We start from the raw sequence: 72,089 nt of genomic DNA, 5'->3' as shown, positions 1-72,089 counted from the left end.
CAAGGTTGTTTGAAAGAAGTTTTCAAAGGAGTACCTGGATTACGCTACTTGAACGTTGAGCATCAAAGATCTATGGAGATAGATCAAAAGCGCTTAATAGAAGTTTCAACAAGATGCATGCCTTGACAAGTTTTTGAAAGAGTTCAAAATAGATCAGCAAAGAAGGAGTTCTTGATTGCGTTGTGAGGTGTGAATTTGAGTAAGACTCAAAACCCGACCACGGCAGAATAAAGAGAATAGACGAAGGTCGTCTTCAATGCCTTAGCCGTAGAATCTAAAGTATGCCATGCTGTGTACCGCACCTATGTGTGCCTTGACTCAAAATCTGTTGAGAGGTACAGAGAGTGATCCATGATTGAATCACTAGCAGCGGTCAAAATTTATCCTTAGTAAACTAATGGACTAAGGAATCTTTCTCGATTATGGAGGTGGTTAAAGAGTTCGTCGTAAAGGGTTACGTCGATGCAAGCTTTGACACTAATCCGAATAACTATGAGTAGTGAAACGGATTCATATAGTAGAGTAGATATTTGGAGCATTTCTGAATAGCACGTAGTAGCAGCATCTATAAGATGACATAAAGATTTGTAAAGAACGCACGGATCTGAAAGTTTCAGAACCGTTGACTAAAACCTCTCTCACGAGCAAGACGTGATCAGACCCCATAACTATATGGGTGTTGGATTCGTTGGAATCACATGGTGATGTGAACTAGATTATTGACTCTAGTGCAAGTGGGAGACTGTTGGAAATATGCCCTAGAGGCAATAATAAATTAGTTATTATTGTATTTCTTAGTTCATGATAATCGTTTATTATCCATGCTATAATTGTATTGATTGGAAACACAATACTTGTGTGGATACATAGACAAAACACTGTCCCTAGTAAGCCTCTAGTTGACTGGCTCGTTGATCAAAGATGGTCAAGGTTTCCTGGCCATAGGAAAGTGTTGTCACTTGATAATGGGATCACATCATTAGGAGAATCATGTGATGGACTAGACCCAAACTAATAGACGTAGCATGTTGATCGTGTCATTTTGTTGCTACTGTTTTCTGCGTGTCAAGTATTTGTTCCTATGACCATGAGATCATATAACTCACGGACACCGGAGGAATGCTTTGTGTATATCAAATGTCGCAACGTAACTGGGTGACTATAAAGATGCTCTACAGGTATCTCCGAAGGTGTTCGTTGAGTTAGTATGGATCGAGACTGGGTTTGTCACTCCGTGTGACGGAGAGGTATCTCGGGGCCCACTCGGTAATACAACATCACACACAAGCCTTGCAAGCAATGTGACTTAGTGTAAGTTACGGGATCTTGTATTACGGAACGAGTAAAGAGACTTGCCGATAAACGAGATTGAAATAGGTATGCGGATACTGACGATCGAATCTCGGGCAAGTAACATACCGAAGGACAAAGGGAATGACATACGGGATTATACGAATCCTTGGCACTGAGGTTCAGACGATAAGATCTTCGTAGAATATGTAGGATCCAATATGGGCATCCAGGTCCCGCTATTGGATATTGACCGAGGAGTCTCTCGGGTCATGTCTACATAGTTCTCGAACCCGCAGGGTCTGCAAACTTAAGGTTCGACGTTGTTTTATGCGTATTTGAGTTATATGGTTGGTTACCGAATGTTGTTCGGAGTCCCGGATGAGATCACGGACATCACGAGGGTTTCCGGAATGGTCCGGAAACGAAGATTGATATATAGGATGACCTCATTTGATTACCGGAAGGTTTTCGGAGTTACCGGGAATGTACCGGGAATGACGAATGGGTTCCGGGAGTTCACCGGGGGGGGGGGGCAACCCACCCCGGGGAAGCCCATAGGCCATAAGGGTGGCGCACCAGCCCTTAGTGGGCTGGTGGGACAGCCCAAAAGGGCCCTATGCGCCAAGGATAAGAAATCAAAGGAAAAAGGAAAAAAAAGGAGGAGGTGGGAAGGGAGGGGGACTCCCTCCCACCAAACCTAGTCCAACTCGGTTTGGGGGGGGGGAGAGTCCTCCCCCTTGGCTCGGCCGACCCCTTGAGGGTCCTTGGACCCCAAGGCAAGGCCCCCTCCCTCCCACCTATATATACGGAGGTTTTAGGGCTGATTTGAGACGGCTTTTCCACGGCAGCCCGACCACATACCTCCACGGTTTTTCCTCTAGATCGCGTTTCTGCGGAGCTCGGGCGGAGCCCTGCTGAGACAAGGTCATCACCAACCTCCGGAGCGCCGTCACGCTGCCGGAGAACTCTTCTACCTCTCCGTCTCTCTTGCTGGATCAAGAAGGCCGAGATCATCGTCGAGCTGTACGTGTGCTGAACGCGGAGGTGCCGTCCGTTCGGTACTAGATCGTGGGACTGATCGCGGGATTGTTCGCGGGGCGGATCGAGGGACGTGAGGACGTTCCACTACATCAACCGCGTTCTCTAACGCGTCTGCTGTACGATCTACAAGGGTACGTAGATCACTCATCCCCTCTCGTAGATGGACATCACCATGATAGGTCTTCGTGCGCGTAGGAAATTTTTTGTTTCCCATGCGACGTTCCCCAACACTTTTCACATCCATTTGTTGTAATTTGAAGTTATGATGAGAAGCAAATGCAAGCAACATGCCAATAGATTCTAGACGAGCAACAGGGGCAAAGGTTTCACCGTAGTCGATACCCTCGACTTGGGAGTAGCCTTGAGCCACCAATCTTGCCTTGTTTCGAATCACAATCCCATTGGCATCTTGCTTGTTCTTGAATATCCATTTGGTCCCGATGACATTATGTTCCTCCATTGGCCTAGGCACTAAATCCCAGACTTGGTTGCGCTCGAAGTTGTTAAGTTCTTCGTGCATGGCCATAAGCCAATCCTCATCATCGAGCGCTTCCTGTACCTGTTGAGGTTCACAATACGAAACAAACGCGTGATGCTCACAATAATTCCAATCTGTTGACGGGTGGATACTCCCCTTTTTAAACTGCCAAGTACATTCTTCGTAAGATGTGACTTGACTCTCAGCTTGTTCGCAATCTTGGCTGCTCGACGCTCCAAGAGTTCTTCATTAGATAACGGGGGAGCATCGACTTGTTTCCTTTGCTTGCCCTTGCGTCTTGAGCCGGTTGTCGGTGCTCCAGAAGGGAATTGTGAGACAGTCTCCTGATCATCTTGTCCTTCGACTTGAGCAGGTTCACTAGTTCGTTCTTGTATTTGTGGTTGCTCTTGCTCTTGATCTTGTGCTTCTACTTGGTCTGGATCTCGGGGTTGCACTTGATCTTGATCATGAGCCGGTTCGGAGTCTTGGGGTAGTGCTTGAATATCCTGAGACACATCATCATTGTTGGGCAATTTATCTTGACCTTGAGCTTGTTTATTTTGTTGAGAGTCTTCTCTTTGTTCATCGGAAGCGTGTGGGGCTTGTGGAGGTGATGGCTCCACTTGAGTAGAGCATTGTCCTTCTCCTTCGGCCACAAGGGGTTCCTCAATGGGGAGTATTTGACCAATCCCCATTCTTCTTATGGCTTGGGGAGGAATTTCATCACCTACATCACAAAGACCACTTTGCTCCACTTGGGAGCCATTATTTTCATCAAACTCTACGTTACACGTCTCCTCAGTTAGTCCGGTGGACTTGTTGAGGACACGGTAAGCATGAGAGTTTGTAGCATAACCAACAAAGATACCCTCATGTGCTCTAGAATCAAATTTAGCTAACCGCGCACCTTTCTTGAGAATGAAACACTTACAACCGAATACCCGGAAGTACTTGAGATTGGGTTTGTTTCCAGTTAGAATCTCATACGGAGTCTTGTTCAAGCCTTTGCGGATGTAGAGCCGATTGGATGCATGACATGCTGTGTTGATGGCCTCTGCCCAGAAGTTATATGGAGATTTGAATTCTGCCATCATTGTCCTTGCAGCGTCTATCAAGGTCCGGTTCTTCCTTTCTACCACGCCGTTTTGTTGAGGGGTATATGGTGCAGAATATTGGTGTTTTATTCCCTCATCACCTAGAAACTCATCTAAGGTGTAGTTCTTGAACTCGGTGCCGTTGTAACTTCTAATCATCAAGATCTTTGCTTCATGTTGACGTTGCGCTTCATTAGCAAAGTTGATGACCGTTTGTTGAGTTTCACTCTTCTTTTTAAAGAAATATACCCAGGTATATCTTGAGTAGTCGTCAACAATCACTAAGCAATACTTTCTGCCTCCAAGACTATCAAATGATGGAGGACCAAACAGATCCATATGGAGAAGTTCCAATGGCCTCTTAGTGTAGATAAGAGTCGTTGGACGATGAGCAGTTTCATGAATCTTTCCTTCAATGCAGGCACTGCAAACACGATCTTTAGAAAAACTCACATTTGTTAGTCCACGAATATGGTCCCCTGTCAGAAGACTTTGCAAAGATCTCATATTGACATGAGCTAAACGGCGATGCCAAAGCCAGCCCACGTCAACTTTAGCCATTAAACATGTCGCAGTCTTAGTGGGTCGCTTTGAGAAGTTCACCACATAAAGACCATTTTCAACATATCCAACATAGGCTACTTTAAGAGTCTTTCTCCTTAGGAGGACCACAGTATCATGATTAAAGAATGTCGAAAAACCCATAATTGCGAGTTGACGAACCGAAAGTAAATTGTAGGCAAGTGACTCAACAAGCATGACCTTCTCAATAGATAAATCTTGAGAGACGACCACCTTACCAAATCCCAATACCTTTGAAGAGGATGCATCGGCGAATTGGACATGGGTGGGCATAGATGGAGAAGGATGCACATCCACCACTAAGTCCTTGCTTCCGGTCATATGATTTGTTGCTCCACTATCGAGCAACCATGACACCCCACCAGAAGCAAACTCCTGCAGTAGATCAAGGCTTGGTTTTAGGTACCCATTTTTTAATGGGTCATTTCATGTTAGAGACAAGGGTCTTAGGAACCCAGATAGCCCATTCAATATCCTCATCGTAGGAACCAACAAATCTGGCATAAACATGCCCATCACTAGCACAACATAAGACATAAGAGGAATTGAATTTGCCGGCTGTGTTAGTAGGGATGGTTTTGCCCTTCTTGAGGTTTCCATAGCCCACCTTGTGCCTGTTCACCTTCTGAGTCCCCTCACCCTCTTTGACAAAGATGTCCATGAGGGTGGGAGATCGTTTGTTCCTGTTCCTCCTTTTACCTTTTGACTTGGAGGTAAGTCCAAGTCCCTCCTTTCCTACAACACCCTTTTGAGTGCTCAAGAGGTCGTTCAGACTCTTCTCACCTTGTATGCATGCCATAAGGCCCTTCTCAAGTTTCTCCTTTAACTTGGCATTTTCCTCCAATGTACATGCTCACAATAGGGGTTAGTTGCACAAGCATTATCAATTAACACAAAGGGAGGGCAAGTAGAGATCTCCTTGGTAAGATTTGCTTGGAGTTGATCATGAGACTCTTTTAGAGAGAAATAAACACCTTTCAAGACCTTGTGAGCCTTGTCAAGTGTGTCAAACTCCTCTTTGAGTCTGTCATGGCCAACCTCAAGAGCATACTTTTCAGACTTAAGCATACGAGTAAGAACAACATCATGATCTAGTTTCTTTTGCATTTTAGCGCAGTCATCGTTATATGACTCCTCAAGAGCCAAACGAAGAGTGCGCTCGTTTTCTAGAGCATTAGATAATTCGGCAATTTCATCGGCATAGTCACGACTGTGTCCCTGAAGCTCGGAGATGGTCTCCTCATGAGACTCAATGAGGTCAGTGGCCTCACCCAGTTGTTCCAAGAGAGCAACAAAGTGCTTCTTGGGTTCTCCCTTAATAGTGCACAGAAACTTGTCAAGATCATGCTCATTAAGTTCCCCAACATCACTATCTTCAACACAATTTAACAATGAAGGGGCGGAAGTATTGTTGGTCTTAATGATGGGAGTTACCTGATTGATACCTTTTGCCATGAGGCACTTGGTGATGTGCTTCTCGTTGGGGGCGTTGAAGAGAGACACCTTCTGGGGAGGTGTAGTGGCAATAGCAACAGTTGCCGTTGCCACTGTATCATCATCATCATCATCATCGGAAGGGTACTCTTCAAGGGCCACCATCCATTTTGGGTGAGGTTTCTTCACAAAGTTGTTCTTGATTGGAAATGATTTGGTTTTGTCTTTGCGAATGAGCTTGCCTCCGTTGTCTTCCCTTTTCTCATAGGGACATTCGGCCACGAAGTGACTCACGTTACCACAGTTATAACATGTCCTTACTCGTTGCTTGGGTTTGAATCCACTCGAGTTGTTCTTGGTGAAGGAGGGTCTTGAGTTCCTCTTGTTGCCCCAAAATTGCCTTGATGCAAGAGCCATGTGCTCATGATAGGCATACTTTGTTTCTTCAGGGCAGCCCTCCTCTTCCTCATCTTCTTCTTCTTCTTCTTCAAGCATTGCTTTTGCTTTCAACGCAAGGTTGGGTGAAGTTGTCTTTGATCGAACACGAGCAAGTGCATTGTCGGTTGTTTCGTTCATGATTGACATTGCAATGAATTCATCCAACACCTCACTGGAAGACAAGGAGTGGAAGTCTGGCCGCTGACGAATGACAGATGACATGGCTTTGTTGAAAGGCATGATGGCTTTAAGGAACTTGCGCTTGACCCATGTATCATCCACATCCTTGCTCCCATGATCCTTGAGTGCCACAGCAATAGAAGTCACCCTCTGATAGAGATCACGAGGGTTCTCGTCTTCCTTCATCACAAACTCATCGGCCTTATCAAGTATCACTTCATAGTTGGATCGTTGAATGCTTGAGCTTCCCTTGTACAACACCATAATATGCTCCCAACAATCCTTGGCCAAAGTGAAGGGACGCAAGTGAGGAAGCTCTTCAGGTGACACTGCAGACTGGAGGATAAACAAAGCGGAGTGATTGTATTGATTGTCTGCATCTTCTCTTGGAGTGAGGTTGCTTGGATCATGGGGATAATATCCTTGCTCGATGATTCTCCACAAGTTTGTTGAGCTGTGATTCAAATGAGACTTAATAGAAAATACCCAGTTAGCAAAGTCACCTTTCACAAGCTTAGGAGGAGGACCAACATGATTAAGGCGTGGTGCGGGAACGGATCCTCCATAGACCATGGGGGGGGGGTGGAACTGAGGAATATGTTCCAGTCCCATCCTTTTCGTGAGATGAGGGAGGTTGCATACCTTTAGCCGCTTCCTTAGAGGAGTTGGCCTCCGAATCGGAAACGGTGGGTTTAACCACTATAGCCGGTTCGGGTGAACTTTGAAATCCCTCAAGTAACTCTTTAAGCATGGTCTTGACCTCGTTCGTCAAGGACGTCTTGAGAGTGGCCATAGCCGTATTCAAGTCGTCCCTTGCGACCGAAGTCAAGTCCATGGCCTCGGGTTGCCCATGGTTAATTCCCTCTTCGCCTTCCATACTATTCGGGTGGTTAAACCCTTAATAAAGAGACGTGGCTCTAATACCAATTGAAAGGATCGATATGGTTGACTAGAGGGGGGGGGTGAATAGACAACGACCACTTTTTAATTAATCTTAGCAAGTTAAGGTAAACAACATATAGGTTCACAAATATTACGACAATGAGGTGAACCCTAATGGAGCTAACAACGAGAGCTATTAAGACAAGTAAGATATAGTCAACAATATAAGCATACACAAGGTAAAGGTTAGAGATAACCACAAGTGGAACCGATGGAGACGAGGATGTGTTACCGAAGTTCCTTCCCTTTGACAGGAAGTACATCTCCGTTGGAGCGGTGTGGAGGCACAATGCTCCCCAATAAGCCACTAAGGCCACCGTATTCTCCTCACACCCTCGCACGATGCAAGGTACCGTGATTCCACTATAGGTGCCCTTGAAGACGGCGACCGAACCTTTACAAACAAGGTTGGGGCAAACTCCACACAAAACTTGGAGGCAACCAACTAGACCACGAAGCTTCACCACAATGGAATATGGCTTCGAGGTGACCTCAACCGTCTAGGATGCTCAAACACCCAAGAGTAACAAGATCCGCAAGGGATTGGTGGGGGATTCAACTTTTCTCTTGGTGGAAGTGTGGATCTAGGCCTTCTCAACCAATCCCTAAAGAATCAACAAGTTTGATTGGCTAGGGAGAGAGATCGGGCACTTTTGAGCTTAGGGAGCAACAATGGAGCTTGAGAGGGTGAGAGATGAGGTTCCACAGCTAGAAGAACCCTTTATATAGTGGGGGAAAAATCCAACCGTTTTCCCACTCTCTGCCCGAGCTCCAGCGGTACTACTGCTGGCTGCTGCGGTACTACCGCTGGCACTCCAACGGTACTACCGCTCACCAGGGGCGGTACTACCGCGGACTAGCGGTACTACTGCTGGTTGCAGCGGTACTACCGCTGGCATTCCAGCGGTACTACCGCTGGGCTCCTGGTAGTGCAAAAGCACTACCACCGCCAAGAAAGTCTTCGCAAAAAGGTCCGTCCACGAACAACCGCTAGGCAGGCGGTACTAAGCTCCTGGAGCGGTACTACCGCTGACCAGGGGCGGTACTACCGCCAGCCAGCGGTACTACCGCTAGCTGCAGCGGTACTACCGCTAGCATTGCAGCGGTACTACCGCTGGGGACCATTTTGCAAGGAGGAAAGAAACACAGTGGCGGGGGCCGCTCCAAAGATGAAGGTAAGGGAAAATATGTGAAGTGTGCGCGTGCAAAGATAGATTCCACCCAAACCTTTCCACTACGGTTCCCCTCTTAATAGTACGACTTTCCTATGACTCAAATAAAGAGAATCGTAGAGAGCGCCGTGCTTGCATTCCATGAATGACGAGGTGAGTCGTCTTGTGCCGTTGACGTGTGTTATCTGAAACCTTAACACACACGGTTAGTCCTTTACGGTACTGTCATCAATCACCAAAATTACTTAGGCATAAACTATGCCCCAACAACGATGTAGTGGAACAACTTGCGTGATTCAAATCCGTAGTCGTACACTCCATCCCATGATCTCATCACGATCTGTCCCGTGAATTTCATCACGATCCGTCCCGCGATCTCATCATGATCCTTCCCGATCTAGTGCCGAACGGACGGCACCTCCGCGTTCAGCACACGTACAGCTCGATGACGATCTCCGCCTTCTTGATCCAGCAAGAGGGGCGGAGAGGTAGAAGAGTTCTCCGGCAGCGTGACGGCGCGCCGGTGGTGGTAACGATCTACTCTGGCAGGGCTTCGCCTAAGCTCCACAGAAATACGATCTAGAGGAAAAACTGCGTGGTATAGGGTCGAGCAGCACGTGGCAAAGTTGTGTCTCAAAAACCCCAATACCTCTAGTATATATAGGAGGTAGGGAGGGGGGGAGGCAGCCTCAAATCCTCAAGGTTTGGCCGAAATTGAAGGCGGAGGAGTCCTACTCCAATCCTACTTGGAGTAGGATTCCACCTTCCCACTTGGAAACTCTTTCCACCTTGTGTTTTTTCCTTCTCAAACCTTATGGGCCTTAGTGGGAACTTATTACAGCCCACTAGGGGTTGGTTTATCTCTTCCCATAGCCCATGAGACCCCTTGGGGCGTGACACCCCTCCCGATGGTCCCCGGCACCCCTCCTGGTACTCCCGGTACATTACCGATAAGCCCGAAACTTTTCCGGTGACCAAATCAGGACTTCCTATATATCAATCTTTACCTCTGGACCATTACGGAGCTCCTCGTGACGTCCTGGATCTCACCTGGGACTCCGAACAACATTTGGTAACCAACCATATAACTCAAATAGAAATAAAACATCGTCGAACCTTCAGTGTGTAGACCGTGCGGGTTCGAGAACTATGTAGACATGACCCGAGAGACTCCTCGGTCAATATCCAATAGCGGAACCTGGATGCCCATATTGGATCCTACATATTCTCCGAAGATCTTATCGGTTGAACCTCAGTGTCAAGGATTCATATAATCCCGTATGTCATTCCCTTTGTCCTTTGGTATGTTACTTGCCCGAGATTCGACCGTTGGTATCCGCATACCTATTTCAATCTCGTTTACCGGCAAGTCTCTTTACTCGTTCCGTAATACAAGATCCCGTGACTTACACTAAGTCACATTGCTTGCAAGGCTTGTGTGATGTTGTATTACCGAGTGGTCCCCGAGATACCTCTCCGTCACACGGAGTGACAAATCCCAGTCTTGATCCATACTAACTCAACGGACACCTTCGGAGACACCTGTAGAGCATCTTTATAGTCACCCAGTTACGTTGTGACGTTTGATACACACAAGGCATTCCTCCGGTGCCAGTGAGTTATATGATCTCATGGTCATAGGAATAAATACTTGACACGCAGAAAACAACAGCAATAAAATGACACGATCAACATGCTACATTCATTAATTTGGGTCTAGTCCATCACATGATTCTCCTAATGATGTGATCCCATTATCAAGTAACAACACTTGCCTATGGTCAGGAAACCCTGACCATCTTTGATCAACGAGCTAGTCAACTAGAGGCTTACTGGGGACAGTGTTTTGTCTATGCTTCCACACAAGTATTGTGTTTCCAATCAATACAATTATAGCATGGATAATAAATGATTATCATGAACAAAGGAATATAATAATAACTAATTTATTATTTCCTCTAGGGCATATTTCCAACAGTCTCCCACTTGCACTAGAGTAAATAATCTAGTCCACATCACTATGTGATTCTAACGAATCCAACACCCTTACAGTTCTGGGGTTTGATCACGTCTTTCTTGTGAGAGAGGTTTTAGTCGACGGTTCTGAACCCTTTCAGATTCGAGTGAGCTTTACAAATCTTTATGTCATCTTATAGATGTTGCTACTATGTGCTATTCGGAAATATTCCAAATATCTACTCTACCATACAAATCCATTTTACTACTCATAGTTACTCGGATTAGTGCCAAAGTTTGCATCGACGTAACCCTTTACGACGAACTCTTTAACCACCTCCATAATCGAGAAAAATTCCTTAGTCCATTAGTTACTAAGGATAATTTTGACCGCTGCTCAGTGATTCAATCACTCTCTGTACCTCTTAACAGACTTGTGGTAAGGCACACATCAGGTGCGGTACTTAGCTTGGCATACTTTAGAGTCTATGGCTAAGGCATAGAAGACGACCCTCGCCTATTCTCTTTATTCTGCCATGGTCGGGTTTTGAGTCTTACTCAAATTCACACCTTACAACACAACCAAGAACTCCGTCTTTGCTGATCTATTTTGAACTCCTTCAAAAACATGTCAAGGCATGCATCTTGTTGAAACTTCTATTTAAGCTTTTCGATCTATCTCCATAGATCTTGATGCTCAACGTTCAAGTAGCGCAATCTAAGTATTCCTTTGAAAAACTCCTTTCAAACAACCTTTTATGCTTTACAGAAATTCTACATTACTTTTGATCCACAATATGTCAACCACATATACTTATCAGAAATTCTATAGTGCTCCCACTCACTTCTTTGGAAATACAAGTTTCTCACAAACCTTGTATAAACCCAAAAGCTTCGATCAACTCATCAAAGCATATATTCCAACACCGAGATGCTTGCACCAGTCCATAGAAGGATCGCTGGAGCTTGCATACTTGTTAGCATCCTTAGGATCGACAAAACTTTCCGCTTGTATCACATACAACCTTTCCGTCGAGGAAAACAATGTTTTGACATCCTATGTGCAATATTTCATAAATAATGCAGCAACTGCTAACATAATTCCAACAGACTTTTAGCATCGCTATAAGTGAGAAAGTCTCATCATACTCAAATCTTTGAACTTGTCGGAAAACATCCTTGCGACAAGTCGAGCTTTTATTAATGGTGACATTTCACCATCATCGTCTGTCTTCCTTATAAAGATCCATCTTTACTTAATAGTCCTACGACCATCAAGTAGTTCTTCCAAAGTCTACACTTCGTTCTCACACATGGATTCTCTCTCAGATTTCATGGCCTCCAGCCATTTGTCGGAATCCGGGCCCACCATTCCTTCTCCATAACTCGTAGGTTCATTGTTGTTCAACAACATGACCTCCAAGACAGGGTTACCGTACCACTCTGTAGTAGTACGTGACCTTTGTAGACCTACGAGGTTTGTAGTAACTTGATACGAAGCTCTAATGATCACCATCATTGGCTTCTACTTCAATTGGTGTAGGCGCCAGAGGAACATCTTCCTGCGCCCTGCTACACACTGGTTGAAGTGTCGGTTCACTAACCACATCAAGTTCCACCACCCTCCCACTAAATTCTTTCGAGAGAAACCTTTCCTCGAGAAAGGACCTGTTTCTAGAAACAAACACTTTGCTTCCGGATCTGAGATAGGAGATGTATCCAATTGTTTTGGATATCCTATGAAGATGCATTTATCCGCTTTGGGTTCGAGCTTATCAGACTGAAACTTTTTCACATAAGTGTCGCAGCCCCAAACTTTAAAGAAATGACAGCTTAGGTTTCTCCAAACCATAGTCTATACTGTGTCATCTCAACGAAAATACGCGGTGCCCTATTTAAAGTGAATGTGGTTGTCTCTAATGCATAACCCATAAACGATAGTGGTAATTCAATAAGAGACATCATAGTATGTACCATATCAAATAGGGCATGGCTATGACGTTCAGACACATCATCACACTATGGTGTTCCAGGTGGCATGAACTGCGAAACAATTTTTACTTTGTCCTAACTGCGTACTAAAAACTCGTAACTCAGATATTCATCTCTATGATCATATCGTAGACACTTTATCCTCTTGTCACGACGATCTTCACTATGGAATTGCTTTGAACTTTTCAATATTTCAGACTTGTGATTCATCAAGTAAATACTCCTGTATCTACTCAAATCGTCAGTGAAGTAAGAACATAACGATATCCACTGTGTGCCTTAGCACTCATTGGACTGCACACATCAAAAATGCATTACTCCCAACAAGTTACTCTCTTGTTTCATGTGGCATGTTTTGTATGTCTCAAGTGATTCAAAATCAAGTGAGTCCAAACGATCCATCTCTATGGATCTTCTTCATGCATTTTATACCAACATGACTCAAGTGGCAGTGCCACAACTAAGTGGTACTAGCATTATCACTTTGTATATTTTGGCACCAATATTATGAACATGTGTAACACTACGATCGAGATTCAATAAACCATTGAGGGTAATTATTCAAGCAAATAGAATAACTATTATTCTCTTTAAATGAATAATCGTATTGCAATAAACATGATCCAATTATGTTCATGCTCAATGCAAACACCAAATAACAATTATTTAGGTTTTACCACCAATCCCGATGATAGAGCGAGCGTGCGATGTTTGATCACATCAACCTTGGAAACACTTCCAACATGTATCGTAACCTCGCCTTTAGCTAGTCTCCGTTTATATCGTAGCTTTCATTTCGAGTTACTAATTACTTAGCAACCGAACCGGTATCCAATACCCTCGTGCTACTAGGAGTACTAGTAAAGTACACATCAATATCATGTATATCAAATATACTTCTGTCGACTTTGCCAGCCTTCTTATCTACCAAGTATCTAGGGTAGCTCTGCCTCAGTGACCGTTCCCCTCATAACAGAAGCACTTAGTCTCGGGTTTGGGTTCAATTTTGGGTTTCTTCATTAGAGCAGCAACTGGTTTGCCGTTTCATGAAGTATCCCTTCCAGCCCTTGCCCTTCTCGAAACTAGTGGTTTTACTAACCATCAACAATTGACGCTCCTTCTTGATTTCTACTTTCGCAGTGTCAAACATTGCGAATAACTCAAGGATCACATATCTATCCTTGATTTGTTTATAGTTCATCACTAAGCTCTAGCAGCTTAGTGGCAGTGACTTTGGAGAGCCATCGCTATCTCATCTGGAAGATTAACTCCCACTTGATTCAAGTGATTGTTGTACTCAGACAATCTCAGAACATGCTCAACGATTTGAGATTTTCTCCTTTACTTTGTAGGCAAAGAATCTTGTCGGAGGTCTTATACCTCTCAACAAGGGCACGAGCATGAAACCTCAATTTCATCTCTTAGAACATCTCTTATGTTCCGCGATGTTTCAAAACGTCTTTGGCGCCTTGCTTCTAAGCTTTTAAGTATTGCGTACTGAACTATCACGTAGTCATCAAAAACATGTATGTTAGATGTTCGCAACATCCACACACGACGCTCGAGGTGCAGCACACTGAGTGGTGCATTAAGGACATAAGCCTTCTGCGCAGCAATGAGGACAATCCTCAGTTTTACGGACTCGGTCCGCAAAGTTGCTACTATCAACTTTCAACTAAATTTTCTCTAGGAACATATAAAAACATTTGAGCTATAGCGTAAGCTACATCGTAATTCGCAAAGACCATTAGACTATGTTCATGATAATTAGTTCAATTAATCATATTACTTAAGAACTCCCACTCAAAAAGTACATCTCTCTAGTCATTTGAGTGGTACATGATCCAAATCCACTATCTCAAGTCCGATCATCACGTGAGTCGAGAATAGTTTCAGTGGTAAGCATCTCTATGCTAATCATATCAACTATACGATTCATGCTCGACCTTTCGGTCTCTTGTGTTCCGAGGCCATGTCTGCACATGCTAGGCTCGTCAAGTTTAACCCGATTGTTCCGCGTGTGCAACTGTTTTGCACCCGTTGTATGTGAACGTTGAGTCTATCACACCCGATCATCACGTGGTGTCTCGAAACGACGAACTGTCACAACGGCGCACAATCGGGGAGAACACAATTTCGTCTTGAAATTTTAGTGAGAGATCACCTCATAATGCTACCGTCGTTCTAAGCAAAATAAGGTGCATAAAAGGATTAGCATCACATGCAATTCATAAGTGACATGATATGGCCATCATCATGTGCTTCTTGATCTCCATCACCAAGGCACCGACACGATCTTCTTGTCACCGGCGCCACACCATGATCCCCATCATGATGATCTCCATCAACGTGTCGCCATCGGGGTTGTCGTGCTACTCATGCTATTACTACTAAAGCTACGTCCTAGCAATATAGTAAACGCCTCTGCAAGCACAAACGTTAGTTTAAAGACAACCCTATGGCTCTTGTCGGTTCCCGTACCATCGACGTGCAAGTCGATATTAACTATTACAACATGATCATCTCATACATCCAATATATCACGTCACGTTATTGTCCATATCATATCACAAGCATACCCTGCAAAATCAAGTTAGACGTCCTCTAATTGTTGTTGCATGTTTTACGTGGTTGTAGTGGGTATCTAGTAGATCGCATCTTACTTACGTAAAAACCACAACGAAGATGTGCAAATTTCTATTTAACCTCTCCAAGAACCGCCTCGGTCAAAACCAATTCAACTAAAGTTGAAGAAACCGACACCCGCCAGTCATCTTTATGCAACGAGGTTGCATGTCAAGCGATGAAACCAGTCAAGCTTCAATACAACAATACCACCGAATTGAGAAAAGACTAAGGAGAGCAGCAAATCGAACATCACCGTCCACAAAACCCTTTGTGTTCTACTCGAGGTTACATCTACGCATGAACCTAGCTCATGATGCCACTGTTGGGGAACGTTGCATGGGAAACAAAAATTTTCCTACGCACACGCAATACCTATCATGGTGATGTTCATCTACGAGAGGAGATTTTCGATCTACGTACCCTTGTAGATCGCACAGCGGTAAGCGTTAAGAAACGCGAACGATGTAGTGGAACAGCTTGCGTGATTCAATCACCGTAGTCGTACACTCCATCCCATGATCTCATCACTATCCGTCCCGCGAACTTCATCACGATCCGTCCCGCGATCTCATCATGATCCTTCCCGATCTAGTGCCGAACGGACGGCACCTCCGCATTCAGCACATGTACAGCTCGATGACGATTTCCGCCTTCTTGATCCAGCAAGAGGGGACGAAGAGGTAGAGAAGTCCTCCGGCAGCGTGACGGTGCGCCGGTGGTGGTGACGATCTACTCCCGCAGGGCTTCGCCTAAGCTCCACAGAAATACGATCTAGAGGAAAAACTGCGTGGTATAGGGTCGAGCAGCACGTGGCAAAGTTGTGTCTCAAAAACCCCCCAACACCTCTAGTATATATAGGAGGGAGGGAGGGGAGGAGGCAGCCTCAAACCCTCAAGGTTTGGCCGAAACTGGAGGTGGAGGAGTCCTACTCCAATCCTACTTGGAGTAGGATTCCACCTTCCCACTTGGAAACTCTTTCCACCTTGTGTTTTTTTCCTTCTCAAACCTTATGGGCCTTAGTGGGAACTTATTACAGCCCACTAGGGGCTGGTTTATCTCTTCCCATAGCCTATGAGAGCCTTGGGCGTGACACCCCTCCCGATGGTCCCCGGCACCCCTCCCGGCACTCCCGGTACATTACCGATAAGCCCGAAACTTTTCCGGGACCAAAACAGGACTTCCTATATATCAATCTTTACCTCCGGACCATTCCGGAGCTCCTCGTGATGTCCTGGATCTCATCCGGGACTCCGAACAACATTTGGTAACCAACCATATAACTCAAATACGCATAAAACATCGTCGAACCTTAAGTGTGCAGACCCTGCGGGTTCGAGAACTTTGTAGACATGACCCGAGAGACTCCTCGGTCAATATCCAATAGCGGGACCTGGATGCCCATATTGGATCCTACATAATCTTCGAAGATCTTATCGGTTGAACCTTGGTGTCAAGGATTCATATGATCCCGTATGTCATTCCCTTTGTCCTTCGCTATGTTACTTGCCAGAGATTCGATCGTTGGTATCCGCATACCTATTTCAATCTCGTTTACCGGCAAGTCTCTTTACTCATTCCGTAATACAAGATCCTGTGACTTACACTAAGTCACATTGCTTGCAAGGCTTGTGTGTGATGTTGTATTACCGAGTGGGCCCCGAGATACCTCTCCGTCACACGGAGTGACAAATCCCAGTCTTGATCCATACTAACTCAATGGACACCTTCGGAGACACCTGTAGAGCATCTTTATAGTCACCCAATTACGTTGTGACGTTTGATACACACAAGGCATTTCTCCGGTGCCAGTGAGTTATATGATCTCATGGTCATAGGAATAAATACTTGACACGCAGAAAACAACAGCAATAAAATGACACGATCAACATGCTACGTTCATTAGTTTGGGTCTAGTCCATCACATGATTCTCCTAATGATGTGATCCCGTTATCAAGTAACAACACTTGCCTATGGTCAGGAAACATTGACCATATTTGATCAACGAGCTAGTCAACTAGAGGCTTACTAGGGACAGTGTTTTGTCTATGTATCCACACAAGTATTGTGTTTCCAATCAATACAATTATAGCATGGATAATAAACGATTATCATGAACAAAGAAATATAATAATAACTAATTTATTATTTCCTCTAGGGCATATTTCCAACAATTTTCTCATATCCTTGAAAATGATCAGAGATCTTTGTTCATAGATAAACAACTCATACAATTTGAACATAGGAAATCACAACACAATAAATTCCATTGATTCATGAAGTTATTACAATCTCTGAGTCTTACATTACAAAATTCAACTCCATAATCTCGTGAAAACAAGAGTGCTTCATGTTACACTTATTGCCATTGTCAAAACTTAACTACTCCATTCTAGCTTTTTTTCCTTGTGGACATTTAGTAGCATAATGTCATGCTTCCTTGTAACGAAAACAACTGAGTTCCGACAAGTCTCGGGGCTTCTTGGTGTTTGCTGTTGCTCCTTGAGTTTCCTGTTTCCTTCTTCAGAACATATTGTTCTAGTGACCCAATTCCTTACACTTGAAACATCTGATATGACTCAGGTCTTTATGTGTAGGGATTTGACTCTAGCTCATGTGGGTTTTCTTCTTTCCGGACTCCTTCATTCTGACCAGTTCTTCTATTTCAAGTGAATCAAACTCTACTTTTTCTGTCGGGAAGTTTCCCAGACACTATTGGCTTTCCTTCATGCACTCCTGTGAAAAATTTCCTTCCTCTCCACATGAGTAACAGGCATTCGAGAAAAATCTGGTTAGGCTCTGTCCATGAGGGTCCTCTATATTTTCCTTCATCACAGGTTCTTCTAGAATCTTCTTCTTGAGGGTTTACTTCATTACTTCCTTCTGCTTCTTGACAACTTGTTGCACCTTGGGGTAAATGTGACACTGAGTTGGGTAGTGGGTGGTTCCTTCACACAAGAAGCAAGTCACTTAACTAGTTGGGCATTCCTCCGCTGGGTGATTTTCTTCACAATGAGGGCATCCATCCTCATGTTCTTCCTGGGTGTGCCCTATTTCTCCATAGATCTTGCATGCACAAGGCTTCTTCATTGGGTTATCATAACCCTTTTGAATCAGACGGGATCTCAACAGAGTCTTCTTGAATTCGTCCCAAGTTTCTGCTCCGCTAAATCCTTGTATGGCATGATGCATTTTCCACCAGATAGCAGCACTTTGGGTAAAGTACTGAAGAGCGTGTGCCACTTCATATTTCCTTGAAATCCAATTGCTCCCGAAGTGGTTCTCCATGTTCTGAATCCATATTTCAGCCTCCAGCTGAGTCATTGGTCCAGAGATTACAAGTACAGCTTCATACGCCATCTATTGGGTCCAAGGTTTTGGGGATGAGATGGGTAAGAGGGAGAGGAAAATAGGGAGATACACACAATACAAACAATATTTTTGAGAATATATTTTATTTGTGGCTGTCGGAAAACACACACAAATGACGGCTCACAAATCATCGTATCTAACATGGGTATATAACAGGGGTTTGGAATTCTAATGGCCATATAAATATTGGAAACGCTTCAGGGTGTTTGAATTTCTTCGAGTCTTCAGAGTGTTCAATTGGTGCAGCTTCAATTCTTCAAATGCATGGTGAAATCCTCTTTACTTTGAAGTGGAACTGAGTTGATCCTTCATGTGGTCAAAGGGGAAAGGGTATTGTCTAACTATTTGAGGTGAGAGAGAACATTTGATGAAATCCGAAGAGATGAGAAGTAAAGAATGTTCTTGGAAATAAAATTTTAGAGAGATCCTTTCCTAAGGGATTTCCAGTTTCTAGGATCATGTCCTACAGTCAACATGTGCTCTGATACCATATATGTAGCGACCCGACTCAAAATGAGTCAAGCCTCTGTGTATCTGCGCCATCCCTGGATCAGTATGCTCGCACACACAGTACATCAATGTATATATCAAAGTGCAATCACATGTAAATAACGTAAAATGGATATATACCTCAAAATCTCAGCGGAAACAGTCAAGGGAGTGGAGTCCCAATAAACACCAACGACAAGTTGAGTGCAGATCGTAACCCTGAATCGTACTCTTACTCATCGAAGAAAGTATCTGCAACATAAGACATTGCAGCCGTGTAGGTCAGCATATTGAATATGCCGACAAGTCACAAAAGAGAGGGGTGAAAATATAATCTATACTATATGCATATATGGCAGGTGGGGCTGTAGTTTAAGTTTTGCGTAAAGCAAATTTTCCTACAACAAGAGAGAGGGTAAAAGCAAAATTTATTACATTGTTGGTTGTTAATGAGAAAGGTTCCACCAACCATTTCTCATACCCAAGTTATAAATATTACCCACATCAATAATAAATGGTGTTGGGAATTCATGATAACTTTAGTTCCTTCGGCTCAAGTTGTCCATGACAGTGGACACGGCTAATCGATTAGGTTTGATTACTCTGCAGAGCTTTGCACACGTTCCCCACAAGATTTGATCGCCTCCGTTGAAGTCCTCGCACTCCAGGGTGTTTGAGAACCGGATGATCAAAACATGGTCTTTCAACGGGTTCCTCTGAACCTCTGTCGGTGCCCATCCAATCCTACCGTTCTTCTACATCTCGTAGCACCACCTGTCCAGAGTCACCACGTTGTACAACCAAGCCAGAGCCCATAATGGCTTGTGGCTGTGCAGGTAAGCCTTGGGTCTTGAAGCATCCATCCATCTCTTCGTGCGTGGGTGAAGCTTTCCACAAGATGTCATGGCGCTTCTCCATGCATCCCGGGTCCTCCGCTGGCTTATCCTAGGGAGCCCATCTGAACCGTCCTTCACCCAGAGGTATGTTGCATCACGAGGTCTCGAAAGTCTTGGAATATCCGGCCTTGATTATTATATTCTGACAACACTCATGAATAACACTCAACCATAACCCCGTCTACTAAAAGCATAGCAAAATAAAATTCATCATCCCGGGCCAAGTAAAAAGGGTGATGGGTGCCTACCACATGATACTACATCAAGATCCAAAATTTCCAAGTACCTACTTTGCTTGCAATTGAGTGAAGAAGGTAGAGCTACAATGCATATAAAACATAGGTAAAAAAACATGATCAACGTGACTTGCCTGGTAAGGTTGATGGAGATAGATATCGCTCTCAAGAAATAATTTGATAGAACTATTTGTCACTCTCCGATGAAATGTATATAATCAAACATAGTATTCATATAAGCAATCATACTAGCAATCATCCTAGCAATCAATACAACAATAAAATTTATGCAATAAAATCAATAAGAAAGATAAATAGAAATCCAAAGGAAACTTCAAAGAAAAACTATGGAGCCTCTTCATGCAATTTGTACTAACATGACTCAAGCGGCAGTGCCACAAGTAAGTGGTACTATCATCATTAACTCGTATCTTTTGGCACCAATATCATGAACATGTGTAACACTACGATCGAGATTCAATAAACCATTGAAGGTGATTATTCAAGTAAATAGAGTAACCATTATTCTTTTTAAATGAATAATCGTATTGCAATAAACACGATCCAATCATGTTCATGCTTAACGCAAGCACCAAATAACGATTATTTAGGTTTAACACCAATCCCGATGGTAGAGGGAGCGTGCGACGTTTGATCATATCAACCTTGGAAACACTTCCAACACGTATCGTCACCTCGCCTTTAGCTAGTCTCCGTTTATGCCGTAGCTTTCATTTCGTGTTACTAATCACTTTAGCAACCGAACCGGTATCCAATACCCTCATGCTACTAGGAGTACTAGTAAAGTACACATCAACATCATGTATATAAAATATACTTCTTTCGACTTTTGCCATCCCACTTATCTACCAAGTATCTAGAGTTGCTCCGCCTTAGTGACTGTTCCCCTTATTACAGAAGCACTTAGTCTCGGGTTTGGGTTTAATCTTGGGTCTCTTCATTAGCGCAGCAACTGTTTTGTCGTTTCACGAAGTATCCCTTCTAGCCCTCGCCTTTCTTGAAACTTAGTGGTTTTACAAACCATCAACTATTGATGCTCCTTCTTGATTTCTACTTTCGCAGTGTCAAACATCGCGAATCGCTCAAGGATCATTGTATCTATCCTTGATATGTTATAGTTCATCACGAAGCTCTCACAGCTTGGTGGCAGTGACTTTGGAGAACCATCACTATCTCATCTGGAAGATTAACTCCCACTTGATTCAAGTGATTGTCGTACTCATACAATCTGAGCACACGCTCAACGATTGAGCTTTTCTCCTTTACTTTGTGGACAAAGAATCTTGTCGGAGGTCTCATACCTCTTAACAAGGGCACAAGCATGAAATCACAATTTCATCTCTTTAGAACATCACTTATGTTCCGCGACGTTTCAAAACGTTTTCGGTGCCTTGCTTCTAAGCCATTAAGTATTTTGCACTGAACTATCATGTAGTCATCAAAAACATATATGTCGGATGTTCACATCATCCACAGATGACGCTCGAGGTGCAGCACACCGAGTGGTGCATTAAGGACATAAGCCTTCTGCGCAGCAACGAGGACAATCCTTGGTTTTACAGACTTAGTCTGCAAAGTTTGCTACTATCAATTTTCAACTAAATTTTCTCTAGGAACATATAAAAACAGTAGAGCTATAGCGCAAGCTACATCGTAATTCGCAAAGACCATTAGACTATGTTCATGATAATTAGTTCAATTAATCATATTAGTTAAGAACTCCCACTCAAAAAGTACATCTCTCTAGTCATTTGAGTGGTACATGATCCAAATCCACTATCTCAAGTCCGATCATCACGTGAGTCGAGAATAGTTTCAGTGGTAAGCATCTCTATGCTAATCATATCAACTATATGATTCATGCTCGACCTTTCGGTCTCATGTGTTCCGAGGCCATGTCTGCACATGCTAGGCTCGTCAAGCTTAACCCGAGTGTTCTGCGTGTGCAACTGTTTTGCACCCGTTGTATGTGAACGTTGAGTCTATCACACCCGATCATCATGTGGTGTCTCGAAACGACAAACTGTCGCAACGGTGCACAGTCGGGGAGAACACAATTTCGTCTTGAAATTTTAGTGAGAGATCACCTCATAATGCTACCGTCGTTCTAAGCAAAATAAGGTGCATAAAAGGATTAACATCACATGCAATTCATAAGTGACATGATATGGCCATCATCACGTGCTTCTTGATCTCCATCACCAAAGCACCGGCACGATCTTCTTGTCACCGGCGCCACACCATGATCATCCATCAACGTGTTGCCATCGGGGTTGTCGTGCTACTCATGCTATTACTACTAAAGCTACGTCCTAGCAAAATAGTAAACGCATCTGCAAGCACAAACGTTAGTTATAAAGACAACCCTATGGCTCCTGCCGGTTGTCGTACCATCGACGTGCAAGTCGATATTTCTATTACAACATGATCATCTCATACATCCAATATATCACATCACATCGTTGGCCATATCACATCACAATCATACCCTGCAAAAACAAGTTAGACGTCCTCTAATTTTGTTGTTGCATGTTTTACGTGGTGACCAAGGGTATCTAGTAGGATCGCATCTTACTTACGCAAACACCACAACGGAGATATATGAGTTGCTATTTAACCTCATCCAAGGACCTCCTCGGTCAAATCCGATTCAACTAAAGTTGGAGAAACCGACACTTGCCAGTCATCTTTGAGCAAAGGGGGTTACTCATAACGATGAAACCAGTCTCTCGTAAGCGTACGAGTAATGTCGGTCCAAGCCGCTTCAATCCAACAATACCGCGGAATCAAGAAAAGACTAAGGAGGGCAGCAAAACGCACATCACCGCCCACAAAAACTTTTGTGTTCTACTCGAGAAGACATCTACGCATGAACCTAGCTCATGATGCCACTGTTGGGGAACGTCGCATGGGAAACAAAAATTTTCCTACGCGCACGAAGACCTATCATGGTGATGTCCATCTACGAGAGGGGATGAGTGATCTATGTACCCTTGTAGATCGTACAGCAGAAGCGTTAGAGAACGCGGTTGATGTAGTGGAACGTCCTCACGTCCCTCGATTCGCCCCGCAAACAATCCCGCGATCAGTCCCACGATCTAGTACCGAACGGACGGCACCTCCGCGTTCAGCACACGTACAGCTCGACGATGATCTCGGCCTTCTTGATCCAGCAAGAGAGACGGAGAGGTAGAAGAGTTCTCCGGCAGCGTGACGGCGCTCCGGAGGTTGGTGATGACCTTGTCTCAGCAGGGCTCCACCCGAGCTCCGCAGAAACGCGATCTAGAGGAAAAACCGTGGAGGTATGTGGTCGGGCTGCCGTGGATAAGCCGTCTCAAATCAGCCCTAAAACCTCCGTATATATAGGTGGGAGGGAGGGGGGCCTTGCCTTGGGGTCCAAGGACCCTCAAGGGGTCGGTCGAGCCAAGGGGGAGGACTCTCCCCCCCCCCCCCCAAACCGAGTTGGACTAGGTTTGGTGGGAGGGAGTCCCCCTCCTTCCCACCTCCTCCTTTTTTTTCCTTTTTCCTTCGATTTCTTATCCTTGGCGCATAGGGCCCTTTTGGGCTGTCCCACCAGCCCACTAAGGGCAGGTGCGCCACCCTTATGGCCTATGGGCTTCCCCGGGGTGGGTTGCCCCCCCCCCCCCCGGTGAACTCCCGGAACCCATTCGTCATTCCCGGTACATTCCCGGTAACTCCGAAAACCTTACGGTAATCAAATGAGGTCATCCTATATATCAATCTTCGTTTCCGGACCATTCCGGAAACCCTCGTGACGTCCGTGATCTCATCCGGGACTCCGAACAACATTCGGTAACCAACCATATAACTCAAATACGCATAAAACAACGTCGAACCTTAAGTGTGCAGACCCTGCGGGTTCGAGAACTATGTAGACATGACCTGAGAGACTCCTCGGTCAATATCCAATAGAGGGACCTGGATGCCCATATTGGATCCTACATATTCTACGAAGATCTTATCGTTTGAACCTCAGTGCCAAGGATTCGTATAATCCCGTATGTCATTCCCTTTGTCCTTCGGTATGTTACTTGCCCGAGATTCGATCGTCAGTATCCGCATACCTATTTCAATCTCGTTTATCGGCAAGTCTCTTTACTCGTTCCGTAATACAAGATCCATAACTTACACTAAGTCACATTGCTTGCAAGGCTTGTGTGTGATGTTGTATTACCGAGTGGGCCCCGAGATATCTCTCCGTCACACGGAGTGACAAATCCCAGTCTCGATCCATACTAACTCAACGAACACCTTCGGAGATACCTGTAGAGCATCTTTATAGTCACCCAGTTACGTTGCGACGTTTGATACACACAAAGCATTCCTCCGGTGTCCGTGAGTTATATGATCTCATGGTCATAGGAACAAATACTTGACACGCAGAAAACAGTAGCAACAAAATGACACGATCAACATGCTACGTCTATTAGTTTGGGTCTTGTCCATCACATGATTCTCCTAATGATGTGATCCCATTATCAAGTGACAACACTTGCCTATGGCCAGGAAACCTTGACCATCTTTGATCAACGAGCCAGTCAACTAGAGGCTTACTAGGGACAGTGTTTTGTCTATGTATCCACACAAGTATTGTGTTTCCAATCAATACAATTATAGCATGGATAATAAACGATTATCATGAACTAAGAAATATAATAATAACTAATTTATTATTGCCTCTAGGGCATATTTCCAACAAAAAGTGCCTTTCTTAATGGTCCTTTAAATGAGTTGGTCTATGTCAAACAACCCCCGGGATTCGAACATCCCAAGCTCCCCAATCATGTGTACAAACTTAATAAGGCACTCTATGGCCTTAAACAAGCCCCACGCGCGTGGTATGAGTATCTTACTGAGTTGTTACAAGATCGTGGGTTTGAAATTGGGAAGATAGATCCCACTCTTTTTACTAAGAGGGTTAAAGGGGATTTGTTCATATGCCAACTATATGTTGATGATATTATCTTTGGCTCTCCTAACATTTCCTTCAATGAAGAATTTGCTGCACTAATGACTGAGAAGTTTGAGATGTCCATGATGGGAGAGTTGAAGTTCTTCCTCGGGTTCGAGATTAAACAAGGTCTAGAAGGGACATTCATCAAACAAGCCAAGTACACTCAATACATGCTCAAACGGTTCGAGCTCGAAGATGTCAAACCGGTCAAGTTCCCCATGCCAACAAGATGCAAGCTTGACAGTGATCCCAATGGTAAAGCAGTGGATCAAAAGGTATATCGCTCCATGATTGGATCCCTCCTTTACCTTTGTGCATCCAGACCGGATATTATGTTGAGTGTAGGGATATGTGCACGGTTTCAATCCGCACCAAAAGAAGGTCATTACATGGATGTTAAGCGAATCTTTCGATATTTGACTCATACCCCAAACTTTGGCCTTTGGTATCCCAAAGGAGCAAACTTCAATCTAGTTGGCTATTCTGACTCAGATTGGGCAGGAGATTGTGTGGAGAGGAAGTCAACGTCTGGAGGATGCCAATTCCTTGGTCGCTCATTGGTAAGTTGGTCGTCAAAGAAGCAGAATTGCGTCTCCTTATCATCCACCGAAGCTGAGTATGTGGCAGCTGCAAGTTGTTGTGCACAATTGCTATGGATGAGGCAAACTTTAAAGGATTATGGTGTCACTTGTGACAAAGTGCCTCTTCTATGTGACAATCAAAGTGCTATCAAGATTTCCCTCAACCCAGTGCAACATAGCAAAACCAAACATATTGATATTCGCCATCATTTCATTCGTGAACATATCAAGCTAGGTGATATTGAGGTTCACTTCATCCACACTGAAGAGCAACTTGCAGATATTTTCACTAAGCCTCTAGATGAAGCAAGGTTCCGGGAGTTAAGGCATGAGCTAAATATCATTGATTCAAGTAATGTGGATTGAAACTAGGCATGTTGCACCTCACTTTGCATTCCATCTTGGTCTAGATGTAGGCATGGACATAGGGGGAGTGTTGTTCTCTCAATGAACTTTCCCTCCCCCCATTATGCATAAATCAATCTAGTCTTTCACTTTAGCCATTGTCAAATGACACTTGTGCTTCAAAGACGAGCATTGGTCATGAACCCAAGGATAATTCTTCGCGGTGTCATACCATTGTCTCAAACATAGGTGGCCTCAGCCACCGCCCCTCCCCACCTTTCCTTCGTATAGAAGAAAAGGATATACAATGACAAGTCAGTACATATTTTTTGGTGCTATTTATTTTACTTACTTGTCATTTGCCCAAGTTCTTCTCTTATCCTAGGACGCGTTGTGTCATTTGCAGCGGTACTACCGCCAGGGGTAGCGGTACTACCGCCAGGACCCCAGCGGTACTATCGCTAGGACTCCAGCGGTACTACCGCTAGGGATAGCGGTACTACCGCCAGGATGCCCATCTAACACGACCTGCTAGGAAATTTTTAGGGCTGTCTCAAGGGGGAGCGGTACTACCGCCAGGGGGAGCGGTACTACCGCCAGGACCCCAGCGGTACTACCGCTGCATCCAGCGGTACTACCGCCAGGTAGCGGTACTACCGCCAGGTCCATAGCGGTACTACCGCTGGCCCGTACCCCTTGGGCTATATAAAGGAGGGGGAGCCGTTTTTCTCAGGCTCTTTCTTCTTCCTCGCGGCTCCTCCCTCCCCTAGCCCGAAATCCCCCTGTTTCGATCTCTATTTGTGGAGCTCCTTCTCTCTGTTGGATTGGAAGGGTTGCTCCACGTATCCTTCCTCCTCCAAGGGCCATGAATCCCGGTAACGCTCCTCCCCTTCTTCTATTGGTTGATGTTCTTGTTCTAGGGTTAGGAGCATTGGTGGTTTGGATTCATGTCTTTGATCTTGTGTCCTGTTCTTGGATGGCATGAAGGAGATATTTGAGGGGAGTATAGGTCCTATGAATCTTTGCGGTTTATTTTTGCCATGCCCTAGGATTTACATGTTTTAGATCAAGTACTTGAACTATTTGGATTAGATCTAAAACTTGCTCTCACTTGCCTAGGCATGCACTTATTTCGGTGGTACTTGTGAGTCTCATGTGTGTAGGGCTGTGGTGGAATTCTTAGTGTTCATATACAGCCCATGCCCCTCGTCAAAATCGTGTAGCCCTATCCATGATGTCTATTTTATCTGTCAGATCTGAAAGTCAAACCCCAGCGGTACTACCGCCAGGGGTAGCGGTACTACCGCTAGGACCCCAGCGGTACTACCGCCAGGGGTAGCGGTACTACCGCCAGGAGGATTCACTGTGCATTCGTTTCATGTGCATGGCAATGAATGTTTATTTTTCTGCCTTTTCTAGTTCATTGCCTTGACTCTTTTTGTCGCTTCTTTTTGTTGTGTGTTTTGTGTCACAGGTAGTTCTCGCCGTTCGAACCCCCCACGGGACACGCAGTCAAAGCAGTATCGCAACCCAGAGGCTCCAGAGGGTTCTGCCACTTCAGGTCTGCAACCCAAAAAGCAGTCCTTCAAGAAGACCGCTAACAAGGACAAGGGGATCAATGTCCGCACAATGCCCTCCAAGGACTTTCTGCGGTTCCGCACTCAGAACCATTATCTCAAAGAGAGGGTTGTGATCAAGAATGTTGACCATGTTTGGGCAAAGGATCACTGCAGGATCTACCATGATATTGTCATGCATTTCAAGAAGAACTATGTCCCCGTTCAGTGGATTGACCTTGCTCATCTTCAGCGGAACCTGGACTATTTTGGTGATGCCCTCTCTCTGATTGACAAACTGGGCATCAAGGACATCATCACTTTCAAGACAGATTTTGACCCCACTGTTGTTGCCCAGTTCTATGTCACGGTCCACTTCTCTCCTGATGAAGAGCGCTCTATGGTATGGATGACTGGGACTCAGAAGATGAGAGGTACCTGGCGTGAATTCATGGCATTCCTCAAGGTTGAGTGCCAGGGAGCTGACACTCCACTTGGGTCGCGTCCTCATGCTGCAGCCCCCACTGATAGGCCCCCAGCCAAGGACAGACTGCAGCAACTCTATGTGAGGAAGGGTGTGCTTCCCAAGCATTTGGACATCATGCATCGGATCTTCCGCAACACCCTCTTCCCTCGCATTGGTAACTTCAACGAGGTTCATGGCTCTTTGGCTGAGATGTTGCTGCTCTGTGAGGAGGCTATGACTAAGGAGTCTACCCCTCTTGATATTTCTGATGTGATGTTCACGGAGCTCTGGAACTGCATCATAATGCGTAAGGTTCCCATCTACGGGCCCTATCTGTTCGCTTATATTCGTCAGAAGTGGCAAGATACTTATCCGCAGGAGGAGCTCTACATTCAGTCTGACTACATTGTGCACGACCCTGTCAAGCTTCGCGTCAAGGATAAATGGGCCAACCCATCAACTTCCTCTCAGCACATGGATACTGACACAGAGACTGCTGCTGACAGAGGAACCGCCTCTCAGTCCCGCTCTTCTGCCATGCCATCTTGGGCCATCAAACTGCAGGATAAGATGAAGACCCTATTCTGTATGCAGGCCAAGGGCCAGTACCAGGAGCACGTGGCTCAGAAGGAGAACCGCCAGAGGCACAAGCGTGTCCTAAGGACTCTTGATGTTGACATCTCCAGCGGATCAGAGGACGACATCACTCCAGAGGCTACTTGGATGCAGGCTCAAGGTTACCAGTGGTCTGGCGCTGAGGAGGAGCAGGACGATCAGGAGGGTACCAACGAGTCTGGCGATGCTGAGGATGAGGAGTAACTACCTGTGGCGTTAGGTGTGCCCCTTTTTGGTGTCTTGTGCCAAAGGGGGAGAGAGTCTAGGAGCTGGATTTACTTGTTTTCAGAGTTGAACTTTGCTTTGCTTTGCTTTCTTTCGTGGTTTGCTTCGAACTTGGTTTGCTTCTAGTTTGCTATCGTTGGTGAGACATGAACTTATGTGAGATTTATTTCCATCATATGCTGTGAGTCATATGCCCCGTATTGTCATATATCTCTATCTTTTTGTTCTCATATTATTCTCTGTGCAAATCCAGTATTGTCATCAATCCACCAAAAAGGGGGAGATTGTTGGGGCATAGTTTATGCCTAAGTAATTTTGGTGATTGATGACAGTACCGTAAAGGACTAACCGTGTGTGTTAAGGTTTCAGATAACACACGTCAACGGCACAAGACGACTCGCCTCCTCATTCATGGAACGGAAGCACGACGCTCTCTACGATTCTCTTTATTTGAGTCATAGGAAAGTCGTACTATTAAGAGGGGAACCGTAGTGGAAAGGTTTGGGTGGAATCTATCTTTGCACGCGCACACTTCACATATTTTACCTTACCTTCATCTTTGGAGCGGCCCCCGCCACTGTGTTTCTTTCCTCCTTGCAAAATGGTCCCCAGCGGTAGTACCGCTGGAATGCTAGCGGTAGTACCGCTCCAGGAGCTTAGTACCGCCTGCCTAGCGGTTGTTCGTGGACGAACCATTTTGCGAAGACTTTCTTGGCGGTGGTAGTGCTTTTGCACTACCACGGGCCCAGCGGTAGTACCGCTGGGACCAGCGGTAGTACTGGTGGAATGCAAGTGGTAGTATCGCTGCAACTAGCGGTAGTACCGCTATTCAGCGGTAGTACCGCCCCTGGTCAGCGGTAGTACCGCTGCAGCCAGCGGTAGTACCGCTGGAGCTCGGGCAGAGAGTGGGAAAACGGTTGGATTTCCCCCCCCCCCCACTATATAAAGGGTTCTTCTAGCTGTCGAACCTCATCTCTCACCCTCTCAAGCTCCATTGTTGCTCCCTAAGCTCAAAAGTGCCCGATCTCTCTCCCTAGCCAATCAAACTTGTTGATTCTTTAGGGATTGGTTGAGAAGGCCTAGATCCACACTTCCACCAAGAGAAAAGTTGATTCCCCCACCAATCCCTTGCGGATCTTGTTACTCTTGGGTGTTTGAGCATCCTAGACGGTTGAGGTCACCTCGAAGCCATATTCCATTGTGGTGAAGCTTCGTGGTCTAGTTAGGAGCCTCCAAGTTTTGTGTGGAGTTTGCCCCAACCTTGTTTGTAAAGGTTCGGTCGCCGCCTTCAAGGGCACCTATAGTGGAATCACGTTACCTTGCATCGTGCAAGGGCGTGAGGAGAATACGGTGGCCTTAGTGGCTTATTGGGGAGCATTGTGCCTCCACACCGCTCCAACGGAGACGTACTTCCTGTCAAAGGGAAGGAACTTCGGTAACACATCCTCGTCTCCATCGGTTCCAATTGTGGTTATCTCTAACCTTTACCTTGTGTATGCTTATATTGTTGACTATATCTTACTTGTCTTAATAGCTCTCGTTGTTAGCTCCATTAGGGTTCACCTCATTGTCATAATATTTGTGAACCTATATGTTGTTTACCTTAACTCGCTAAGATTAATTAAAAAGTGGTCGTTGTCTATTCACCCCCCCCCCTCTAGTCAACCATATCGAACCTTTCAATCGTCCGCGTTTCTTAACGCTTACCGCTGTGCGATCTACAATGGTACGTAGATCGAAAATCTCCTCTCGTAGATGAACATCACCATGATAGGTATTGCGTGTGCGTAGGAAAATTTTTGTTTCCCATGCAACGTTCCCCAACAAAAATATGGTCTATGCAGGCGTGAGTATATTTCATTTTAAATGAGGTAGTAATCGGTAAACCCAGAGGATCCAATGAGTAAGAATGTACCATGCATACCAAGGAGTCAAATACACTGAATACCATCGAAGGCAATGCTGGATCATATCAAACTATGGGGGTGACAACAGATGAATAATGTACCATGGAATTTGGAATTTTGAGGAGAGAATTTAATATGAGGAATATAACACTTTTATTGGTACACAGACCAATGGAAAGGAAAAGTGAGTTCAAGGAATACAACCTGTACCAAGGATGCATCCCAAGATTTCATAAAGGTTGCCTCAAGAGCATGAAGACATAAGCTATGATGGATTAGCACACGTTTTCTTAGGAGCATGCGTAAACCCGAGAGCTGTGAAGAAACGATAGATGTTGGTTCAGCTTGCAGAAATCAATGGATTATCCGAACTTCGTTCGTGGACAAGAGAAATTATATAATGCTTGTGAGGATGCCCAAGTGTTAGAATGTGAGATTAGCTAAACCTTATACAGAGCAATGATTTGGGTGCGGAATGGATTGATCACCATGACGACTTACTCTTATCATTCTCTTGCTATTGGGAATGGAAAACCTGAGAGACTTACCCATAGCGAGAGACGACGCTCGTTGAAGCTTTTGTTTAAGCCTTAGAATGGTATGATGAAAGCCCATGTACATGGAAAAAAATTTCACGCATAGGATTTTTTATGGTGAGGATGAAGCCAAGACCCTTTTCACTGCACGATAACCACAAATGGTAGACCACCATGAGAATCATCGATAGGTTATTTAGAATGGTCATGAGATTGTCAGACAAGAAGAACGAGTGACGAAAGAAGCTTAAATCCACGAAAGACATCGGATTTTGAGGGGAACATTATGAGTATAATGGAAGATCATCACCAAAGGAGTTACGATGAAGAATGTGACGAGCCAAATGCCAAGACCCCAGAGGATTGTTAAAAATTTGAGGGACCGGTAACTCTCATTTTAAGTGTGGTAGCACACCACCTTGTAGGAGATTGGATTTGTTAGAAGACCCCCAAACCCTAACCTTTCTTTCTAGACTCTTCTAATCTCAAGGACGAGATTCATTTTAAGTGTGGTAGGTTTGTAACATCCCAAATTTTGGAATGTTGATATAATTATTAGATTGATTGTTTGTTTGTTTGAGTGATTGAAACTTGAGTGAAATTTGAAACTTATTAAAACTTTTGAATGAGAGGGAATAAAATGACTTTCCCTTTTTTATGTGAATTCAAATTTATCCATTTAAAATCAGTGAGAGAAGATAACATGACTTCTTCAACTATAAAGAATTTGAATCAAGGTGGCATTTGAATTTTTTTCGGTATTTGATTCGAATTTATTTTTGGCACAAGATTTCAACCATACAATTTTCCAGACAATATACTTGCCAAGCAAGAAAGAGAGGAGGTAACATGACACCCCCCAAAAAAGAGTGCCAAAAATTTTAAAGGCAAAAGTTGGATTTTATTGGATTTAAAAAAACATTTTTATAAAGTTTTTATTTTGTAAAAAATAAAATGTCCACGTGGTGGTAAATATTTTTCTGATAATTTTGATATATAATACTTCTATATTTGGGATAATATTTATTTTCTTTTGTGCGTTTTACTTTTCTGTTTTTATAAAAAGGAAAAAAATCGTTTTATTAGGAAAGCTATCGTGGGCCACTGGAATATCCGAATCTGGCCCATTATTTCCTTCTTCTTCGTCCCAGCCCACGTTAGCTTTGAGGAAACCTCCACCATGGCCCGAGGAACCTTTCTCTCCGGGATTCGCGAGATCCCTTGCCTCCCGGCGCCTCCCATCGCCCCTATAAGAACCCCCACGCCCTCCTCGTTCCATTCCCCTAGAGAACGCCTCCTCCCCTCTCCTGACGCCACCACGCCCCACTCGCCGGAGCACCTGCATCAGGCCGAGCTCCCAGTAGGCTGCCGAGCTCCTGCTCCTCGCCCAGGAGTACCCCGTCGCCCCTGGAACCCCCCGTCGAGACTCCCTCCGCCGGACCCTCATCCCCCGCCGTCGTTTCCTCGCAGGTGCGCCCTCCCCTCGCCGCCCCCACCACGGCCGACCATCGCTGGAACTTCTCTGTCAGCGGTAAGCTCCTCTCTCTTCTCTTTTATATCATCCCCACCTTTAGATCTCTAATAGATGGTTGAGATTTGATCTACTTACCTCTTCGGTTAATTAGATTAAACCAACCAGTTCTGTTAGTTAGATTATAAAACCGAAAGGTTTTTCTTATATTGCGGTCGTCCTCTAGATAGCCTAAAACGTGCACACCCTACAACCAATCAGGATCTGCCACGTCACTTTTTATTTTTAATCTTTTTTGTTTTTAATTTCTGAAACAGATTTGAACCTGTTTTTAGATTGCTTATAACTTTTAATCTATAGCTCCAATTGAGGTGATTCGTTTTGCATTTGATCACAAATTTTATGTAGTTTCTGTAGATATAAAATGTGTCCTTGTTTGAAATTTAAATTTTGAATTTAAACAGATTTGATTTAAATCTTGTTTTGTTAATATCTAGAGTTTAAAACAGATTTTTAATTGATTATTTCTGCTACTAATAACTAGTGATCTTATTTATCGGTAGGTAAAATTTCAGAATTTTTGGAATATTTTAACTTGTTATTTTATGTAAAACAGATTCTGTTTTAGTTCTTTCTATGATTATTACTATTTCTTTTGCTATAATTGTTTTTAATTTGTTTTCTTTTATACTTGTAAATAGTTATATTTTGTTTTTCTGTTAGTTAACAGTAGGTTTTCAACAACAACAAAATTTTATTTTATTTGATAACATGAAATCAATTCTAGTTCGGTAATAACTTGCAAATTGATTTCGTTGCTAGATTGATGTCCTATTTGAAAATACTTTCAAAATAATATAGTTTTATGAAAAATACTTTCTGTTATCTTAGTTAATTTTATATTTTATTTGCTGTCATTTTACTATTTTAGTGTTTTAGTGGCTGTTAAGATTAATTAGAATAAAAACTATTTAGTGATTGTTGTAGTAGAAGACTCCACAGTTTTTCTTTGAAGTTTCCTTTGGATTTATATTTGATCTTTCTTATTGATTTTATTGCATCAATTTTATTGTTGTATTGATTGCTAGTATGATTGCTTATATGAATACTATGTTTGATTATATACATTTCATCGGAGAGTGACAAATAGTTCTATCAAATTATTTCTTGAGAGCGATATCTATCTCCATCAACCTTACCAGGCAAGTCACGTTGATCATGTTTTTTTACCTATGTTTTATATGCATTGTAGCTCTACCTTCTTCACTCAATTGCAAGCAAAGTAGGTACTTGGAAATTTTGGATCTTGATGTAGTATCATGTGGTAGGCACCCATCACCCTTTTTACTTGGCCCGAGATGATGAATTTTATTTTGCTATGCTTTTAGTAGACGGGGTTATGGTTGAGTGTTATTCATGAGTGTTGTCAGAATATAATAATCAAGGCCGGATATTCCAAGACTTTCGAGACCTCGTGATGCAACATACCTCTGGGTGAAGGACGGTTCAGATGGGCTCCCTAGGATAAGCCAGCGGAGGACCCGGGATGCATGGAGAAGCGCCATGACATCTTGTGGAAAGCTTCACCCACGCACGAAGAGATGGATGGATGCTTCAAGACCCAAGGCTTACCTGCACAGCCACAAGCCATTATGGGCTCTGGCTTGGTTGTACAACGTGGTGACTCTGGACAGGTGGTGCTACGAGATGTAGAAGAACGGTAGGATTGGATGGGCACCGACAGAGGTTCAGAGGAACCCGTTGAAAGACCATGTTTTGATCATCCGGTTCTCAAACACCCTGGAGTGCGAGGACTTCAACGGAGGCGATCAAATCTTGTGGGGAACATGTGCAAAACTCTGCAGAGTAATCAAACCTAATCGATTAGCCGTGTCCACGGTCATGGACAACTTGAGCCGAAGAAACTGAAGTTATCAGGAATTCCCAACACCGTTTATTATTGATGTGGGTAATATTTATAACTTGGGTATGAGAAATGTTTGGTGGAACCTTTCTCATTAACAACCAACAATGTAGTAAATTTTTCTTTTACCCTCTCTCTTGTTGTAGGAAAATTTGCTTTACCCAAAACTTAAACTACAGCCCCACCTGCCATTTATGCATATAGTATAGATGATATTTTCACCCCTCTCTTTTGTGACCTGCCGGCATATTCAATATGCTAACCTACATAGCTGCAACGTCTTATGGTGATGTGAACTAGATTATTGAATCTAGTGCAAGTGGGAGACTGTTGGAAATATGACATAGATACAATAATAAATTATTTATTATCATATTTCCTTATTCATGGTAATCGTTTATTATCCATGCTATAATTGTACTGATTGGAAACTCAAATGATGTGTGGATACATAGACAACACTGTGTCCCTAGTGAGCCTCTACTAGACTAGCTCGTTGATAAAAGATGGTTAAGGTTTCCTAACCATAGACATGAGTTGCCATTTGATAACGGGGTCTCATCATTAGGAGAATGATGTGATGGACAAGACCCAACCGTAAGCGTAGCATCTAATTGTATTAGTTTATTGCTGCTGCTTTATCCATGTGAACGTATTTGTTCCTATAACCATGAGATCATGCAACTCCCCGACACTGGAGGAATGACTTGTGTGTATCAAACGTCACAACGTAACTGGGTAACTATAAATATGCTCTATTGGTATCTCCGAGGATGTGTGTGGAGTTGGCATGGATCAAGACTGGGATTTGTCACTCCGTATGATGGAGAGGTATCTCGGGCCCCACTCGGTAATGCAACATCACAATAAGATTGCAAGCAATGTGGAAAAGGAGTTAGTCACGAGATCTTGTATTACGGAACGAGTAAAGAGACTTTCCGGTAACGATATTGAACTAGGTATGGAAATACCGAGGATCGAATCTCGGGCAAGTAACATACCACTGAACAAAGGGAACTTCATATGGGATTTATTGAATCCTTGGCATCGTGGTTCGACCAATGAAGATCTTTGTGGAATATGTAGGAACCAATATGGGCATTCAAGTCCCGCTATTGGTTATTTAACGGAGAGGTGTCTCGGCCATGTCTACTCTCAAACCTGTAGGGTCCGCACGCTTAATGTTCGGTGACACTAGAGTAGTATTGGGATATGTACATTGGTGACCTAATGTTGTTCGGAGCCCCTGATGAGATCCCAGACGTCATGAGGAGCTCCAAAAAGGTCCTAAGGTAAATATTTATATATGGGAAGTCATATTTTGGCTACCTGAAAAGTTTTGAGTTTTATCGGTATTGTATCGGGAAGTTTATGGAAGGTTACGGAAGGTTCCAGAGTGTTTCATAGGAGTCCGGAAGGGTCCCTCCAGCCCCTAGGATGTGCATGGGTTGTAAGGGGTGTCCAAGCCTTGTTGGGACAGCCCCAAGGGCCCATGCGGCTAGGGGGTAGGAAACCCTAAAGGGGAAGGCACCTAGGAGGTGCCTTGGGGAGGGAGGACTCCTCCCTCTTGGTTGCCCCCCTCCCTTGGAGGAGGGGTTAGGGTTGTGCCTCCCTACTGCCCCTTTCCTCCTATAAATAGTGGAGGGGAGGGGAGGGCTGAACACAACAAATCCTCAGCCCTCTCCCTCCTGTTTCTGTCGTTCTTCCTCGTTCGCAGTTCTGCAGGCACTTGGCGAAGCCCTCCTGTCACTGCTCCACCACTATCTCCATCATGCCATCGTGATGGTCGAGATCCCATCTACTTCTCCGTCCTCGCTTGCTGGATCAAGGAAGCGGAGACGTCATCGAGTCGCACGTGTGCGAAACGTGAAGGTGTCGTCAGTTCGGTGATATATCGGGATGGTTCATGATTGTATCATGAAGACGTACGATTACATCAACCACATTATATACGCTTCCGCTTAGCGATCTACAAGGGTATGTAAATGCACCCCCCCCCCCTTCTCGTAGATGTTAGTCTCCATAGATTGGTCTTGGTGAGCATAGGAATTTTTTTGTTTCCCATGCAACATTCTCCAACACATCAAACTCGGTTGCCTATTCCAAGCCAAAAAGACCAAGTGGAATTGCAAAAGAAAAAAAGAAGAAGAGAGGAGATGATGACATAAAGAATTGTATGGAGGCCATTGTAACGGCAACAAAAGAAGCAAATGAGAGGAGGTTGGCGATCCAGGAGAGGAGGGTGACAGCCAAGAAGAAGAAAAGGGCATTAGAGGCATTAGAGGAGAAGAAATTGGTCATGAAGGAGCAAGCTAGAATGTTTGCGCCAAACAAATTGACATTTTCAAGGTTTTAGGAAGGTTCCCACATAGTTTTTTTTTCTCTTTTTTGTGCGTTTTTATTTTCAAATTTGAGTTCGCTTCTTCATTTTCATTCTTTATTTATTTATTTTCACTATTCACTTTCCTTTTTATTTTGTTGTTTTTTCTTTTCTTTTCTTTTCATTTTTTCTTTTTTCATTATCAAACATCAATTTTTGAAACTGTGAAATATTTTAATTCACAAGCATTTTATATGAATCCTGAATATTTTAAAAATTCATGAACATTTAGTACAAATTCGTGAAGATTGTTTAAATTGTTAAAATTATCCGGATTCTTGATCATTTCTTAAATATGCCATAAATTTTTTAAAACATTGTGGACATTTTGTTGAACCAGCAAAATAAAATTGGATTAAAAAACTTATTTTTGGGAACAATATTTTAAGTTCATGAACTTGCTTGTTTGATGAACATTTTTTAATGCATGATTTTTTTTTCAAATTTATGAACATTCTTTTAATCTATGATTTTTTTTCATGAATATTTTTTGCATCAAACATTTGTTCATAATCATGAAAATTGTTTTGTTTTCATGAATATTTTTTTTTTAAATCGCCAACATTTATCAATTCTAAGAACTTTTTTATTCGAGAACTTTTCTAACTCGTGACCTTTTTTGAATTTGAGACAATTTTCAAACTCGTGAACATTTTTTTGAAATCCTGACCATTATTTTGAATTCAGAACTATTTTCAAATACCGAACAATTTTATAGAAGAAATAGTCCGAAAATAAATATAAGAAACGAAAAAATAACAGGAGTGCCCCGTGCCTTTGATGGGCTGATCTGAAAGCACTGCCAGAGTGCGGTACGCGCGCTAGGTCACTACCCAGCGAACCGCTTGCGAAGTAGGAGCTCCCTGTTGCGACGTAGAGCAAAGCGGTTGCCTTAGACGCTGCCCGCATTTTTTTATAAAAAAAAGGGTTACCTCCGGCCTCTGCATTAGCACGATGCATATGGCCCCTAGACGCTGCCCGCATGACTCATATCCCAATTAGCATTGGTTATGGGAAGCAACTTATGGTTGGATAGTAGAAAGACAGTGCCATTTTAAGACGTCAGAGTTCAGATTCTATATTTAACATTGGTGTCCGTATTTTTGTAGATTTATTTCATGCCTTTCAATGATGTGTGTCCAATGAAAGGAGACATTTTCATCGATTGCACAGGCGTTTGTGATGACTTTCTCGGTGTCAAGATGATGTGTCAACTCAGTTCGTTAAAAGTATTCATAAAGATAGGGTATGCGTGTGAGTTTCATACGAAGAGCGCATGTGCGTATGTCTGTGTCCAAAAATTAGCATTGATTTGCTTTCTCCTGTGTATTCTGTTATGTGATTCTTTGGTTTCTTCTTTCTTTCTTTTTATGTTTAATTACCATTTTTTTCATGTGTTAGTGTTGCTAGTTGCTATTATTCTTTTCATGATATTGCTATTATTCTGGTTTATTTCCTTTTTCATTTCGTTTTCCCATTTTCTACCTTTTTCAATTTACATTTTGTTTTTTAATTGTATGTATGCTACTTTTTTTTACTTTACTTCTTATTTATTTTTATTTTCTCTATTTTCCTTTCAAATACATGGACAACATTTTTAAATATATGTGGAAAAAATATCAATACACGATCAACATTTTTTTAAACAATGAACTTTACATTGCATGGTGAACATTTTTTGAAATACATGCTGAATATTTTAAGTATATAAGAAACATTTTCTAATACATGAAATACATTTTTGATACATGGTGAACATTTTCTGAAACACATTGAAATTTTATAATACACGACAATTGTTTTATTACATGACAAACATTCTTGAAAAATGCACTATGAATGTTTTAATACATGATGATCATTTTTTACGAAAATCTAACACAGGATGAACATCTTTTAATACACTATGATTTTTTGTAAATGCAAAATGTACATTTTTTAATACACTATGATGATTTTTCAAAACATGATGGATATTTTGATAAAATACACTGAACACATTTTTTATACACAACACATATTTTTCAACAAGTGATAATTTTTAAATACAAGTTTAATACTTCTAAATACATGAAAAATATTTTTGAAATACACAGTTAATGTTTTTTAAATACACTTCGGTTTGCTGAGAAGAAATATGTGGGCGGATGTCCCAACCAACATATGAACACGGATCATAATAAACATCCCACATTGGTTATCTGGTGAGACGCCATGTCATATGGGGCATACTCCGACCATCACCGGAACATGAGGATGCCTAAGACGATTATGGGCGGAAGGCATGGGTAGCCTGGCCCTGGCTTCACATTTGTGTCATATGGGGCATACTCTGATCATTACCGGAACACGAGGATGCCTAAGATGATTGTGGACGGAAGGCATGAGGTAGCCTGGCCCTGGCTTCACATTTGTGTCATATGGGCATACTCCGACCATCACCGGAACATGAGGATGCCTAAGACGATTGTGGAAGGAAGGAATGGGGTAGCCTGGCCCTGGCTTCACATTTGTGTCATATGGGGCATACTCCACCCATTACTGGAACACGAGGATCGGAAGGCATGGGTACGCTGACCCTGGTTTCACATTTGTGTTATATTGGGCATACTCCGACCATCACGGAAAGACGAGGATGTCTACGACGATTGTGGGCGGAAGGTCTGGGGTAGCCTCGCATGTCAAGCCCGATGGCCCGACGGAGCACCACCACCGGACGCTGGATCAAGCCCGAGGAACCTGGTGGCTGCCCTCCGCCAAAAATAGCAACAAATCAGGAACTTAAGCGAGGAACCTGTTCCACATATAAACACAAAAAAGTTTATACACATCTGAATTCACAAGGAGCAATCCTGTTCCAATCTAAATCAACACACACGCACACTGAAGAGCTGCACATCTGCAGCTATATATACACGGCAAATGACACCATATATACACATGCCAGTAGCAGGGTCGAGGTCCAGAATCAAGTGGGACAAAATGAACGATGCAATACCAAATTATATCTACAAATGTTGTCGTAGATTGGTTAATAAGAATGAATGTGTCTTCTACGACGCGCAGCGCAGCTGGTCTTGTTCAGCATTGGCCTTGCTTTGCAATGAGTAAAATTAGCCTTGAAACCTCCGGAAGGACAAACCCATGTTCGGTGCTGCTTCAAAATTCCGCTGCTTCTCTTTTTTTGATCTTTTCTCATTTTTCTCAATTTTTTTGGGTTTTGATGTCTTCCTTCATCGATATATTCTTCCGTCGTGGGCGGAAACGTAGTAGAATGATACTGAGCAATAATATATACAGCGTAGCTAACGGAGATTCCAGATATCAGTTCTGGAGGGAAGAAAGCCACTCCTCTACAAAATTCTTTCCATCTGCAGAGCGGAAAAAGGAAAGAAGAGTGTCAGAAAAATATCAGAAGCTGTAATGATGGAGAAAAAAGAGTAATACTCCATGCACATGAGTAAACCATAGCTAGCAACTAAACTCTGTAAGATAAGCTAATTAAAATGAAAGACCCTCTGCGCAATCCAATACAAATGGTAGATAATTAAAATTGCACAAGCAGGCAATGAAATGGCTCTGTTATGTTCAATACCAATCACACCATATCACTCTAGACCGATAAAATGCAGGAGTCAAATAATTAGAACAAGAGGCAACTTTCTGCAGTTCAAAAGACTGGAGTAAATGGTAAATCAGAAATATGGTAAGCGATTGCAGTGTTATTATTCTGCAAAGACCGTATAGTACAATTGAACCAAATACAATGTTGCTGTTGAATTGACTAAATAAGAGAACCACCAACAGGAAGCCATAAGCTCCCTGTATTGCAGGTGTAATAAAGTAATACTTCCACGAGTATATTTGATGCCTTGTTCAACATAAATATACAAAACATGATGCTGAAAGAAGAATCAAAGTTATAGAGTCGAATCACAACTCGAATTAGCACATTTTTAACACAGCAAGCTCAAACCTCAACTACAGCACACAAAGTGGCAGAAGCCAACCAAAGCAAGTAGTATGGCTACAGGTTTAACAACTGAAGAGGTCTAACAGAGTAAGTTATAAATTGCCACATTTAGAAGAAAAAAGAAGTCAACGGATTCTATAATACAACAATGCCTCTAGGGTTCTCTGATGAAATAAGAGTTTCTAGTGATAAAACATCCATATTAAGTATTGCGTGTCTGCTGCTGAGCATAGGAATCTCAAACAAATATCTTGAAGCCCAAAGTACAGAGCAAGCCACCAAACCCACCAATCAACAGCTCCAAACATGAAAATGGCATATGACCAGTAGTAGTTGTGCCCATAAATGCTAGTACAACAGCAAGAAACACAAAATTGGATCTTATCGTGTTATAGGTTTTGAGTTCTGTCATCTTAACACAGGCTGAATTTATTCCCAAACCATCAATGGATAACTCATAAATGAAAAGGTACCAGACTTGTCATGACTTTACAAAGTGAACTGTTGTCAGTTTATTATCAACTATGTAGAGCAAATGATTCCTCTTTAATATCACACGGGACTTATAATACTTTAATAAACAAACCAAACATGGCATATGTTTTTCCCAATTTCTGGGCAATCCCATGTAAGAACTTGGTAGATCTTCCTGCAAACCACTCACCAGAGAGGCCGCGATCGGCGAGAGGGCCAGCGCCAAGGAACCGTGCCTGAGGCATCGCGGGCTGCTCGGCGCGGCCGTGGCGGTAGCAGGGCACGAGTACGGCGAAGGAGGTCTCCTGATCACCGTCCGTCTGCATCTCCGGCGCCTGCGGCTCCAGCCAGCCGATGGACCAGTCGGAGTCGTCGGACTCGGACCCGGAAAGGCACCCGCCGCCGTCGGACGGCACGATGACCATGTCGTACTCCCTGTCGATCCTGGGCTCCCCGCGACTACGCCGCTGGTTCTTGACCCTCCTCTGCCGCGCGCGGCGGCCGCCGGCGGCGGCAGTGGAGAAGGCGAGAGCGTCCGCCTCACGGAACCCGGAGGGGAACTCCGGGAAGGAGGCGCCCGTCAAGGCCGTGCCGGGGAGCTCGTGGTTGCCAACTCGCGCGGCGTTACCCGGCCAGAGCCAGTGGGTGAATCGGCCCAGCCCCATGGCCATGAGAAGCTCCGGGATCGCTCCGATCAGATCAAAAAATTTGGGCAAAATCAAACGAAAACCGGTGTTCCCTGGATCTGCCAAGTTAAAACAAACATCTCAGAAAAAGTAAAGAAAAAAACCCAATCTATTTCTCGAAACGGATACAATGGGAAACTTTTGGGCCACAGCAAACCGTACTACTCGAGCAAATAAAGGTGCCGCCTCTGAATACTAAGCGCTGCGGCCACGGGAAATCTGCTGCAATTGGGAAGGTTTGCGACCACAAGAAGGGACAAGCCCCATTAAAGATAACTCGTCCAAATTTTTTCCAATCCAGACGCTAAATCAGGAGGATCAACACGGTGGGGCGATGATCCAAAATTTTAACCCCAGGAAGAAAATCACCCAAAATTAGAAGAAAATGAATTCTTGCCTGCTCGAAAACCGAGACCCGGCAAGACTCCAAACGCAACGAGAAGCGAAACCCCCCGCCTCTCCAGGCCCGTCGATCGATCGCTCCCTCCCCGTGCCCGGATCCAGATTAATAAAGAACTCCGCGACTAGGAGCAACCACCACTCCTCGGAGCGTGTGGGCACGGCACATATATAATCCTCTCGCCTCGCGACGGACGGCCGGGGTGGCGCCCGACGAAACGCGTGGGTCGGATCGGGACCGCCCGTTCGGTGGGCCAATCGCCGGGCACCGCCGCGCGCTGACGTGTCGCGGGCGGGGGGTTCGTGAGGCGCAAGTTCTCGCTTTCGTGGGCTCCCGGGACACTTGTCGCCGGCTGGGGTTTTGAGTGTGGGATTGGATATTGGAGTTTTTTTGTTTCTTTGCAGTCTGGTTTCCTTCTTTTTTTTTTTCTGCTGCATTCTGGTTTCGCGTCTCGGTGAATCTGCTTCACGGATGCATGTGGATGGGTTTCACGTCGCCATCAGGGAAAGGCCCGTGGATGTACCTGGAATGGCTATACGTATTATTGGGAATCAAGTTCGAGTTGAGGAGGCTGATTTGGTTAAGTAGATATAAGTAGATCTTTGCTGGTTAGCGCATTTCTTGTGAACGGCCCAGGCAAGTGTGTAGCACATGTTGGTGTGTGGCGTAATTCTCTCAACTTCGTATGTCGGCAACCCTGATATTATATCCCATTGAGGGTTGATTGTAGTGTATTGAAATGCCCTTGGAGAACATGATCTTTCATAACATGCCTCACAACCATGCGTGCTACCATAAGCTCGAGTGCACCCAATACGTTTTCTTGAGGATATGCCTGTTGCCATTTTCATCGACATGCAAGTCGTGATAATTATTATAAAACATAATCATTTCATACATTTACATCTATCAAATCACGTTTTGACCATATCACATCACAATATACACTGCAAAAACAAGTTCGTCGTCTTCTACTTTATTGTTGCAAGTTTTACGTGAATGTTATGCGCAACTAGTAAGAACCGTTCTTACCTACGTAAAGCCACAACAGTTATTGAGTACTCCCTCCGTTCCTAAATATAAGACCTTTTAGATATTGTACTATAAACTACATACGGATGTACATAGACATATTTTAGAGTATAGATTTACTCATTTTGCTTCGTACGTAGTCTCCTAGTGAAATCCCTAAAAGGTCTTATATTTTGGAACGGTGGGAGTATACGTGTTATGTGCATATTTTGTATTTGACCCACCTCCTAATTTTTTATAGTTAAGGTCGTGACCCATCTTGTACATCATATATACGTGCGATTATACCTGATCAATACATCGTGCAATTTCGTCATCATACATCGTATGAGTTTTTAGGTTTCAACCCTAGCTTTCGTTCAGCCGCCGCCGCCGCGCCTCGTCCGATCGCGCCGCCGATGATGCTGCTCCACCCGCCTCCACCGTCGCGCCTCTCTCCGTCGCGCCGCCACCGCCGCATCTCCATCGCCGTCGCCGCGGCGCCTCTCTCCCACCGCATCGCCGCGACATCTCCACCGCCGCCGCTGTTGCGCCTCTCTCCAGTCGCGCCGCCGCCGCCGCATCTTCACCCCCCGCCGCTGTGCTTCCCTAGCGTCACCGCTGCCCCTGCCGCCGCGCGTCACTCGCGCCGTTGATGTCGCCCCCTCTTCTGCCGCTGCCGTCGCGCCTCCCCGCGTCGTTGCTGCCCTCCTCATGTCGTCCATGACCGGCTCCAACCCGTTCGCCGACGCCAACCCTCCCGATGCCCTCGACATCCGCAACCTCAACATCCACGAGCGGGTTCCCATCCGTCTTGCCCAGACCGACTCCTCCTACTAGCTTGGAAGACCTACTTCTCCCTTGTGTTCTGGGAGTACAACCTCCTCGACCATGTGGATGGCTTCGTCGACTCCAGCCTCGTGCCCGACCATCATGAGTGGTCCGCCATCAGAGCCACACTCATCCGCTGGTTATTCCTCACCATCTCGCCCGACCTCTTCCATACGGTCGTGCATGACGGCAAAGATGCCCGCGTCGTCTCGACCAAACTGAACGGACTCTTCACCGATAATCGCCTTCAACGTCATGTTTTTCTGCAGCAAGATTTTTTTGGAGGCCACTAGGACAACTCATCCATTGACGACTATCGTCCCGACTCAAGACTCTTGCGGATGAGCTCTGCGGCATTGGTGTGAAGATTGATGACGACACCCTTCTCACCACGCGCACTGTCAGCCTCAACGAGGACTTCGGCAACGCTGCGGACAACCTCTCCCTCATCACCGAGCTCTCCTTCGCCAAGTTCATGTCCTATCTTCGGCTGAAGGAACGCCGGATGAAGAAAGTGAAGAGTCGGGCCATGCACGTCGCTCTCGCCGGCGGCACCACCCGTGGTGGCCCTCCTCCACCAGCGTTTGCTTCCCAATAGCAACACGCTCCCACACCCTCGACGCAACCTCCGTTGCTGCCCTTGCCGCAGACGACCTAGGATGCTCCTCCGTTGCCTCCTGAGCCCACCAACGGGCGCCACCGCGGTGGCCGGCGCGGTGGTCGACAACAGCAGCAGCAGCAGGCGGGTGGCGCCCCTCGTCCACAACAGACGCAACAGTAGCACACCCCGCGTTGGGCCGGTGGCTACAACACGTGGATGGGTGTCGTGCACGTGTACTCGATGTCGGGACCGTCGTTCCCCGTGCCGCGACCCCCGATACATTAGGCGTACTTTGCCGCACCGCAGCCTGATACGTCCCAAACGTATCTATAATTTCTGCTTGTTCCATGATCTTTTGGGTGACATTGTTATATGTTTTTGCTACACTTTTATATCATTTTACACATATTTGGACTAACCTACTAACTCAGTGCACCCAGTGTCAGTTTCTGTCTGCTGATTTCTATTTTGCATGGGCTTTTACCCAATTTTCCAAAGCACGAAAAATCCCGATAAAAATATATAAAAATCAGCACACCAGAAGCTTCACGAATCACCGAAGATGGGCCAGAGGGGGGCCAGGGGCCGCCTAGGTGACCTGTGGGCACGACCTACCCCTTGGTCGCGCCAAGAGGCCGCCTGGGTGGGTCCCACCTCCTCTGGTGCCCTCCTTTCGCCTATATTTACCCCTTGACGAGGAAACCCCCATAGAGGATCCAAAATCGCGATTTTTCCATCTTGCCGCCGCCGCAGCGCTTCCGAGATCGGGAGCGTCAGGAGACCTCTTCCCAGCACCCTCACGAAAGGAGGATTGACCTCCGGGGGCTTGTCCACCGCCATGGACGATTCCCTGGCCTGTTGTGACTAGTCCTCCTTGGACCATGAGTCCATGACCAGTAGCTATGTGATGTCTTCTCTCCAATCTTGTGCTTCAATGGTTAGTCCTTGTGAGCTGCCCTACATGATCAAGGCATCTCTGTAATTCTCTTGCTATTGCTATGCTCGGTTTGTTGGGATCTGATGGATGACGAGATTATGTTCAGATTGTTATGAGTTATATATTTGATTATCCTTTTATATTATGTTCCTTAGTGGTTCAAGCATGTTCTCCGTTGCTATTTATTGCTTTGCCCGAGTAGTAGATTGTAACTCCAAGAGGGAGTGTTATGCATGATTGTGGGTTCATTCCCCTCGATGTCTAGCTTGAGTGACAGAAACATGAGACTAGGAGATGTGTTGTTGCCACCAGGGAGAAAACAACGATGCTTGTGATCATGGTTGCAAGGATTGTTTACCTTACGCATAGTTCGTTCATGCAGTTGTCCGTTGCTTTGAGTTTACACTTTGGGTGGGGCTCACAGCTTAAAACCGGCGAGATGTTCTGGATAGATATCTCAAGGTGGATGATTAGTAAGTAGATACTGATGAATAAACGGTCTACCTGTCTTGGTGTACTGCCCATTACTATTGAACCTCTAACTATCAAGTATCATAATTAGCATTGCGGTGCGTTCATAATTCTGTCAATTGCCCAACTGTGATTTGTTTACCCAAGCATAGTTGTTTATCGTCTTTTGGGAGAGAGACATCACTAGTGAACTGTTGGAAATATGCCCTAGAGGCAATAATAAATTAGTTATTATTATAGTACTTTGTTCGTGATAATCGTTTATTATCTATGCTATAATTGTATTGATTGGAAACACAAATACATGTGTGGATACATAGACAAAACACAGTCCCTAGTAAGTCTCTAGTTGACTAGCTCGTTGATCAAAGATGGTTAAGTTTTCCTAACCATAGACAAGTGTTGTCACTTGATGACGGGATCACATCATTAGTAGAATGATGTGATGGACTAGACCCAAATTATAAACGTAGCATGTGATCGTGTCATTTTGTTGCTACTATTTTCTGCATGTCAGTGTATCTGTTCCTATGACCATGAGATCATGCAACTCCCGAACACCGAAGGAATACCTTGTGGGTTATCAAACGTCGCAACGTAACTGGGTGAATATAAAGGTGCTCTACGAGTATCTCCAAAGGTGTCTGTTGGGTTGGCATGGATCAAGACTGGGATTTGTCACTCCGTGTAATGGAGAGGTATCTTGGGACCCACTCGGTAAGACAACATCACATATAAGCCTTGCAAGCAATGTGACTCAAGTGTAAGTCACGGGATCTTGTATTACGGAATGAGTAAAGAGAATTGCCGATAACGAGATTGAAATAGGTATAGAGATACCGACAACCAAATCTCGAGCAAGTAACATACCGAAGGACAAAGGGAATGTTATACGGGATTATAGGAATCCTTGGCACAGAGGTTTAACCGATAAGATCTTCGTAGAATATGTAGGATCCAATATGGACATCTAGGTCCCACTATTGGATATTGACTGAGGAGTGTCTTGAGTCATGTCTGCATAGTTCTCGAACCCGCAGGGTCTGTGATACGTCTCCATCGTATCTACTTTTCCGAACTCTTTTGCCCTTGTTTTGGACTCTAATTTGCATGATTTGAATGGAACTAACCCGGACTGACGCTGTTTTCAGCAGAATTGCCATGGTGTTGTTTTTGTACAGAAATAAAAGTTCTCGGAATGTCCTGAAAATTTACGGAGATTTTTTCTGGAATAAAATAAAAATACATGCGCAAAGATCCACCGGAGGGGGCGTGCCAGCGGGCCACAAGCCCACAGGCCGCGACCACCCCCTATGGCCACGCCGTGCAGGCTTGTGGGGCCCACGTGGCAGCACCGCCCCCAAACTCAGCTCTATATCTTTCGTTTCTCCTGGAAAAAAATCAGAGAGAAGGTTTCATCGCGTTTTGCGATACGGAGGCACCGCCACTTCTTGTTCTTCATCTGGAGGGCAGATCTGGAGTCCGTTTCGGGCTCCGGAGAGGGGAAATCGTCGCCATCGTCATCATCAACCTTTCTCCATCGACAATTCCATGATGCTCTTCATCGTTCGTGAGTAATCTCATCGTAGGCTTGCTGGACGGTGATGAGTTGGATGAGATCTATCATGTAATCGAGTTAGTTCTTGACGGGGATTGATCCCTAGTATGCACTATGTTCTATATTGATGTTGCTACTACTTGGCTATGCTTAATGCTTGTCACTAGGGCCCAAGTGCCATGATTTCAGATCTGAACCTATTATATTTTCGCCAATATATGTGTGTTTTAGATCCTATCTTGCAAGTTGTAGTCACCTACTATGTGTTATGACCCGGCAACCCCGGAGTGATAATAGCCGGAACCACTCCCGGAGATGACCATAGTATGAGGAGTTCATGTATTCACCACGTGTTAATGCGTTGATCCGGTTCTTTATTAAAAGGAGAACCTTAATATTCTGTACTTTCCATTAGGACCCCGCTGCCACGGGAGAGATGGACAATAGATGTCATGCAAGTTCTTTTCCCTAAGCACGTATGACTACATACGGAATACATGCCTACATTAGATTGATGAACGGGAGCTAGTTACATATCTCTCTGTGTTACAACTGTTACATGATGAATCATATCCGTCATACTCATCCATCACCGATCCACTGCCTACGAGTCTTTTACTACTGGTCCTTGCTACCTTACTTTGTCTAGGCTTGTCCCTTGCTACAAAAGGGATTGGGCCACTTTGCTGCTACTGTTGCTACTGCTGTCACTTTGCTGCTACTCTTGCTACTGTTGTCACTTTGCTGCTGCTATTACTGCTGTTCCTTGCTACTCCGCTGTTACTCGTTGCAAGATCTTTTCCGACACTGTTGTCGGGGAAGAATAGTTGCTCGTCAATGTACCTTTTTCTGGCGCCATTGATACAACTGTTAGGAATAGTCTGCCGTCAACAGATCATTTCTGGCACCGTTGTTATCATACTACTTTGCTACTGATATTTTTCTTGCAGATACTAATCTTTCAGGTGTGGTTGAATCTGACACATTCAGCTGCTAATACTTGAGAATATTCTTTCGCTTCCCGTCTTGGCGAATCAATAAATTTGGGTTGAATACTCTACCCTCGAAAACTGTTGCGATCCCATACGCTTGTGGGACATCAAGGTTTTTTTCTGGCGCCGTTGCCGGGGAAGCACAGCTATATTCTCTGAGTCACTTGGGATTGACGTTTGCTGATCACTATGAGGAATCCGAAAGATGCAAGAACTAAAATCCTAACTTCCACTACGAGGAGAGGTAAGGAACTGCCATCTAGCTCTGCACTTGATTCACCTTCAGTTTTGAGTAAGTTTGCGACATCACCTCCTGCTAAAAATCTTGATATGTCACCTGTGCTTGGTGATGCTACTTCTGCTGCCCATGATGCTTATGATGATGCTATGCTAGATACTATGCCTGATGATGCTATGCTTGATACTATGCCTGATGATGCCATGTTTGATACTATGCCTACTATGCTTGATACTGCTTTGCCACTTGGTGCCCTTGATGCACATATTGCTAGAGTTGCTGCTAGATGTGATGATACTTCTGAGACTGCTGATACTATTGAAGTAGAACCTGCTACTATGCCTGAATTGCCTGTTATGCCTAATACGCGCTATGTTATGGAGGGAGAGATAGCTGAGGATTTTCTTGCGTGTAAGGATAGCTATGATGTTGAGAAACTTTTGCGCAAGTGGAAAGAAAAATCTCTGAACGCTAGGATGAAATACGACCCGAAGTTTGCCACTTCGCCTATCTTTGTGACCGATAAGGATTATGAATTCTCTGTCGACCCTGAGTTAATCACTCTGGTCGAATCTGATCCCTTTCACGGTTACGAGTCTGAAACGGTTGTAGCCCATCTTACCAAACTGCACGATATAGCCACCCTATTCACTAGTGAGGAAAAGATTCGCCACTACTACATGCTCAAGCTGTTTCCTTTCTCGCTAAAGGATGATGCTAAGACTTGGTTCACTTCTCTTGCTCCTGGTTGTGTGCGTAGCCCCCAGGATATGGTCTACTACTTCTCTGAAAAATATTTCCCTCTCCATAAGAAGCAAGCTGCCTTGCAGGAAATATACAACTTTACTCAAGCTCAAGAAGAGAGTCTCCCACAAGCTTGGGGGAGGCTTATCCACCTACTGAATTCTTTGCTTGATCACTCTCTTGAGAAGAATGAAATACTTGATATCTTCTATAATGGACTTACTGATGCTTCCAAAGACTACCTAGATTATTGTGCCGGTAGTGTTTTTAGGGAACGAACTGTAGAACAAGCTGAGATTCTACTGAACAACATCTTGTGCAATGAGAATGCTTGGACTATTCCCGAACCACCTCCTAAGCCAACTCCAAAGAAAAGAGGTATTCTATTCCTCAGTCCTCAAGATATGCAAGAAGCCAAGAAATCTATGCGAGAGAAAGGCATTAAATCTGAAGATGTCAAAAATCTACCACCTATCAAAGAGATCATGGTCTCGATAACTCGATACAAGTAGTAGAAGTAAATTCTCTGCGTAGGTTTGATGAGAGTGATATTCCTTTTGATAAACCTGATAGCTTATGCATGGATAAATTTGATAAATTTGTTGCCAAACAATAGAGTTTCAATGATTATGTTAGCAAACAATTGGAACAGAATGCTCGTATGCTTAGTCATTTAAGTGCTTGTGTGGACAGAAATGTCAACGATCTTAAGCTTGTGAGTAAACATGCTTCTATGGTTACTACTCAAGTAGAACAAGTACTTAAAGCTCAGAATGACTTGCTCAATGAGTTGAATGACAATTCCGTTAGAGTCGTCACTAGAGGCGGTAGAATGACCCAAGAACCTCTGTATCCTGAGGGTCATCCGAAGAGAATTGAACAAGATTCTCAAGGAGTTAGCACTCATGCACCTAGTCATCCTAAGAAGAAGAAATATGATAGGAACCTGCACGCTAGCAACCCTGTTGCTGCTACACCTGAGAGTCCAAACGATGCCTCTGTCTCTGATGCTGAAACACAATCTGGTGATGAACATGAGCCTAATGATAATATCAATAGTGATGTTCATGAAGATGCTCAACCTAGCAATGAAAAGGATGTGGAGATTGAACCTGTTGATCTTGATAACCCATAGCCTAAGAATAAGAGATACGATAAGAATGACTTCACTGCTAGGAAGCATGGTAAAGAAAGGGAACCATGGGTTCAGAAACCCATGCCCTTTCCTCCCAAACCATCCAAGAAAAAGGACGATGAGGATTTTGAGCAATTCGTTGAAATGATCAGACCTGTCTTTCTGCAGATGCGTTTGACGGATATGCTCAAGATGTCTCCGTATGCTAAGTACATGAAAGATATTGTGACCAATAAGAGGAGGATACCTGAGGTTGAGATTTCCACCATGCTCGCCAACTACACTTTCAAGGGTGGAACTCCGAAGAAACTAGGTGATCCCGGTGTGCCCACTATACCTTGCTCCATTAAAGGCAACTACGTTAGAACTGCGTTATGCGATCTTGGAGCCGGTGTTAGTGTTATGCCTCTCTCTCTTTATCGTAGACTTGAACTGGATAAGTTGACACCCACTGAAATCTCTGTGCAAATGGCCAACAAATCAACTGCTTTCCCTATCGGCATTTGCGAGGATGTGCCTGTTGTGGTTGCTAACACCACTATATTAACAAACTTTGTTATCTTGGATATTCCCGAGGATGATGCCATGGCGGTCATCCTTGGAAGACCCTTTTTAAACACTGCAGGGGCTGTTATAGATTGCAACAAAGGCAATGTCACTTTCCATGTCAACGGTAATGAGCATGCGGTGCACTTTTCGAAGAAACAATATCGAGTACATTGCATCAATGCTATCAAAAAAACTTCATCGATTCTTATTGGGAGCTTTGAATGCCCTATTCCTCGTGTCAAGATGAAGTATGACTTGCTTGTTGGGGAGATTCACATCCCCATTGAGGTAACCTAGTGACTATTCGAAAATTCTCCGTTCTCTTTTGCGATTCGAGGGGACTTGATCAACCCCATTGACGGATTTCTTTCGATGACCATGAGATGGATGAACCAAGGAGTCACAAACCTCTATTCCAAGCTTTCACTTTAGGTTGCTTAGAAGAAAAATGATAGGTTTAGTTTAGTTTCCCCTGTATTCTACTTTAGCGTCCGGTAGAAAAGTACCCCGGAAATAAAAGTTCTCCGAACGCTGTGAAAATCAAGTATGATTTTTTCTGGATTTTTTGAAAAATACTGAGACAAAGAGTCTGTCTCGGGGCCATACCAGTGGGCCACAAGCCCTAGGGGCGCGGGCACCCCCTGGCTGCGCCACCTAGGCTTGTGGGGCCCACAGGCACCCCCTCCACTCATTCTTGCTCTCATCTGGTTCTCCTACCTCCGGAAAAAATTGTTTCGCAACTCAAACCTGTGTTCTTGCTCCTCTTGCTGGGATTTTCGATCTCTTTGCTCAAATCACCGTTCTCCGAACTGTTTTGGGGAAATTACTCCTTGGTAAGTGACTCCTCCATTGGTCCAATTAGTTTTTGCTCTAGTGCCTTATACTCCGCGTATTTTTGCTGCCTTGGTGACCATGTTATTGAGCTTTGCATGCTGATTCTAGCGGGTCCCAAGTAGTTTTGATGCGTAATATGGTATCTAGGCACTTGTGGGAGTAGTTGCTACAAGTTTCGTTGAGACTTATTCACTTTTCCTTAGAATCACTAAAAATTTCAGAAATTTTCAGAGATAGAAAAGGGAAAGATGAGGAGGTTCTTAAGAGGCTCGTCAAGCCGTGACCCCAAGGATGATGGGAGTGAGAAGAAGCCCAAGTATCTGGTCCCTCGAGTCGCAGAAGTTCGAGCGTGCGAGTGGCCAAGCGACGTGTTCTTACGCGCCGCTGGAATTTATGAGGACTTTTATCACTTGGTGGAGAACGCGGGCCTTACCGCCTTTGTTGAAGATAAGTGTCCGCAATACCTCCTCCTCACTAATATCTTCGTACAAAGCTTTAACTTCTATCCGAGGAAGAATCCTCCTATGGCTGAGTTTAAACTTTATGATATCCCCCAGCGCATGTCACTCCAGGATTTTTGCAATGTTTGCAAATTACCTTATGTTGGGGATATTCATGAACCTCGTCCACGGGACGTGGAAGCTTTCATTGGTACAATTGTTGTAGGAGAGGAGAGAGGAGTGTCTTGCGCTAGAGCTGCTAGCATACATTTTCCCGTGCTTCGGTACTTCTCACTATTTGTGGGAAAATGTTTGATTGGCCGTGGGAAAGCTGGGTTACTTAGTTCCCCGTATCTTGCGGTCTTGCGCGAAGCCCTTTATAGCAATAAAACTTATAGCCTAGGCGCAATAGTAGCTCAACGGTTGAACCTAAACCGTTCTAAAGGCGTTGTCTATGGAGGTATCTACGTTACTCGTCTTGCTAGACACTTTGAGATGCCTATTAGACTGGACGAGGAAGAAGAGATTCTTCTTCCCGAGAGATATCTAGATTACGATAGCATGGTTCGCCATGACTTTCTTGATAGAGATATAAGTAGAAGGATGATTTATAACCTGGTACTTAGTCCGGGTACTCGTGAGACTATTACTTTGCCTGCTCCTTCTTTGTTCAATCTTCATGCAGGCAGGTACACTATTATGCCCTCGGACATCTACGCATATTGGGGCTTGGCCCAACCACAGGTGCCCGTGCCCGAGCCACCAGTCGAGTACCAGATGCCAGTTTATCAGTGGGAGCCAGAGGAGCTCTCACAGCAGTGGCATCCTCAGTCCACTCCGGAGTACCCCGGAGCTGGTTACTTCCCTCCTTGGGAGTAGACCAACTTAGGCCAAAAGCCTAAGCTTGGGGGAGTACGTGTTCTGACCGACTTTACATTCTTGCTTATGCTTTCACTTTGTTAGCCGGTGTTCACACTTTGCCACGATATCATCCATGTCAGTTTATTTTCTTTTTCTCGTTTTCTTTTCGTGTGTCTGTCTAGTTGAAAAAAAAACCAAAAATATTTTCTTTTTCTTCTTTTGCTTGTTGGGAGCTTTCCCGTGTAGATAGTTTCCTTTTTCTTTGGGTCAAGGTAGAAGACCATGGTTACAGTGTTTAGTGGCTCTTGCATGCATACCTATTTAGCTTTCAAAGAGCCATATTACTTTGTCTTCTCCTTTGTGTTTGCCTGCTGATTCAAGCTTTAATCCAATGCACGAGCACTCTTATTATTGTTCACATCGTTCGGTCGTGCAAGTGAAAGGCAATAATGATGATATATGATGAATTGACTGAGCCTGGAAAAGCTGGTATGAACTCGATCTATTTTGTTTTTGTAAATATGACTAGCTCATCATGCCTGATTCAGCTTTGTTGTGAGAGAAACATGTTTGCAATGACAACTTAGAGATCATAGTTCCTTATGCCATGCTTACTTAGCTAGGAGCTTATAATGGTCTGTCTTGGTTGCCCACATGAATGTTGAGATGACTATGATGTAGTATGATAGGATGGTATCCTCCTTTGAATGTTTCAAGTGGCTTGACTTGGCGCATGTTCACGCATGTAGTTGAAACAAAATCAACATAGCCTCTATGATGTTCATGTTCATGGTGATTTATGTCCTACTCATGCTTGCACTCAATGTTAGTTAATCTCAGTGCATTTTGATTAGTGTTGTCGCTCTCTAGTTGGTCGCTTCCCAGTCTTTTGCTAGCCTTCACTTGTACTAAGCGGGAATACTGCTTGTGCATCCACCTCCATAAACCCAAAGTTGTGCCATATGAGTCCACCATACCTACCTATGTGCGGTATCTACCTGCCGTTCCAAGTAAATTTGCATGTGCCACTCTCTAAATCTTCAAGAAATAATCTGTTTTGCATGCCCGAACCTCTCATGTGGTGACAGGGGGCTATTGGTATCTTCCATGCTAGGCGTATTATCCTCGATATGTGTTTATTCACTATCATTCACGAGAAAGGGGTCGGTAATTGGAATTCCCAGTTCCATGCTCAAATCGAAAAGATAATTGCGAACAAAACTCCCCCAGGATTGTTGTTGGTATGGACGGTACCCGAGGATTCGGCTAGCCGTGGAGTGTGATTGATTGGTGGTGGGGGAGTCAAAACTTTACTTTTCTGTTTGGGAAACGCCTATAGCATGTGTAGCATGGAAGATGTTGAGAACTCTTAGTCATTGCGTTGACAATGAAAGCATGCCACCAAAATTATTATCTTTGTTTTCAAAGCTTGAGCTTTGGCACCTCTGCAAATCAATGCTTCCCTCTGCGAAGGGCCTGTCTATTTATGTTCCTGTTGAGTCATCCTCCTCTTACAAAAGCACCAATTAGAGAGCACCTATGTCATTTTTATGCTTTGCTTTTTAACTGTGTTGAGTATGACTATGACTGGATCTTCATTGCCATGAATTACAATCTTTAGTGAGCCCTTGGTCTTTGAAGGTGCTCTGCATTTATGATTTGCGGTCTCAGAAAGAGCTAGCGAGATACCATCTATTCGTACTGGTTCATGTTGTTTTGATTGAAGTGTTTACACTTGAGGCTTACTAGCAAAAGAGCCCTTGCGCTGCAACGGAAGAGAAAATAACAAACGCTTTGAACACAATATATTTTCACATGGCATCACATTTGTGTTTTCGACAATGGCCGTACTGATCACACAACAAAAATGCGTTTGAATGTACAGTCACTCGGAATAAGATGAGAAATATGTTGTTTCTTTCCACGGCGTTTTCCAAAGGTGTGCATGTGTAGTTAATGATGTTTTCTTTCCTCTCAATTTGATTTTAATTTAATGGATGTTTATTGCAATTCGTATGTCGCCGGAAAGAGAGAAAAGAAGGTCATGCAATACAGATTAAGTTTGCATTAAAAATAATATTTAAGAAGTATTCAACAGCTAAAAATAACATCCTATTTAGATTCTATATATTTTTTAATCAAGTTTTATATATAACATGTTAAAATCGGAGTTACGGTTTAAAAGATATGGATAATTTTGTTTTAGATAAAATTTGGATCAATTAACTAAAAAGTCAGGATTTTTTTTGTTAAAACGAAAAAACGTTTCGGTTGACTTAAATACGGAGTGCGGGTTGATTACCTGAAACATGAGGGGGTTTTCGAAAAAATGCAAAAAAGATTCATTTTCTGACTTAAATCTGGATTGCGGGTTGATTTCAGGAAACGTCAGGGGCTTTTTTATAAAAGTGGCACGACGGACGACAAAAGCAGTCGGCGCTTTATTATTAGGGAGAGATATATTAGCAAAAGGGCCCGTACGTTGCAATGGGAGAAAAAACCATGCGCTCTTAATTTATAAAAATGGTCTATAATCTGAGTGTTCGTAGTTACGGCACAAACAAATATAGTCTTACCCTATAAAAGTTCAGTTCAAGATTCCATAGGTCTTCTATTTTAACACTGTAGCGACCGGACTCAAGACGAGTCAAGCCTCTGTGTTTCCGTGCCATCCCTGGATCAGTATGCTGGCACACACAGTACATCAATGTATATATCAAAGTGCAATCACATGTAAATAGCGTAAAACTGATATATACCTTAAATATCTCAGCGGAAGCAGTCAAGGGAGTGGAGTCCCAAAAAACACCAACGGCAAGTTGAGTGTAGACCGTAACCCTGAATCGTACTCTTACTCGTCGAAGAAAAATATCTGCAACATAAGACGTTGCAGCCGTGTAGGTCAGCATATTGAATATGCCGGCAAGTCACATATGAGAGGGGGTAAAATAATAATCAACTATCTCTACATGCATATATGGCAGGTGGGGCTATAAGTTTTTAGCGAAAAGCAAGTTTTCTCCTACATCAAGAGGGGCTAAAAGAAAAATGTTACTACAAAGGTTGGTTGTTAACGAGATGGTTCCGCCAACCAGTTCTCGTATCTGAGTTGTCAATAATTACCCTCTTCAAATATATATAATGGTGATGAGAAATCCAGATAACTTCAGTTCCTTTGGCTCAAGTTGTCCATGACCGTGGACACGGCTAATTGATTAGGTTTGAATACTCTGCAGAGTTTTGCACACGTTCCCCACAAGATTTGATCGCCTCCGTGTAGGTCCTCGCACTTCAGGGTGTTTGAAGACCGGATGATCAAAACATGGTCTTTCAACGGGTCCCTCTAAATCCTATCGGTGCCCATCCATTCCTACCGTTCGTCTACATCTGCTAGCACCGCCTGTCCAGAGTCGCCGCGTTGTCCAACCAAGCCAGAGCCTATAATGACTTGTGGCTGTGCAGGTAAGCCTTGGGTCTTGAAAATATCCGTCCGTCTCTTTGAGCCTGGGTGAAGCTTTCCGCAGGATGACATGGCCTCTCCAGCATCCCGGGCATCCACTGGGTTTTCCAGGGAGCCGATCAACCGTCCTTCACCCAGTGTTGCATTGCGTCCGAGGTCTTGAAGATCTTGTCTTAACCGGTCTTGATTATTATATCAACCTCACATCACTCGTGGTATACACTCAACCGATAACCCGTCTACTTAAGCATAGCATTAAGAAATTGTCGTCCCGGGGCCAAGTATCGGGGTTGTTGTGTTCCTACCACATGATACTACAACTTATACTAAAATTTCCAAGTACCTAAGCAGCATGCAATTGGGCATAGGATGGTAGAACTACAATGCATAAAACGTAGGTGATAGTATGATCAAAGTGACTTGCCTTGATGATAGTTGTCCTGCTCGAGCGTCTCTAAGTAACACGCTTCGCACTCCGGACGATCTACCGATACAAACACAAATCACACCATAAGCAATTCAATCATGCCACAAGTAAAAATAACATCACATGCAATGATTTGCTAAAGACTACGCAAAAGAATTCAACGCGCGCAGGTATGGCAGAAACTTGTTTCTGTTGAAAACACTAGTAAAAATACTTTAAAAATTCTGAAACTTCTACCACAGTAAGATTTTATCAATAGAAAACAGTAGCAAAAGGAATCAACTCAAAATCACTTTTCAAACTCCTGGAATAGGCAAAACAAGGTTTAAACTAAATCTGCTCTAACTTATATTTTAAAATTTCAAACATAGACAAATCATATGTTTTTAAAAACTACAGAAAATTTGTGAGCTACTGAAAAAAGAATCAATGTCATTGGACTTAGGGATAAAAAGTTGTGGCCAAAACAAAATTGAAAGTTTCTGTTTTTGTAATATAGACAGGAAATTACAAAACTACTAGTGCTAAAAGAGGGTATATGTGGCAAGTTGCTAGTGGCTGAGAGGGGTGTTTGTTGCTGCGCTATGGGCAAACGGCCGAGCTCTAACAAAAGTGCTGGCTAATTGATAAGTGAAAATAAAACCCACTGGTTTTCTAAGATAAACCGAACAGGTATCTAGTGATCTAATCTAGACCATCCTCTTAGATCCAACTGTTATAAAACAAAAAGAAGAAAAATAACAGAGAGGGGAGTTACCTTCGGCTGGGGAGTTGCTTCCTCGGAGGCTGGCAATGGCCGATGGTGGTGTGGGGTGCCGGTGGGGTGGGGAGGGGCCGGCGGGAATGGGGAAGGGGGGGGGCGAGGGTGGGGGCTCCAGGGAGGGGGAAAGGCCGAAGGGGAGGGAGTGTAGGGGGGTGGGGCGAGGTGGCAAAAACTGCTGGTGGCGTGGGGAGGGGCCGCTGGATGCTGCTGCTCGTCGTGGTGATGGGATGGGGAAGGGGGCGAGGTGTGCAGGGGGGGGGGGGGGGCGAAGGTGGTGATGGCGCTGCCGAGCTGCTGCTGGTTCCAAAGGGGGCGAGGTGGAGGGTGGCTGTAGGGGTAGAGGCGAGGTGGAAAAGTTACTGGTGATGTTGCTGGTCGTTGGTTCCAGGGGGAGGAGGCGAGGTGGGGGAGTTGCTGGTGGTCAGGGGGGCGAGGTGGCGTGGTGGAGGTACAAGGGGGCGAGGTGGAGGAAACTCCTGGCAAGTTTTTCCGGTGATAACTCCAGCGAGGGTGCGCGAGCTAGAGGCGAGGAGATGGGGTTTTCTCAGGAAAAATGGAGAGAGGAGGGCAGTGGGAATTTATAGGCGGTCTCGGATGGCGCCCGGAAGGAAGGAGGAGGGAGATCGGGAAGGAGGGGATTCCTTCCTCCATGGATGGAAGGTTTCTGTCACGTGGGAGAGATGGAGGTAGGAGAAGATCCCTTGTTGGGCCAAAAATAGGAAAGTGTTTAATGGGCCAGGGGTATTTCCTAATAAAAGTGATCTCCTTCCTATTTTCAAAACTAGGAAACTAAAACGTTATAAAGGAAACCAAATCAATTCGGAATAAAGAGTTTTTATATACTAAAATTATCAGAAAAATAAAATATAAAAGATGGGCATTTTTCCACGGCAAAAATAAAAACTTCAGAAAAAATTATTTTTCCAAAATCCCTAAAAGCATTATTTCTTTTTGTAAACAATTTTCAAATGATCCTCTAAGTTTGAGGGTTCAAATAACTTTCAAAATGCCCGTGGGTTCGAGGGTCATGTTCCTCCGCTCTAGAATGTATTTCCCGGCATTTCTTGCACGAAGAAAACGAATGGAAATGCAAAAGAATTCAATGCAAATATCTCTGTTCAAATTCTTTGTGGTTGAAGAAGTCATGTCATCTTCTCTCGTTGCTTTTAAAAGATTGAATTTGAATTCACCGGAGAAGGGGAAAGTCATTTTATTCCCTCTCATTCAAAAGTTTCGAAAAGTTTCAATTTCACACAAGTTTCCATCACTCAAGCAACCAACAAACAATCAATCTAATAATTATATTAACATTCCAAAATTTATAATTTTGGGATGTTACAAACTACCACACTTAAAATGAATATCGTCCTCGAGATTCGAAGAGGCTAGAAAGAAAGGTTAGGGTTTGGGGGTCTTCTAACAATCCAATCTCCGGCAAGGTGGGATGCTACCACGCTTAAAATGAGAGATACTGGTCCCTCAAAATGCTTTAACGATCCTCTGGGGTTTTGGCATCTGACATCGCACAGTCTTCATATTAAATCCTTTGGTGATGCTCTCCCGTTGATATAAGCTTCTTCCGTTACTAGGTCTTCTTAACTAACAGTCTCGTGGTCAATTCTAAATAACATATCGATGGTTCTCATGGTGGTCTACCATTTGTGGTTATCCCGCAGAGAGAGGGGTCTTGGTTTCATTCTTACCGTAAAATTTCCTATGCGTGACAACAAGTGCCATGTACATGGGGCTTTTCTTATACCACTCTAAGGCTTAAACAAAAGCTTCAAAGAACGTCGTCTCTCTCTATGGGTAAGTCTCTCAGATTTACCATTCCGAATAGCAAGATAAATGATAAGAGTAAGTCGTCATGGTGATCAATCCATTCCGCACCCAAATCATTTCTCTGTATAAGGTTTAGCGAATCTCGCATTCTAACACTTGGGCATTCTCACAAGCGTTGCAGAGTTTCTCTTGTCCACGGACGAAGTTCGGATAAACCATTGGTTCTGCAAGCTGAACAAAACATCTATCGTTTCTTCACCACTCTCAGGTTGTCGTATGCTCCTAAGAAAACGTTTGCTGATCCGTCATAGCTTCTTCCATAAATCATATTCATTTCATAATCAATCCTTTATTACATCCTTGCTTTCTTCTCAAAAAATTCAATTCAAAAGGTACTCTATTACAATTGCTGCCATCCACATTGTTCGGTATGGTCAAGCTTCAGCAGCGTGTTCGCCTCATTCGACCGCGACGCCGACGGCAAGATCTCGGCGGCGGAGCTGCGGCTGTGCATGAAGGCGGCGCTAGGCAAGGACGTGTCGGCGGAGGACGCCGAGGCGCTCGTGGCCTTGGCCGACGCGGACGGAGACCGGCTGCTAGACGAGCAGGAGTTCCTCCGGCTGGTGGCGCGGCCGGAGACGGAGGAGGAGGAGGAGCGGTGCAGGGGGCAGAGGGAGGCGTTCGCGATGTACGAGGTGAAGGGCGAAGGGTGCATCACGCCATCGAGCCTGATGCGGATGCTCGCCAGGATGGGGTCCGAGCAGGGCATCGAGGAGTGCCGCGCCATGATCCGCAGGTTTGATTTGAATGGAGACGGAGTGGTTTGCTTCAAAGAGTTCAAGGTTATGATGGATGCGTAGCAGTTTGCCCATCGGCGAGTCTACTGATCTGACCTGATCGGCAGCAGCCTGGAGTGCGGCGACGGGGACGATTGCGGCGGGAGCATCGTGTCGGACGGGTTCGTGTCATTCCGGTTTAATTACCTAAAAGACAGGGATTTTTTTTTAAACGACAGTGGTGGATTTTCCGACGGAAACAATAGCCTCTTTATTATTAGGTAAAGATTATTATTTGCTCGCTAGTTGATTATGCCATTGATATGAGTTTACCGTGAGACTTAGATGTCATTTGCTTATGTGGTTTGCTTGTGATCTTGCTGAAACTCTGGTTATGAGTTAGACATAGTTGCAACAACAAGATCAAACAGAGTTCGTCAAAGTTTTTCTTTTGACTCTTTTAGTTTGTCAACTGAATTGCTTGAGGACAAGCAAGGCTTTAAGCTTGGGGGAGTTGATACGTCTCCGTCGTATGTACTTTTCCGAACTCTTTTGCCCTTGTTTTGGACTTTAATTTGCATGATTTGCATGGAACTAACCCGGACTGACGCTGTTTTCAGCAGAATTGCCATGGTGTTGTTTTTGTGCAGAAATGAAAGTTCTCGGAATGTCCTGAAAATTTACGGAGATTTTTTCCGGAATAAAAGAAAAATACCTGCACAAAGATCCACCGGATGGGGCGTGCCAGTGCGCCGCCACATCTTGTTCTTCATCTGGAGGGCAGATCTGGAGTCCGTTTCGGCCTCCGGAGAGGGGAAATCGTCGCCATCGTCATCATCAACCTTTCTCCATCGACAATTCCATGATGCTCTTCATCGTTCGTGAGTAATCTCATCGTAAGATTGCTGGACGGTGATGAGTTGGATGAGATCTATCATGTAATCGAGTTAGTTCTTGACGGGGATTGATCCCTAGTATCCACTATGTTCTAGATTGATGTTGCTACTACTTGGCTATGCTTAATGCTTGTCACTAGGGCCCGAGTGCCATGATTTCAGATCTGAACCTATTATGTTGTCGCCAATATATGTGTGTTTTAGATCCTATCTTGCAAGTTGTAGTCACCTACTATGTGTTATGACCCGGCAACCCTGGAGTGACAACAGCCGGAACCACTCCCGGAGATAACCATAGTATGAGGAGTTCATGTATTCACCGCATGTTAATGCATTGGTCCGGTTCTTTATTAAAAGGAGAAACTTAATATCCCGCAGTTTCCATTAGGACCCCGCTGCCACGGGAGGGATGGACAACAGATGTCATGCAAGTTCTTTTCCCTAAGCACGTATGACTACATACGAAATACATGCCCAGATTAGATTGATGAACGGGAGCTCGTTACATATCTCTCCGTGTTATAGCTGTTACATGATGAATCATATCCCTCATACTCATCCATCACCGATCTGTTGGGGAACGTCGCATGGGAAACAAAAATTTTCCTACGCGCACGAAGACCTATCATGGTGATGTTCATCTATGAGAGGGGATTTCCGATATACGTACCCTTGCAGATCGCACAGGAGAAGCGTTAGTGAACACGGTTGATGTAGTGGAATGTCCTCACGTCCCCGATCTGCCCCACGAACCGTCCCACGAACCGTCCCGCGATCCGTCCCACGATCTAGTGCCGAACGGACGGCACCTCCGCGTTCAGCACACGTACAGCTCGACGATGATCTCGTCCTTCTTGATCCAGCAAGAGAGACGGAGAGGTAGATGAGTTCTCTGGCAGCGTGACGGCGCTCCGGAGGTTGGTGGTGATCTGATCTCAGCAGGGCTCCGCCCGAGCTCCGCAGAAACGCGATCTAGAGGTAAAACCGTGGAGGTATGTGGTCGGGCTGCCTTTGAAAAGTTGTCTCAAATCAGCCCTAATTGCTCCATATATATAGGAGGAGGGAGGGGAGGCTTGCCTTGAGGCTCAAGGAGCCCCAAGTGTTGCGCACCAAGGGGAGGAGGAGTCCTCCTCCAATCCTAGTCCAACTTGGATTGGAAAGTGGAGTCCTTCTCTCCTTTCCCACCTCCTTTTTTTTTCTTTTCCCTTTGATTTCTATCCTTGGCACATAGGGCCCTCTTGGGCTGTCCCACCAGCCCACCAAGGGCTGGTGCGCCACCCCAAGGCCTATGGGCTTCCCCGGGGTGGGTTGCCCCCCGGTGAACACCCGGAACCCATTCGTCATTCCCAGTACATTCCCGGTAACTCCAAAAACCTTCCGGTAATCAAATGAGGTCATCCTATATATCAATCTTCATTTCCGGACCATTCCGGAAACCCTCGTGACGTCCGTGATCTCATCCGGGACTCCGAACAACATTTGGTAACCAACCATATAACTCAAATATGCATAAAACAACGTCGAACCTTAAGTGTGCAGACCCTGCGGGTTCGAGAACTATGTAGACATGACCCGAGTGACTCCTCGGTCAATATCCAATTGCGGGACCTGGATGCCCATATTGGATCCCACATATTCTATGAAGATCTTATCGTTTGAACCTTAGTGCCAAGGATTCATATAATCCCGTATGTCATTCCCTTTGTCCTTCGGTATGTTACTTGCTCGAGATTCGATCGTCAGTATCCGCATACCTATTTCAATCTCGTTTACCGGCAAGTCTCTTTACTCGTTCCGTAATACAAGATCCCGCAACTTACACTAAGTCACATTGCTTGCAAGGCTTGTGTGTGATGTTGTATTACTGAGTGGGCCCCGAGATACCTCTCCGTCACACGGAGTGACAAATCCCAGTCTTGATCCATACTAATTCAACGAACACCTTCGGAGATACCTGTAGAGCATCTTTATAGTCACCCAGTTACGTTGCGACATTTGATACACACAAAGCATTCCTCCGGTGTGAGTGAGTTATATGATCTCATGGTCATAGGAACAAATACTTGACACGCAGAAAACAGTAGCAACAAAATGACACGAGCAACATGCTACGTCTATTAGTTTGGGTCTAGTCCATCACGTGATTCTCCTAATGACGTGATCCAGTTATCAAGCAACAACACCTTGTATATAATCAGAAGACCCTGACTATATTTGAGCAACTGGCTAGCCAACTAGAGGCTTGCTAGGGACAATGTTTTGTCTATGTATCCACACATGTATATAAGTCTTCATTCAATACAATTATAGCATGGACAATAAACGATTATCTTGATACAGGAATTATAATAATAACTATATTTATTATTGCCTCTAGGGCATAATTCCAACAGTCTCCCACTTGCACTAGAGTCAATAATCTAGCCCTCACATCATCATGCGATTTACATTGTAATAAATCTAACACCCATACAGTTCTGGTGTTGATCATGCTTTGCCCGTGGAAGAGGTTTAGTCAGCGGGTCTGCTACATTCAGATCCGTGTGCACTTTGCATATATTTACGTCCTCCCCTTCGACGTAGTCGCGGATGAGGTTGAAGCGTCGTTTCATGTGTCTGGTCTTCTTGTGAAACCGTAGTTCCTTTGCTAAGGCAATGGCACCCGTGTTGTCACATAACAAGGTTATTGGATTCAGTGCGCTTGGCACCACTCCAAGATCCGTCATGAACTGCTTCATCCAGACACCCTCCCTAGCTGCCTCCGAGGCAGCCATGTACTCCGCTTCACATGTAGAATCAGCTACGACGCTTTGCTTGGAACTGCACCAGCTTACTGCACCCCCATTAGGAATAAATACGTATCTGTTCTGCGACTTAGAGTCGTCCGGAGCTGTGTCAAAGCTTGCATCGACGTAACCCTTTACGGTGAGCTCTTCGTCACCTCCATACACAAGAAACATCTCCTTAGTCCTTTTCAGGTACTTCAGGATATTCTTGACCGCCGTCCAGTGATCCACTCTTGGATTACTCTGGAACCTGCCTGCCATAGTTATGGCCAGGCTAACGTCCGGTCTAGTGCATAGAATTGCATACATGATAGATCCTATGGCTAAAGCATAGGGGACGGTGCTCATATGCTCTCTATCTTTATCAGTTGCTGGGCACTGAGTCTTACTCAATCTCGTACCTTGTAAAACTGGCAAGAACCCTTTCTTGGACTGTTCCATTTTGAACCTTTTCAAAACTTTATCAAGGTATGTGCTTTGTGAAAGTCCTATCAGGCGTTTCGATCTATCCATGTAGATTTTAATGCCTAGAATGTAAGCAGCTTCTCCTAGGTCCTTCATAGAGAAAATTTTATTCAAGTAATCCTTTATGCTCTCCAAAAACTCTACGTTGTTCCCAATCAGCAATATGTCATCCACATATAATATTAGAAACGCCACAGAGCTCCCACTCACTTTCTTGTAAATACAAGATTCTCCAACCACTTGTATAAACCCAAATGCTTTTATCACCTCATCAAAGCGTTTGTTCCAACTCCGAGATGCTTGCACCAGTCCATAAATGGATCGCTTGAGCTTGCACACCTTGTTAGCATTCTTAGGATCGACAAAACCTTCGGGTTGCATCATATACAACTCTTCCTTAAGGAAACCGTTAAGGAACGCCGTTTTGACATCCATCTGCCAGATTTCATAATCGAAAAATGCAGCTATTGCTAACATGATTCTGACGGACTTAAGCATCGCTATGGGTGAGAATGTCTCATCGTAGTCAACTCCTTGAACTTGTGAAAAACCCTTTGCCACAAGTCGAGCTTTATAACCGGTCACATTGCCGTCAGCGTCCGTCTTCTTCTTGAAGATCCATTTGTTCTGAGTAGCCTTGCGGCCCTTAGGTATTACTTCCAAAGTCCACACTTTGTTTTCATACATGGATCCTATCTCGGACTTCAGGGCCTCCAGCCATTTGTTGGAATCTGGGCCCACCATTGCTTCTTCATAATTTGCAGGTTCATTGTTGTCTAACAACATGATTGACAAAACGGGATTACCGTACCACTCTGGAGCAGCACGTGGTCTCGTCGACCTGCGTGGTTCGATAGGAACTTGAACCGGAGTTTCATGATCATCATCATTAACTTCCTCCTCAACCGGCGTCACAATGACAGGGGTTTCCCCTTGCCCTGCACCACCATCCAGAGGGATGAGAGGTTCGACAACCTCATCAAGTCCTATCTTCCTCCCACTCAATTCTCTCGAGAGAAACTCCTTCTCGAGAAAAGCACCGTTTTTAGCAACAAACACTTTGCCCTCGGATTTGAGATAGAAGGTGTACCCAACTGTCTCTTTTGGGTAACCTACGAAGATGCATTTTTCCGCTTTGGGTTCCAGCTTTTCAGGCTGAAGCTTTTTGACATAAGCATCACATCCCCAAACTTTAAGAAATGACAACTTTGGCCTTTTGCCATACCACAGTTCGTATGGTGTCGTCTCAACGGATTTTGATGGTGCCCTATTTAAAGTGAATGCAGCTGTGTCTAATGCATAACCCCAAAACGATAACGGCAAATCGGTAAGAGACATCATAGATCGCACCATCTCTAATAAAGTACGTTTATGACGTTCGGACACACCATTACGCTGTGGTGTTCCAGGCGGTGTCAACTGTGAAATAATTCCACATTGTCTTAAGTGAGCACCAAACTTGAAACTCAGATATTCACCCCCACGATCAGACCATAGGAACTTGATCTTCTTGTTACGATGATTTTCAACTTCACTCTGAAATTTCTTGAACTTTTCAAATGTTTCAGAATTGTGCTTCATTAAGTAGACATAACCATATCTACTCAAATCGTCAGTGAAGGTGAGAAAATAACGATATCCGCCGCGTGCCTCCACGCTCATCGGACCGCACACATCGGTATGTATGATTTCCAATAAGTCACTGGCACGCTCCATTGTTCCAAAGAACGGAGTTTTAGTCATCTTGCCCATGAGGCATGGTTCGCACGTGTCAAGTGAATCAAAGTCAAGTGACTCCAAAAGTCCATCGGTATGGAGTTTCTTCATGCGCTTTACACCAATATGACCTAAGCGGCAGTGCCACAAAAACATGGCGCTATCATTTATAAGTGTAACTCTTTTGGTCTCAATGTTATGTATATGTGTATCACTATCAAGATTCAATATGAACAATCCTCTCACATTGGGTGCATGACCATAAAAGATGTTACTCATAGAAATAGAACAACCATTATTCTCTGACTTAAAAGAGTAACCGTCTCGCAATAAACAAGATCCAGATATAATGTTCATGCTCAACGCAGGCACTAAATTACAATTATTCAACTTCATAACTAATCCCGATGGTAACTGAAGTGAATCTGTGCGGACGGCGATTGCATCAACCTTGGAACCATTTCCTACGCGCATCGTCACTTCATCTTTCGCCAGCCTTCGCCTATTCCGCAGTTCCTGTTTCGAGTTGCAAATATGAGCAACAGAACTGGTATCGAATACCCAAACACTACTACGAGAGCCGGTTAAGTACACATCAATAACATGTATATCAAATATACCTGATTTTTCTTTGGCTGCCTTCTTATCAGCCAGATACTTGGGGCAGTTGCGCTTCCAGTGACCCATACCCTTGCAATAGTAGCACTCTGTTTGAGGCTTAGGTCCAGCTTTGCATTTCTTCCTCGGATTGGCAACATGCTTGCCGCTCTTCTTTGAATTACCCTTCTTGCCTTTGCCGTTTCTCTTGAAACTAGTGGTCTTATTCACCATAAACACTTGATGCTCTTTACGGAGTTCAGACTCTGCGATTTTCAGCATCGCAAACAACTCGCCGGGTGACTTGTTCATCCCTTGCATGTTGTAGTTCAACACAAAGCCCTTATAGCTTGGCGGCAGTGATTGAAGAATTCTGTCAGTGATAGCCTCTTGCGGGAGTTCAATCCCCAGCTCAGTTAGACGGTTTGAGTACCCATACATTTTGAGCACATGTTCACTGACAGACGAATTCTCCTCCATCTTGCAAGCATAGAATTTATCGGAGGTCTCATACCTCTCAATCCGGGCGTTCTTCTGAAAGATAAACTTCAACTCCTGGAACATCTCATATGCTCCATGACGCTCAAAGCGACGTTGAAGTCCCGGTTCTAAGCCATACAAGACTGCACATTGAACTACTGAGTAGTCCTCCTTACGTGTTAACCAAGCGTTCTTAGCATCCTGGTCAGCCATAGCGGGTGGTTCATCTCCTAGCGCAGCATTAAGGACATAATCCTTCTTCCCAGCTTGTAGGATCAACATAAGATTACGAGCCCAGTGTACAAAGTTGCTTCCATCATCTTTCAACTTAGCTTTCTCTAGGAACGTATTAAAATTCAGGGTGACTGTCGCGTGAGCCATGATCTACAACACAAATATATGCAAAGTGGACTTAGACTATGTTCAAGATAATCAGAGTTTAACTTAATCAAATTACTTGCTAAACTCCCACTCAAAAAGTACATCTCTCTAGTCATTTGAGTGGTTCATGACCCACTTACACTAGCTCAAGTTCGATCATCACGTGAGTTGAGTATGGTTTGAGTGGTAAGCATCCCTATGCTAATCATATCAACTATATGATTCATGATCGACCTTTCGGTCTCTTGTGTTCCGAGGCCATGTCTGCACATGCTAGGATCGTCAAGCTTAACCCGAGTGTTCCGCGTGTGCAACTGTTTTGCACCCGTTGTATGTGAACGTTGAGTCTATCACACCCGATCATCACGTGGTGTCTCGAAACGACGAACTGTAGCAACAGTGCACAGTCGGGGAGAACACAATTTCGTCTTGAAATTTTAGTGAGAGATCACTTCATAATGCTACTGTTGTTCTAAGCAAAATAAGGTGCATAAAAGGATTAACATCACATGCAATTCATAAGTGACATGATATGGCCATCATCACGTGCTCCTTGATCTCCATCACCAAAGCACCGACACGATCTTCTTGTCACCGATGCCACACCATGATCTCCATCAACGTGTCGCCATCGGGGTTGTCGTGCTACTCATGCTATTACTACTAAAGCTACATCCTAGCAAAATAGTAAACGCATCTGCAAGCACAAACGTTAGTTTAAAGACAACCATATGGCTCCTGCCGGTTGCCGTACCATCGACGTGCAAGTCGATATTATCTATTACAACATGATCATCTCATACATCCAATATATCACATCGCATCGTTGGCCATATCACATCACAAGCATACCCTGCAAAAACAAGTTAGACGTCCTCTAATTTTGTTGTTGCATGTTTTACGTGGTGACCATGGGTATCTAGTAGGATCGCATCTTACTTACGCAAACACCACAATGGAGATATATGAATTGCTATTTAACCTTATTCAAGGACCTCCTCGGTCAAATCCGATTCAACTAAAGTTGGATAAACCGACACTTGCCAGTCATCTTTGAGCAAGGGGGTTACTCGTAGCGATGAAACCAGTCTCTCGTAAGCGTACAAGTAATGTCGGTCCAAGCCGCTTCAATCCAACAATACCGCGGAATCAAGAAAAGACTAAGGAGGGCAGCAAAACGCACATCACCGCCCACAAAAACTTTTGTGTTCTACTCGAGAATACATCTACGCATGAACCTAGCTCATGATGCCACTGTTGGGGAACGTCGCATGGGAAACAAAAATTTTCCTACGCGCTCGAAGACCTATCATGGTGATGTTCATCTACGAGAGGGGATTTCCGATCTACGTACCCTTGTATATCGCACAGCAGAAGCGTTAGTGAACATGGTTGATGTAGTGGAACGTCCTCACGTCCCTCGATCCGCCCCGCGAACCGTCCCATGAACCATCCCGCGATCCGTCCCACGATCTAGTGCCGAACGGACGACACCTCCGCGTTCAGCACACGTACAGCTTGACGATGATCTCGGCCTTCTTGATCCAGCAAGAGAGTCGGAGAGGTAGATGAGTTCTCCAGCAGCGTGACGGCGCTCCGGAGGTTGGTGGTGATCTGATCTCGGCAGGGCTCCGCCCGAGCTCCGCAGAAACGCGATCTAGAGGTAACACCGTGGAGGTATGTGGTCGGGCTGCCTTTGAAAAGTTGTCTCAAATCAGCCCTAATTGCTCCATATATATAGGAGGAGGGAGGGGAGGCTTGCCTTGAGGCTCAAGGAGCTCCAAGGGCTGCACACCAAGGGGAGGAGGAGTCCTCCTCCAATCCTAGTCCAACTAGGATTGGAAAGTGGAGTCCTTCTCTCGTTTCCCAGCTCCTTTTTTTTCTTTTCTGTTTGATTTTCTATCCTCGGTGCATAGGGCCCTCTTGGGCTATCCCACCAGCCCACCAAGCGCTGGTGTGCCACCTCCAAGGCCTATGGGCTTCCCCGGGGTGGGTTGCCCCCCCGGTGAACACCCGGAACCCATTTGTCATTCCCAGTACATTCCCGGTAACTCCGAAAACCTTCCGGTAATCAAATGAGGTCATCCTATATATCAATCTTCGTTTCCGGACCATTCCGGAAACCCTCATGACGTCCGTGGTATCATCCGGGACTCCGAACAACATTCGGTAACCAACCATATAACTCAAATACGCATAAAACAACGTTGAACCTTAAGTGTGCAGACCCTGCGGGTTCGAGAACTATGTAGACATGACCCGAGTGACTCCTCGGTCAATATACAATAGCGGGACCTGGATGGCCATATTGGATCCCACATATTCTACGAAGATCTTATCGTTTGAACCTTAGTGCCAAGGATTCATATAATCCCGTATGTCATTCCCTTTGTCCTTCGGTATGTTACTTGCTCGAGATTCGATCGTCACTATCTGCATAGCTATTTTAATCTCGTTTACCGGAAAGTCTCTTTACTCGTTCCGTAAGACAAGATCCCGCAACTTACACTAAGTCACATTGCTTGCAAGGCTTGTGTGTGATGTTGTATTACTGAGTGGGCCCCGAGATACCTCTCCGTCACACGGAGTGACAAATCCCAATCTCGATCCATACTAATTCAACGAACACCTTCGGAGATACCCGTGGAGCATCTTTATAGTCACGCAGTTACGTTGCGACATTTGATACACACAAAGCATTCCTCCGGTGTCAGTGAGTTATATGATCTCATGGTCATAGGAACAAATACTTGACTCGCAGAAAACAGTAGCAACAAAATGACACGATCAACATGCTACGTCTATTAGTTTGGGTCTAGTCCATCACGTGATTCTCCTAATGACGTGATCCAGTTATCAAGCAACAACACCTTGTATATAATCAGAAGACCCTGACTATCTTTGATCAACTGGCTAGCCAACTAGAGGCTTGCTAGGGACAGTGTTTTGTCTATGTATCCACACATGTATATAAGTCTTCATTCAATACAATTATAGCATGGACAATAAACGATTATCTTGATACAGGAATTATAATAATAACTATATTTATTATTGCCTCTAGGGCATAATTCCAACACGATCCACTGCCTACGAGTCTTTTACTACTGGTCCTCGCTACGTTACTTTGTCTAGGTTTGTCCCATGCTACAAAAGGGATTGGGCCACTTTGCTGCTACTGTTGCTACTGCTGTCACTTTGCTGCTACTGTTGCTACTGCTGTCACTTTGCTGCTGCTGCTACTGCTGTTCCTTGCTACTCCGCTGTTACTCGTTGCAAGATCTTTTCCGACACTGTTGTCGGGGAAGAATAGTTTCTCGTCAACGTACCTTTTTCTGGCACCATTGATACAACAGTTAGGAATAGTCTGCCGTCAACAGATCGTTTCTGGCACCGTTGTTATCATACTACTTTGCTACTGATATTTTGCTTGCAGACAGTAATCTTTCAGGTGTGGTTGAATCTGACACATTCAGCTGCTAATAGTTGAGAATATTATTTCGCTTCCCATCTTGGTGAATCAATAAATTTGGGTTGAATACTCTACCCTCGAAAACTGCTGCGATCCCATACGCTTGTGGGACATCAGTCTGCACACTTCA

The 72,089-nt window shown here is 44.3% G+C and overlaps 2 protein-coding genes across 2 annotated transcripts; one reads left to right on the top strand and one right to left on the bottom strand.

The window, feature by feature from the left end:
* Window positions 1-40,004: 40,004 nt before the first annotated feature.
* LOC123396814 lies at window positions 40,005-42,911 on the bottom strand. The gene is made up of 3 exons (XM_045091625.1): window positions 42,754-42,911; window positions 41,861-42,415; window positions 40,005-40,594 (listed from the first exon to the last, which is right to left on the bottom strand). The coding sequence occupies exons 2-3, from the start codon at window positions 42,339-42,341 to the stop codon at window positions 40,548-40,550; spliced, it is 528 nt and encodes a 175-aa protein (XP_044947560.1). The 5' UTR covers window positions 42,342-42,415; window positions 42,754-42,911; the 3' UTR covers window positions 40,005-40,547.
* Window positions 42,912-45,257: 2,346 nt separating this feature from the next.
* LOC123396799 (putative calcium-binding protein CML19) lies at window positions 45,258-61,250 on the top strand. The gene is made up of 2 exons (XM_045091621.1): window positions 45,258-45,398; window positions 60,783-61,250. Exons 1-2 carry the CDS (start codon window positions 45,258-45,260, stop codon window positions 61,248-61,250), a joined length of 609 nt encoding a protein of 202 aa, XP_044947556.1.
* The last annotated feature ends 10,839 nt before the right edge of the window (window positions 61,251-72,089 follow it).

Source organism: Hordeum vulgare, chromosome 5H, assembly GCF_904849725.1.
Source record: "Hordeum vulgare subsp. vulgare chromosome 5H, MorexV3_pseudomolecules_assembly, whole genome shotgun sequence".
Classification (NCBI taxonomy): Eukaryota; Viridiplantae; Streptophyta; class Magnoliopsida; order Poales; family Poaceae; genus Hordeum; species Hordeum vulgare.
Note: the sequence above shows the minus strand (reverse complement) of the source record. Positions and strands in the feature narration are given on the sequence as shown.

Excerpts from the sequence above, each read along its gene's own strand:
- LOC123396814 (XM_045091625.1), bottom strand. The coding sequence starts at position 42,341 with ATGGCCATGGGGCTGGGCCGATTCACCCACTGGCTCTGGCCGGGTAAC. Across the intron at positions 40,595-41,860 it reads CGCCGATCGCGGCCTCTCTG|ATGGAAAGAATTTTGTAGAG; the intron begins GTGAGTGGTTTG and ends TCCGCTCTGCAG.
- LOC123396799 (XM_045091621.1), top strand. The coding sequence starts at position 45,258 with ATGCTCCTCCGTTGCCTCCTGAGCCCACCAACGGGCGCCACCGCGGTG. Across the intron at positions 45,399-60,782 it reads GCACACCCCGCGTTGGGCCG|GTACTCTATTACAATTGCTG; the intron begins GTGGCTACAACA and ends TCAATTCAAAAG.